Below are 70,592 nucleotides of genomic sequence, written 5' to 3'. Positions count from 1 at the left end.
GACTCTACCTCCAACACACCAAATGCAACTGGGAATAGCCAGTTGTGTCCATCAACTACAGAAGCTGCTGCTAGCTGGCCTCTCCATCTTCCATTCAAAGCAGTTGCATCGACAGCCAAATAGGGCCTACAACCATTCAGAAACCCCTGCCAACAAGCCTTGAAACAAACAAAAGCCCTCCCGAAGCACTCCTTCTCCAGTGCCTTCCCTTTTATTTTATACTTAACTGTATGCTTGTCAATCTCTACAACACTCCATGGACTAGCCGTCTCCACTTCAGCTTTGAAGGTGTAAAGCAACTGAAAACTCTCATTCCATGGACCATTAATCTTATCAAGAGCCCTTTCCTTAGCATAGAAAATCTTCATGAAAGATATATTAATCTTGTACTTCTCAAATAGCTTCCCATGGAGTGTTGTTGGACCAATTGTTGGTGTTTCCCTCACCCAATCCAAGATTGCATCTGCCACCAACCTAACCTTTGCAAGCTTAGATTTGTCCTTTCCCCCTCCTCCTCCAGGTGGGCAAGTGTGCCCGTGTGAGTTGCTTTTTATCTGAAACAAAATGAAAAATGATGTCAAATAAAATTAAGAAACAGTACATGATAACCCACAAGTACAGGGGATCGCAACAATTTTCGACAAGTAAGAGTGTCGAACCCAACGAGGAGCTAAAGGTAGAATAAATATTCCCTCAAGTTCTATCGACCACCGATACAACTCTACGCACGCTTGACGTTCGCTTTACCTAGAACAAGTATAAAACTAGAAGTACTTTGTAGGTGTTGTTGGATAGGTTTGCAAGAATATAAAGAGCGCGAGAATAAAAACTAGGGGCTGTTTAGATAAATACACAATAAAGTAAATATAGCGAGTGTGGAAAAGTGGTGGTAGGAGTTGCGAAATTGTCCCTAAGCAATTGACTACTTTACTAGACCGATAGCGAGTTTTATGTGGGAGAGGCCACTGCTAGCATGTCATCCCTGACTTGGAATTCTATGCGCTTATGATTGGAACTATTAGCAAGCATCCGCAACTACTAACGTTCATTAAGGTAAAACCCAACCATAGCATTAAGTTATATTGGTCCCCCTTCAATCCCGTATGCATCAATTTCTATGCTAGGTTGAAGCTTCTGTCACTCTTGCCCTCCAATACATAGTCCTATCAACATACAACTAACCCTATGGTGTGATCCACGCGCGCGCTCATATGATGGGCACCAAAGGACAACAACATAACCACAAGCAAATTAAATCAATCATAGCAATTCATCAACCACCGATAGGACAAAGAAAATCTACTCAGTCATCATAGGATGGCAACACATCATTGGATAATAATATGAAGCATAAAGCACCATGTTCAAGTAGAGGGTACAGCGGGTTGCGGGAGAGTGGACCGCTGTAGATAAAGGGGGGAAGGTGATGGAGATGTTGGTGAAGATGGCGGAGGTGTTGGTGAAGATCGCGGTGATGATGATGGTGGCCACGGCAGCGTTCCGGCGCCACCGGAAGAGAGGGGGAGAGGGGTCCCCTTCTTCTTCTTCTTCTTCTTCTTCTTCTTCTTCTTCTTCTTCTTCTTCCTTGACCTCCTCCCTAGATGGGAGAAGGGTTTCCCCTCTGGTCATTGGCCGCCATGGCATGGGAGGGGCGAGAGCCCCTCCGAGATTGGATCTGTCTCTCTGTCTCTCTCTGTTTCTGCGCTCCTCTGGTCTGCCTTTTCACCGTTTCGTATATATATGGAGATCCGTAACTCCGATTGGATTGAAACCTTCGCCCAGATTTTTCTCCGAAAATTAGCTTTCTTGCGGCCAAAGTAGAGCAGCAACCACCTTACGGGTGGCCCAAGAGGGGGGCAGGCGCGCCCCCTGCCTCGTGGCCACCTCGGACACCGCCTCGCGTTGATTCTTCTTCCCATATTATCCAAATATTCCAAAAATATTCTCCGTCCGTTTTTATCCCGTTTGGATTCCGTTTGATATGGGGTTTCTGCGAAACATAAAACATGCAACAAACAGGAACTGGCACTGGGCACTGGATCAATATGTTAGTCCCAAAAATAGTATAAAAAGTTGCCAAAAGTATATGAAAGTTGAATAATATTGGCATGGAACAATAAAAAATTATAGATACGACGGAGACGTATCAGCATCCCCAAGCTTAATTCCTGCTCGTCCTCGAGTAGGTAAATGATAAAAAAGATAATTTTTGATGTGGAATGCTACCTAGCATAATCTTGATCATGTATCTAATCATGGCATGAATATTAAGACACGAGTGATTCAAAGCAATAGTCTATCATTTGACATAAAAACAATAATACTTCAAGCATACTAATAAAGCAATCATGTCTTTTCAAAATAACATGGCCAAAGAAAGTAATTCCTATAAAATCATATAGTCTGGCTATGCTCCATCTTCATCACACACAATATTTAAATCATGCACAACCCCGGTTTCAGCCAAGCAATTGTTTCATACTTTTAACGCGCTTCAGCTTTTTTAACCCTCACGCAATACATGAGCGCACGCCATGGATATAGCACTATAGGTGGAATAGAGTATGATGGAGGAGGTTGTGTGGAGAAGACAAAAAGGGAGAAAGTCTCACATTGACGCAACTAATCAACGGGCTATGGAGATGCCCATCAATTGATGTCAATGCGAGGAGTAGGGATTGCCATGCAACGGATGCACTAAGAGCTATAAGTGTATGAAAGCTCAAACTGGAAACTAAGTGGGAGTGCATCCAACTTGCTTGCTCACGAAGACCTTGGGCATTTGAGGAAGCCCATCATCGGAATATACAAGCCAAGTTCTATAATGAAAATTCCCACTAGTATATGAAAGTGATAACTCAAGAGACTCTCTATATGAAGAACATGGTGCTACATTGAAGCACAAGTGTGGTAAAAGGATAGTAACATTGTCCCTTTTATACTTTTTTTCTCTTTTTTTGCGGGCTTCTTTGGCCCCCCTTTTTTTATTTAGGCTTCTTTGGCCTCTTTTTTTGGGACAATGCTCTAATAATGATGATCATCACACTTCTATTTACTTACAACTCGATACTAGAACAAAGATATGACTCTATATGAATGCCTCCGGCGGTGTACCGGGATGTGCAATGATCTAGCGTAGCAATGACATCAAACATCATGCTAGCTATCTTACGATCATGCAAAGCAATATGATAATGAATGCTCAAGTCATGTATACGATGACGATGGAAGTTGCATGGCAATATATCTCGGAATGGCTATGGAAATGCCATAATAGGTAGGTATGGTGGCTGTTTTGAGGAAGATATAAGGAGGCTTATGTGTGATAGAGCGTATCATATCACGGGGTTTGGATGCACCGGCGAAGTTTGCACCAACTCTCGAGGTGAGAAAGGGCAATGCACGGTACTGAAGAGGCTAGCAATGATGGAAGGGTGAGAGTGCGTATAATCCATGGACTCAACATTAGTCATAAAGTACTCATATACTTATTGCAAAAGTTTATTAGCCCTCGAAGCAAAGTGCTACTACGCATGCCCCTAGGGGGAAGTTTGGTAGGAGTTAACCATCGCGCGCCCCCGACCTCCACACAAAGGAAGACAATCAATAAATACCTCATGCTCCAACTTCGTTACATAACGGTTCATCATACGTGCATGCTACGGGAATCACAAACCTCAACACAAGTATTTCTACTAATCCACAACTACCCACTAGCACACTATAATATTACCACCTTTATATCGCAAGACTATTGCAAGGAATCAAACATATCATATTCAGTGATCTACAAGTTTTATGTAGGATTTTATGACTAACCATGTGAATGACCAATTCCTGTCATCTCTCTAAATAGATATAAGTGAAGCAAGAGAGTTTAATTCTTTCTACAAAAGATATGCCCACGCTCTAACAAATATAAGTGAAGCAAAAGAGCATTCTACAAATGGCGGTTTTCTATGTGAAGAGAAACAGGCAATCCAAACTTCAAATGATATAAGTGAAGCACATGAAGCATTCTATAAAGCCATACTCAAAAGATATAAGTGAGGTGCAATGAGCATTCTATAAATCAACCAAGGACTATCTCATACCAGCATGGTGCATAAAAGAAAAGTAAAAACTAAATGCAAAAGACGCTCCAAGATTTGCACATATCGCATGAACGAAACGAATCTGAAGACATACCGATACTTGTTGAAGAAAGAGGGGATGCCTTCCGGGGCATCCCCAAGCTTAGACGCTTGAGTCTCCTTGAATATTTACTTGGGGTGCCTTGGGAATCCCCAAGCTTGAGTTCTTGCCTCCCTTCTTTCTTCTCACATCGAGACCTTCTCGATCATCGAACACTTCATCCACACAAAATTTCAACAGAAAACTCGGTAAGATCCGTTAGTATAATAAAGCAAATCACTACTCTAAGTACTGTTGCAAACCAATTCATATTTTGTTTTTGCATTGTGTCTACTGTAATATAGCTTTTCCATGGCTTAATCCACTGATATAAATTGATAGTTTCATCAAAACAAGCAAACTATGCATCAAAAACAGAATCTGTCTAAAACAGAACAGTCTGTAACAATCTGAACATTCACCATACTTCTGATACTTCAAAAATTCTACCAAAATTAGGAAAAATAAAAAATTTGTATAGAAATACAGTGCAAAAAGAATCAGAACCATTTGACGTTCCAGTAAAAAAATGAAAAATCACGCACTACAGCCAAAGTTTCTGTCCTGCACCGCACAAACCAACAAACATTGTAAACGTCCTAAAGGCAAACCTTGGTACATTATTTTTATAATACAATGGAATTGTACAAGGGTTTAATTATTTTTATTGAAAAGTTTTTGTAATCAAGATTCACAAAATTTCCGTGAGCATGAACAAAGTTCAAGGCTAGCTCCCACTTTAACAATGCTCGTCTTTCTCACTTTCGCTTTTCTTTTTGAAAAAGTTTTGGGTTCCCCTCTTTTTTTTGTTTTTTGAACTTTATAAAAGCACACAACAGAAATAAATGACTCTCTAAAACTTCCGGGTTGTCTCCCTGGCAGCGCTTTCTTTAAAGCCATTAAGCTAGGCATATAGTGCTCAAGTAATGAATCCACCCGGATCCCAAGGTATATCAAAGCCAATTTTAATTAACAATGATTTGTAATTTAGTAGTGAGCACAAAGTAACATAAATCAAGCAACAACGAAGTCTAACTCTCTTCCTATGCATCGTCATGTCATAAAAGAACAATTCATGCACGCAAAGTAAAGGTCAATGCATAGTATAAGCAGTTTCTTGCAATTCTATCGTGTTGGAAACATAAAGAGGCGGAGATGTAGTTCCTCTCTCATAATAATTGCAAGTAGGAGCAGCAAGCACATGCATATTATATCTATCAAAATCGTCATGTGTGGTAGTAAAACGCAACCCATCAATATAATCCTTAATAAGCACAAACTTCTCCGATATAGTATAGTTGGGAGAATTCAAAAAGATAATAGGACTATCATGCGTGGGTGCAATAGCAACAATTTCATGTTTAACATAAGGAACTATAGCAAGTTCATCTCCATAAGCATAATTCATATCGGCATCTTGGCCACAAGCATAGCAAGCATCATGAAAAAGGGATATTTCAAGAGAATCAACGGGATCATAACAATCATCATAGCAATCATCCTTCGGTAAACACGAAGGGAAATTAAACAATGTATGAGTTGAAGAGTTACTCTCATTAGAAGGTGGGCACGGGTAGCTAATCTGCTCTTCCTCCTTTTGTTCTTCGCTCTCCTCATCATCTTTTTCATCCAATGAGCTCATAGTTTCATCAATTTCTTCTTCCATAGACTCCTACAAAATATTAGTCTCTTCTTGGACAGCGGAGACTTTCTCAATAAATGCATCAATATCGGCATTGTATTCATAATTCTCATAGCAATATTTAAGGATAGCTAAATTTTCAGGTCTATAAACAGCATCATAAAGATTTTCAAACTCTTTGAACATAGATTCAATTTCATAAGCACCCATAAAAGCAACAAATTCTTCTATTTGTTCCACATCATAGTAATCATATATACCTCTAGCATAAGAGGCCAAGGTTTCATTATCATTAAATTCGCATGAAAAGGGAAGGTGTGGAGCCTTCATCCTAGAGCAACAAGTATAATCATATCTCAAGCACAGTTGCCTAGCATACCAATACAACATATAAATTTGATCCCACAATAGTTTCCCTTTTTGAGTCAAGCGATAATCCCTAAAGTATTCACGTTGGTCCAACGTGTCTCCCATTACATAATTGAATGAGGTTTTCTCAGGATTATCAAAGTGGTACATAATATTGTTCACATATTGAGCATCGAGGGTTTTAGGAGGTTCCCCATCTCCATGAGTAGCAAGTAAACCTTTTTTTTGGTATTTCGTGTTCCATATCCATAACTAAAGATAAAGAACAACTAAGAACAGCAAATAAAAATGACTTAGTGATAAAGCAAACAATCACACACGAGAATATTCACCCCATGCTATTGCTCCCCGGCAACGGCGCCAGAAAAAGGTCTTGATAACCCACAAGTATAGGGGATCGCAACAGTTTTCGATAAGTAAGAGTGTCGAACCCAACGAGGAGCTAAAGGTAGAATAAATATTCCCTCAAGTTCTATCGACCAGTGATACAACTCTACGCACGCTTGACGTTCGCTTTACCTAGAACAAGTATAAAACTAGAAGTACTTTGTAGGTGTTGTTGGATAGGTTTGCAAGAATATAAAGAGCGCGAGAATAAAAACTAGGGGCTGTTTAGATAAAAACACAATAAATTAAATATAGCGAGTGTGGAAAAGTGGTGGTAGGAGTTGCGAAATTGTCCCTAAGCAATTGACTACTTTACTAGACCGATAGCAAGTTTTATGTGGGAGAGGCCACTGCTAGCATGTCATCCCTGACTTGGAATTCTATGCACTTATGATTGGAACTATTAGCAAGCATCCGCAACTACTAACGTTCATTAAGGTAAAACCCAACCATAGCATTAAGTTATATTGGCCCCCCTTCAATCCCGTATGCATCAATTTCTATGCTAGGTTGAAGCTTCTGTCACTCTTGCCCTCCAATACATAGTCCTATCAACATACAACTAACCCTATGGTGTGATCCACGCGCGCGCTCATATGATGGGCACCAAAGGATAGCAACATAACCACAAGCAAATTAAATCAATCATAGAAATTCATCAACCATCGATAGGACAAAGAAAATCTACTCAGACATCACAGGATGGCAACACATCATTGGATAATAATATGAAGCATAAAACACCATGTTCAAGTAGAGGGTACAGAGGGTTGCGGGAGAGTGGACCGCTGTAGATAGAGGGGGGAAGGTGATGGAGATGTTGGTGAAGATGGCGGAGGTGTTGGTGAAGATCGCGGTGATGATGATGGTGGCCACGGCAGCGTTCCGGCGCCACCGGAAGAGAGGGGGAGAGGGGTCCCCTTCTTCTTCTTCTTCCTTGACCTCCTCCCTAGATGGGAGAAGGGTTTCCCCTCTGGTCCTTGGCCTCCATGGCATGGGAGGGGCGAGAGCCCCTCCGAGATTGGATCTGTCTCTCTGTCTCTCTCTATTTCTGCGCTCCTCTGGTCTGCCTTGTCACCGTTTCGTATATATATGGAGATCCGTAACTCCGATTGGATTGAAACCTTCGCCCAGATTTTTCTCCGAAAATTAGCTTTCTTGCGGCCAAAGTAGAGCAGCAACCGCCTTACGGGTGGCCCACGAGGGGGGCAGGCGCGCCCTCCTGCCTCGTGGCCACCTCGGGCACCGCCTCGCGTTGATTCTTCTTCCCATATTCTCCAAATATTCCAAAAATATTCTCCGTCCGTTTTTATCCCGTTTGGATTCCGTTTGATATGGGGTTTCTGCGAAACATAAAACATGCAACAAACAGGAACTGGCACTGAGCACTGGATCAATATGTTAGTCCCAAAAATAGTATAAAAAGTTGGCAAAAGTATATGAAAGTTGAATAATATTGGCATGGAACAATCAAAAATTATAAATACGACGGAGACGTATCAGTACACATGATCTGAATATAGAATGGATAAATAATCTGATAAAAAGATTCAGTTGTAATACCTGAATCAATTTGCTCTTTAGCATAGTGGATGCATGCAACCTCCACCTACACCTATCATAAGGGCAATGAACAGTGAATCTTCTTGGCTCAGTCCTATCAACCTCATAGGAGTTTTCAGTGAGAATGCAATATGTAGTCACTGCATTATGACAGTCCACCATCGATTCGAATACGGTTCTTGGAGTAAGCTCAGGATTCTCCCTGTTCCACTCAATGTTGGCATGTCCTCACCATCATATTCTTGTAAAACTAAGGAGTCGATGTTCTCCTCCCTCTCTTCATCGTCAGTGTCATCAAATCTAGCACGGCTGCTAGGCTCCTCTGCATATTCATCTTCCACTGCCTGTTGACTCTATCTACCAGTTCAGGGAATAGAATCTCATCCTCATCATCATGTCAAGGCACTTCCTCGTCAGGCTCTGCATCTACTTCTATCATCAGGTGCAGAAGGGAGAGGAGAAGTGGCAGAATTAGCGGCAGCCGACATGTTGTGGCTTTCAGAACCACTAGGTTTACTTGGTCTCGACCTACAAGGAGTGCGAGGACGCTCGCTATTAGCAGAGACAGATGATGTCTGAACACCCTTCCCCTTCGGGATATGTTGTTTGCGTGCCTGAAGCACATCGATATGGATTTTACCGAAACGGCTGTCAGCATTCCAACTAAATAGCAATCCCAGATGCTCATCACAAGTTAATGGGACAAATCTCTGCTCGGTACTGTCGAAATATCTCAGTTCAACAGCATCGGCAGGGCTCCAAGGATACTCACAACAGAGTGGCTCGCGGAAATCGGTGAACGAAATGCTGGTTTCTACCACTTTAGGATAGAAAAACCAAGAAATCAGACACGGTTTAGTTCCACGCAGCTCGCTAGTTTCCATTCTAACTGCCAGCCGAAAAGCAAGTGCAGGATCAACCCTATTCGATTAAAATAAGATAAAGGGCGCAGTTAGGCCGATTTTTTTAGATAAATTGCACTGATTCACGCTAACGGTGGTCAAATACAGTCTAATTTACGGATCTCCTAATCAATTTGAGAGCAAAACGATGCTTACCCAGGTGGAATCCATGAATTATCCTCCTCTGATTCGACCCAATCATCTCCACGGTCGACGGGCCGGACGGGGTGCTCCCCCGACATCGCTTCCTAATCCTAGATGGGGAGAGAGGGTAGATGCGGCGGAGGCGGCACGACGGCGGCGGAGGGGGCGGCGCGGAAGTGACTCGATCTGATTCAGGTTACAGTGAGGGGAACCTACAGTGAGTGTCAGTTTCGCGGCCCCATTGGTTAGCACGTAACGGTCAAAATGTGGACTCGGCCCTACGCGGCCCCACTCGTCAGAGTTAACGGTCAAAGCACTGACCCGAGGGCAACGTCCATTGTGACCAGTTCTGAGGGTTTCAGCCAAGGGAGTGGGGAAAAGTGAGCAAAAGTTAAGATCGTGGGGATGAATGAGTAGAACTAAGGATCCAGGGGCACAGAAATAAAAAAAACCCTTATTTTTATCTCTATTATCAAAGCATGCAAGTCACATCACTGTCCCGATTTACAATTGTTGAATCAATAATAAATTTGGACTTACAAACCAAATCCCTAAATCCGACTCTAATAAAGTTAATAAATTTGATCATGTGGTCTAAATCCTGGAAACTCTAAATCTAACTATAAGATACAGAGGAACCACGATACAGATGATTGTGGGGTGGGAAATTTAGGTTCAAATCCTAAAATCCTCAAATCTCTAAATTTGACTCACCACCAAATCAATATGCCGCTGCCAACAGAGCGCACACTCAACTCCTTCTGCCAGTGGCAAATCTAGAAAGAAAATGCAGGGTGGGTTCAAAGTTCACGCCGAGAAAACCGAACACTCTTTGCAATAAAATATTGGTTATCTCCTAATCCTTTTGTGCAAATAAAGTGAAATTTTCCCAAATTACTACCGGAAACATGTAGTATTTACTAGAATTTTTTCAGGTTCTACGAAAAATATCAAATTTTGAAATAAGAAAATATTTTTACCAATTTAAAGAGACAATATGTGCCAAAAATGTGCTCATATTGACATGGCATATCTGAACACTAATACTAGCAGCATGATTGACATACAACAAAGTTTCATAAAATCCGCACAACAATACATCAAGTACAAGAGAAGCGACCAAAAACAGACAAAGACAATGATATTGGTGTTCTCAATGAGGGCGGGTTGAACGATAACATTGATTGGGGTAATAATGGATTGAGGAACAATAGGAAGTGTATTCGAACTACTTGCAAACCAACTATGCAAAGTCTTCTTTCTTTTCATGTCTACAAAAAAAGATTAAACAATGATAGAAATTAGTTCATAGATTAATTATAATTAGAAGTAAAACTAGCTATTGACTAGAAGTCTAGAAATAAAATAGCTAGTAACCATAAGTGACTAAACTATCTACCGCACTAACCAGTGAACTAACAAATTAGACAGAGTCAAAGACAGTGCCTCCTCTTGGACGGGCGACGGCGGATCCGGCAAGCTGCAGAGGACCCTGGACGACGGCGCATACGGCGAGCTGCAGAGGACGGGCAACGACGAATCCAGTGAGTTTCTAAGGACCCTGGGCGACGAGCTCCTCGGCAGCCCTGCTCCCTCGATGATGGATCGGTGCCTCGGTTGATGACGACGCCCGGAGGGGAGGCGGCGTCCAGCCCGGAGGCTGGCATACGGCGTCCGTTGAAGAGCCGGCATCTGGCGTGAAGGTTGGTGGTGGCGTCTGGTGGGTATGTTTGGTGGCCCCTATTGTGCGCGTGCTAGTCGATGGTGGTTATTTTCTCGTGCGCGCGGGGGAACCCAGGATGCTTAGTCACCGATTTTGCTTAGATGGGCTGCCTGCTGGACTAGTTGTTTTGGGCTGAGCTTAACAAATGTGTTGAAGACTGCTACTAATTTCTTTTCCACGAATTTGTAGGCTAAGCTCGAGCCTATCGAAGCTTCCCTGGTTGATTCGTCACCTCTTTCTGCCAATATATCTTGAACCCCCTAATATTAGCAGGTCATTAATGTTGTCATGAGCATGCGTTATCTCGTTAATAGTTTAGCCAAATTAATGTAAAACATTCTATATTGTTTATACTAAACTTCTTTATTTTTTTGAAAGACATTGGTTGTCATATTTTTTTAGCAAACAATAGAACAAGTAGTGACGCAAAGTATTAAGATATATTGTTTGCATATACAATCTAATCTTTCGATTAAAAATACATAGGCATTAAGTTGAAACAACATTTTTGTGATGGTGTTTGTTTGTGATATTATTCCGAAAAGGCTATTTCTTCTAATTTATTTTTATATGAAATCACATTACTCTCTAAATTAATTTGTGGCATTTATGTGTTCACATATAGTTTATTATCTTCAAATAATTTGTGAGCTCTAGAGTAACAAGTTAGAAAGATCTTGATAACTATTTCTAAAGAGTATATAGTTGATTAACTTAGGCATAAATAAATAGAAAGCTCTAGAACGTATACTCTGGAAGCACTAATGGATGACTGCAGGGTGCCCTTCGAGTACACTCTTCTAGGTAATCCAGCAAGGCCTTTACACCGAATGGCCCATCTATCTGACAAGGATGGGTGTTAAAAACTGCATTATCAAAAACGAGACCAACCCGGGCTAGACTAGCCTCTTGGCTTTTTTTTATAGAAAAAACTCCGTGAGCACCAAGTGTTCGAGCCGAGAATCGAACCCTGACGGTCCGACTGCGAACTTCCGCGCCTTGTCAACTGAGCTACGCTCCGTTCTCTAAAAACTGCATTATCATTTCAGCTATCGTCACCTAACATGCATGAACTGTTCCATTTTCCTCAGCTGGGATTAATGATCGAAAGGCGCACGCTCAAGAACTAACATGCATGTGGAAGTGGTTATCACGTGAACCTGATCCCTATAAGGCTATAACCCGGTAGAACCTTCTGAGCACGCGGACATGGATGCGGGAGCCAGTTATCTAACACTGCCCGCATACATTTCAACCCGCATTTGAACTAACCGGACGAAGTTCATGCAAACTGGTCGATACTCATCAAAGTTCACATAGAAAATAGTACAAATCATCCATACATAGCATGCAAGTATAGAAACACAATGTCTCAAATTCGACTAGATTAACCGGATGTCCAACAAGTTTTTCATCAACGGATCATGTTCTCCCACTCATACTCCCCCTTCAGTTCCATCCAACAGTGTGCGTACGTAAATAGCCGTCCCTCTGTCCAGTGGTACATCACTACAACGCGTGCGGGCTACATAACGTGTAGACCAACATTGAGGAACGAATCAATCAATAAGTTGAGCAAGAGGAAGAAAAACTTACGACCTCGTCCTCTGCCGCATGCAATGGCCACCTTGCCTCTAATTGCTGAACCACGTTACAATACTTGGTGAGGCTGGCCTGGATAGTGTACCGGCGATACGATAATGACCTCATATTGCGTTCTTGAATGATTTACATGTCGTACGACGCAATGTGCTTTCGTGCGTGAAACCATTCATGCACTTGCTGCTAGAAGGCCCCCCCTCTTCTTCTTCCTACGAAATCCGCGAATACGGCTAACCACGCATCACACAACAACTCATCTTGCATGGTCGAGTAGCTTGCCATCCTTCGTGACACAACGTTCGAAAATAAGCTCAACGGCATTTGACCGAACACTTGCCGAGCATGGTGTCCGCCATGGAGGTCGTCAACAGGGGGCGGAGTGTACCTAGGTACAAACGGCTCCAGAGAGGATAGCGTCGTCGTAAAGGCGAGCGGGCGCGTCGGTGCTGGTTGCGGACGTCTGTCAATGCCTCTGTGGCGACCGGAGACGTACGACGGCGGCGGCTGCAGAGGTGGAGGGTGCAGATGCAAAGTAAGGGGAGAAGGGGCATAGTGGAAGGAAATGGGACCGGTAGGGGGATTGGGTGGGCCGGGGGTGTTGGAGTCCTACGTGGTTGTTGCCCGAACATCCGCAAAGCCCCCCGCGTTTGTCTCTAATTTACGAGAGAAAACGCATCCGAACCATCCCGCTGACCGATACAGGTCCGCGTTGAATTGCTTTCATGGTCCGGACAGCGCGGTCCAAAGGGATACGAACGACTTGAGGGTCGCCGTTGGAATGCCCTAATGAGGCATGTGGGCAGCTCAGGAATGAATTCCAGAAGAATCCTCTGCTTGAGTCGTCCCACCCACTGAGGCCAACCAACTACTTGAGTCATCTATGCCCTCAGAGCCCAGCCTTGTTCATGCTTAGCACAGGAAAATCTACCATTTGGTCGCTAATTCAATCTCCAACAACTACGCTAGCAATCATAGCATTAGTCAATAAACTCCATCAAATCTTCTTCAGCCCCCTCCCTCCCGCCCCCCAAAAAACTAAACAAATTGCTAGGCCACCTGCTATGATGGCCTTAACGAAAACAATCTTTTAGTTACACATCCTATGTGTGCACACGCCCCACAGGTCATTGTGAAAACCCTTGGTGTTGCGTGTGTGGGTGCTGCTGTTGCGCACCGCAGTCGACCGGGAAGGACGGGATGGCGCGGCCGCGACCGCCGCTGAGGAACGTCACTGTCACGACCCGATCGTGGAATGGATCGAGATCGGACAAATCACCTGAGTACCTTGGTAGTTTGGGATAATTCGAGGAGAATTAGGGTGAGGAATCAGAGAAGGGGCTGAGGAACAAGAGAACGGGAGGTGAGAAAATCTTCAGAGTTCATTCATCTGCAACATGCGTCCCTTGGGGGTTACAAGCCTGGTACATATACACCTCGTATGACACACACACTGGTACCCATTGGCCCATCTCAAGGCCCAGGTCCATTTTACAAACCATACGGTAACAGCCCACAGAGGGAGTGTTACACTCTCCCGCCCTTGAAATTCGGCTTGCCCCCAAGCCGATGACGATGAAGCTTGAATCATGAACGCCTCCAATCCCATTTTGGCGACGAGCTAGTCCTCCTGGGTCATATAGTAGTAGCATGTGTATGCACCCAAGCAGCTCGGTGGAACACACCATTAAGTCATCATCAAATGGAGTTGCATCTGAAGAGTGCGACATCTTGCACACCCACAAGATAAATCTGAACCAACTGGGGGTCCCTTCCTTGATAGCAAGTAGGCGAGTGCAAGCTGTGGTCTCTCCCTTGGCAGGATCGAAAGGGCAAATGATAAAGAAGAGATGACCACTAGCAACGAGGAAGTGTATAACCTGAGTAGGGTGCACCTTACTGCTATTCACTGCCAGATGAAAGAAATGGCAACCCTTCCCATATGTGTGCTTCCTAATGTGTAATCCGTCCATCCCATGGCTAGACCTCTGTCTAGGTGTTATCCCACATGGAATCATTGAAGACTCATGCACATAGTTGATGTAGTGCTGAAGCATTTCCTTTCATTGCAGCCATGGCCACAAAGAAACAAGCAGCTGGTTAGTAGCATGGTACAAGAGCATGACTGCAATTCCTGTGGTGCCTTGAGGTTGATGATTCATCTCAAAATTGAGCCCTCCGCTGAAAATCTGCACATGTATATATTTTATGATACGAGGACTCCTCTCAAGTGCTTTTGGATTAGACGGAAACCACCAAAGCAAAGGTGAGCATTGGATCCCAGTATAATATATCTCAGTTCTGTTGGAGTGAAGAAATATAAGGAACCAAAGGTGCAAGTGGCCATCTGAACGATCTCGAGAAAACTCAAGTGCTGCAGCGACATGTAGATCGTAATCAAGTTGCCCTGCAGGAGAGAAGTTGAATTCAAACAAGGCTCCAGCAGTATTTTCTAGTGGACGCATCATGTAGTTCCCAGCCTGCTGCATTTTGTAGGGAATCAACTTTGGAAAACAGAATAGAGTCAATGGTAGTATCAGTATAATGTGTCCTGTATAAGCAAGTTGGATACGGTCCAGCCAACAATAAACTATAGATAACTTGAGCATGCGTGTATGCAAGACGTTGCCAATAGATGATACCCAAGTTTCCAAGGTAAACTGCAGAATACCGGGGTCCCATTGCCTTCCAGAAAAATATGCCCTCTTGTACGTGCAAGTTAGAGCACCAAAACTGCCAACCACTTCAGTCCCTTGAATCAAAATGGAATTTCCCTTGTCCTGCTCTTGTAGTTGTTCATGGTAGATGTGTATAGTCTCTTTTCGGTATATTCCCATTGTATAAGGGGTTTTCTGCACTTTACCACACATGTATATGTATTGGCCTTTGGCCCTCAGTAGAGATCAGTTGCTGTTTATCCAACATGGTATCGGATGTTAGGTTCCCCTCTCTCCCGCACGCTACAACTCCGTGCTAGCTCCTCCCCCGATCCGCCCACTTCCCCGTCCGATCCGTCCGTCCCGGCTCTCCTCGCCGCGGATCCGGACGCCCCGGTCCTTCTCGTTGCGGCTCCGGTCCCTTCGGCCTGCTCCGCTGCCCGGTTCGAGCTCCCTCCGCTCGGCAGCCGTTCCATCCGGCCTGCTCTGCTGCTGCTCCCGCTGCGGAAGCAGCGGCTTCCCTACGCGCCGGGCGTGAGCAAGCACTCATTCGGCCGCTGGCTGCTCGGGGCGCTGGTCCTGCTCGCCTCGTGTTCACGCGCGCCTCGGCTTCGTCCGGCCAGCCCGTCTCCTGGAGTCAACGAGAGGCTCCTCTTCCCCGCGCGCTCCTCTCGTCGCCCGTGAGCGGAGCCTTCTCGCTCCGGCCTCAGTTCGGGCCCTCTCGCTCCGGCCTCAGTTCGGGCCTTCTCGCTCCGGACTCAGTTTGGGCCTCTTGTTCCGAATCCAGTTCGGGTCCAAAAAAAAAGAGTAGCAGCAGGAAGACTTCTTCATGTCTTCTTCGGGTTATGTCGCCGTTCCTCGGTGCTCGGTCATCTTCGATGGCACCAACTATGCTGAGTTTGTGGGTTTCATGCGTATTCATATGCGCGGCCTTCTGCTGTGGGGCGTTCTCTATGGCGAGGTACCTTGTCCGCCCTGCCTTGTTGCTCTGGTGGCTCCTGTGCCGCCGGTACCGCCGGTGCTTGCTGCTGATGCCTCGCAGGCTGATCGGGATGCAGCCAAGGCTCTTGATGATGCTGTAGTTGATGCTTATGATCAGCAGGTATCCGCATATTCTGATGCTCTCTCTGTCTACCGAGATGATTTGTCTGCTTACACTCAGTGGTGCAATGATGATGCTCGAGCTGCTGCTGTTCTCACTGCGAGTGTTCTTCCTCAGTTTGCCTCGGAGTTCATGGGTCTCGGCGTTGTTGCAGCAATGTGTTCCTATCTTTGTCGGCGCTATCAGCCCTCTGGCGATGCCCTATACCTCTCTGTGGTGCGTCAGGAGCATGCTCTTCAGCAGGGTGACTCGTCTGTTGATGAGTTCTATTCACAGTGCTCTGCCATCTGGCGTCAGATTGACTCACTGAGGACTATTGTGTGTGGCACTTGTCGTTGCTGTCAGACTACGCGGTCTGACTTGGAGTTTCAGAGGGTTCATGAGTTCTTATCTCGTCTCCGCTCCGAGTTTGAGCCCCGACAGGCTCACTTGCTTGCTCGTGGTCGTGTTCCTATATCGAAGGTACTTGCTGAGCTTCGTGCTGAGGAGACTCGTCTTCGCTCTGCTGGGTTACTTGTGGTTCCTTCAGTGTTGGCCACCCGGGCTCCTGTGTCATCTGCTCGCCTCACTGCTCCACCTCTCCTGCCCACTCCTTCAGGGGGTGAGCCGTCCTCTTTATGCTGAGAAGAGTACGTTGCGCCGTGACACTTTCTGTGGTTACTGCTCCCGGTCAGGTCACCCAGAGTCTGATTGTCGCTAGAAGAAGCGAGACCAGAGACACTCCTCTTCCAGTGGCCCTCCTGCGTCTTCCTCGACTCAGTCACTCACTGACCAGGACATTGTACGCCTCAAGCGTCTACTTGCCTCCACTGGCTCCTTGTTGACTGGTTCAACTGCTGCTATGACCGCATCCCCTTCTACACCACCGCAGGCCACTACATAGTCAGGTACATCCTCATGGGTTTTGGATTCTGGAGCTTCCTTTCATATGTCTTCTGATTCTTCTATGTTGTCTTCCCTCCGACCTCTTGATTCACCTGTTAATGTTCTTACCGCCAATGGCACACCTCTTCCTGTTGCTAGTCGTGGCCTTCTTTCCACTCCATCCTTTTCTGTTCCTAGTGTTTCTCATGTTCCTCGCCTTACCATGAATCTTTTTTCTGCTGCCCAACTCACTGATTCTGGTTGTCGTGTCATTCTTGATACCGAGTCTTGCTCCATTCAGGATCGTCGCACCAAGGCTTTGGTTGGTGCTTGCCCCCGGCGTCGTGAGTCAGAGGGCCTTTGGGAGGTTGACTGGCTTTGTTTTCCTTCCGCTGCCACCACTTCTGCCAACTCCCATGCTCTTGTTGCCTCTTCGTCTGCGTCATTCCAGCAGTGGCATCATTGCCTTGGTCACCTTTGTGGCTCTCACTTGTCTTCATTGGTTCGTCAGGGCCTCTTAGGGTCTGTATCTGGAGATGTCTCCTTACATTGTAATGGTTGCGGACTTGGCAAACAGACTCAGTTACCTTATCCTACTAGTGAGTCTGTGTCTCAACGTCCTTTTGACTTAGTTCATTCTGATGTCTGGGGTCCTGCTCCCTTTGATTCGAAAGGTGGTCATCGCTACTATGTTTTGTTTATTGATGATTTCTCTCGCTACACTTGGCTCTACTTCATGAAATCTCGTAGCGAGGTTCTCTCTATATACAAACGATTTGCTGACATGGTTCGTACCCAGTTTTACACGCCCATTCGCACTTTTCGTGCTGACTCTGCTGGAGAGTATATCTCTCAGCTGTTGTGTGTTTTTCTCGCGGAACAGGGTACTCTTGCCCAGTTCTCATGCCTGGTGCTCATGCTCAGAATGGCGTTGCTGAACGTAAGCATCGTCATTTGCTTGAGACAGCTCGTGCACTGATGATTGCTGCTTCCCTTCCACCCCATTTTTGGGCTGAGGCTGTTTCTACATCCACCTATCTCATCAACATTCAGCCATCGACTGCTTTGCAGGGTGGTATTCCTCTGGAGTGTCTCACTGGTCGCTCTCCTGACTACTCCGCTCTCCGTATGTTTGGATGCGTGTGCTATGTTCTTCTTGCCCCCCGAGAACGCACCAAACTGACTGCTCAGTCGGTTGAGTATGTTTTCCTTGGTTACAGTGATGAGCACAAGGGCTATCGATGTTGGGATCCTGTGGGTCGTCGCTTGCGCATCTCGCGTGATGTGACTTTTGATGAGTTTCGTTCCTACTACCCACGTCCTTCTTCCTCGAGTTTCTCTATGGACGATCTCTCTTTTCTTCTCCTTCCCGATACACCCTGCTATGTGCCTCCTGTGTCATCTCTTCCTCCGGCATCTCTCATTCCTTCTCCTTCACCACCGACCCCATCTTCTCCATCCTCCTCCTTCACCTCTCCACCATCATCTCCAGTCCGTCGCCCTCTCTCACCGTTCCCTCTCCACTATACTCGTCGCCCTCGTCCTGAGGATGTCTCCTCTGACGCGCCTTCCACCTCTGGTGCACCTCTCCTCACGCCTCCCCCGGTTCACAACCTCCGGGCTCGGCCTCGCCCCCCACCTGATCGCTACTCTCCTGATCGGTATGGTCTCCCTGTCATTGCTGAGCCCACTTCCTATCGGACTGCCATGACTCAACCTGAATGGCAGCTTGCGATGGCCGAAGAACTTGCTGCCCTTGAGCGCTCTGGCACATGGGAGCTGGTTTCCCTCCCTTCGGGTGTTCGTCCCATCACCTGCAAGTGGGTCTACAAGATTAAGACTCGCTCCGATGGTTTTCTTGAGCGCTACAAAGCTCGTCTTGTGGCCCGTGGTTTTCAGCAGGAGCAGGGACGCGACTATGATGAGACATTTGCTCCTGTGGCTCACATGACCACTTTCCGCACTCTCCTTGCTGTGGCTTCTGTTCGTCAGTGGTCTATCTCTCAACTTGATGTCCAGAACGCCTTTCTCAATGGCGAGCTGCGTGAGGAGGTTTACATGCAGCCACCACCGGGGTACTATGCTCCTGACGGTATGGTCTGTCGACTTCGCCGCTCCCTCTATGGTCTTAAACAGGCCCCTCGCGCTTGGTTTGAGCGCTTTGCCTCTGTGGTGACTGCCGCTGGTTTCTTGCCCTGTGATCATGATCCCGCGTTGTTTGTTCACACGTCTCCTCGTGGTCGGACTCTTCTCCATCTTTATGTTGATGACATGATCATCACTGGTGACGACTCTGACTACATTGCCTTTGTTAAGGCCCGCCTTCACGACCAGTTTCTCACGACTGATCTTGGTCCTCTTTGCTATTTTCTTGGGATTGAGATCTCCTCGACCTCTGATGGCTTCTACATCTCTCAAGAGAAATATATTCAGGATCTTCTTGCTCGAGCTGCTCTCAGTGATGACCGCACTGTTGTGACTCATATGGAGCTCAACGTTCAGCTTTGTGCCTCTGATGGTGACCCTCTTCCTAATCCCACTCGCTATCGTCACCTCGTTGGTAGCCTTGTCTATCTTGCTGTTACACGTCCTGACATCTCCTATCCCGTTCACATCCTGAGTCAGTTTGTTTCAGCCCCCACCTCTGTCCACTATAGTCACCTCCTCCGTGTTCTACGATATCTTTGTGGAACGATCTCTCAGCGCCTTTTCTTTCCCCGTTCCAGTTCTCTTGAGCTCCAGGCTTACTCCGATGCTACCTGGGCTAGTGATCCCTCTTATCAACGCTCGCTGTCTGCTTATTGTGTCTTTCTTGGTGGCTCTCTTATTGCATGGAAGACAAAGAAACAGACTGCAGTTTCTCGCTCGAGTACAGAGGCTGAGTTGCGCGCCATGGCTATGCTGACGGCTGAGGTGATCTGGTTACGGTGGTTACTTGAGGGTTTTGGTGTGTCTGCTGCTACCTCGACTCCCTTACTGTCAGACAGTACTGGTGCTATCAGTATTGCGCGTGACCCGGTGAAGCCTGAGCTCACCAAGCACATCGGTGTGGATGCCTACTTTGTGTGTGCTGCTGTGCAGGATCAGACTCTCGCTCTTCACTATGTGCCCTCTGAGCTACAGTTGGCTGACTTCTTCACGAAGGCACAGACTCGAGCGCAGCATACCTTTTTCCTCTCCAAACTCAGTGTTGTTGATCCACCATGAGTTTGAGGGGGGTGTTAGATGTGTATAGTCTCTTTTCGGTATATCCCCATTGTATAAGGAGTTTTCTGCACTTTACCACACATGTATATGTATTGGCCTTTGGCCCTCAGTAAAGATCAGTTGTTGTTTATCCAACAGTTCAAAACCAATTACAATAAAGACTGTAATTCCCAGGTGCACCGCTGTACCGGCACACACACATGGTTTTCCCGAGAACCAGCAAGGTAGAAGAATAAAGTGTCGAATTCCAGGATCCCACTGTGTTGCAGCTGAAAGCTCAAGTCCATGACTAAGAGAATCTTTCACAGCAGGAACAGAAAAACATGACACCCGTGCGATTGAAAGAAACTTAACAGCGTTGAGGCATTGAACATCAAAGATTCCTGGGTCCCATAGTCTGGTAGCTGAACTTGTTACCCTAGGAAGCACCCGTTGTTCCACATTTTGAATTCCGAAGATGGAAATTGAATCCCCTATCAGAGAGCTCCATCGAGACAAGCTGGTAACTAGAAACACCGGAAACCATATCTTCATTGGCAACTGAATGGGAATAATGGGGTGAAGTACTCCTGTAAACAATGCTCTTCCTTCTGTATATAGTGATGTTACTCTTCTTTTGTTAACAAAGGGTTCACAGGGTTGAGAAACATCCAGGAGGGCCTCAACTTGAAGTGTCACATAGCGAACAAGGAGAACCAGGTACGCGGAGTTAACGGCTCCATATCCATGTTGCCAAACTGTAACTTCCGCTAGGAATTCTTCAAACACAGAGGGTGATCTCCAATTACACTTCCATTGGGCATTATCCTCCATAGAAGAGACCATAAGAAGAATAGTTGTAGAACAACTTGGCAATAATTTCAGGACTAACTCTTCTCAAGGTGAACTGAGCACAAGTGAGCATAGCTTCACATCCTTCGGCGCGATCAGAAGGTTCAGCTGAAGCTAGAAGACAATAAAAATGAACCGGTTGCACAAGATAAAAATGCAATTCAATAGTCATCAGTTTAGTGTACTCGTCGAATAGGAGGTCCGTGGACAAAAGTGCAGCTTCCCAATTAAGCATTGAAGTGAAAACCTCACTGGTAGCACGAAACTGGCTGTAAGCTTCAAAAATTGTACTGGCCAGCTGCACATATTTATTATGGGCGCACCATTTCTTAAGCATCTGGAATAGATCATCCTGCTTTAAGTGATCTTGTCGCCATGAGTTAATTAAAGGAAGCGAAAAATGTTCTGCACCAATGGACAAAATGTCAACTTCATGAGTCCTATGCCAAATAGCCATGCATGTCTCACGTGAAGCTGTATTGGTATGCTTGCTGAAGAACGAAGGCCACGGTGCTGGTCGAATCACCTGTCCTTGTGCCTTCTGACCCATTATCAGATCCGACATGAGCACGACTGTCAACACGTAGGCAGCAGCGGCAGAGATTTTGAACAAACAACTGGTGGGTATCATCGCGATGAGCTTAAAGTCAGGAATCACTCTCTGTGGTGGGGCTGGTATACTCCAGAGGACCATGGAAACTGACATGGGGTCGTAGTCATCCCTACCACTACCACGGGCCAGATCACCCGTCGAGAAGATGGCGGGCGTTGGTGCAGCGACATGGACGGTGTCGATGTCGAGGTCCTCGTCACACACGGCAGGGGAGGCAAGCACGACAGGTGCAGCGACATGGACGGTGTCAATGTCGAGGTCCTCGCTGCACACGGCAGGGGAGGGAAGCACGGCAGGTGCAGCGACATGGACGGTGTCGTCGCAATTCAGGCACTCTGTCGAGCACATGGTCGGTGTCGGAGCAGCAAGTTTGCTCGCATCATGCTGTTGTCCTGTACTCCATCGCCGTAGCCATCGCCACACTCCCCGGCGCATATCGCCTCATCCTGCATGATCTCTTCCTCCCTTATCCGAGCAAGACACGATGCTCTGGTGATGCTAGACGGAGATTGCGACTGCACGACTGCTTGAATATCCTTGTGCGGCCCCTCGATGTACTGGTGGACGAAGCACTTGATGCTTAGGTTGGGGTTGATATCCAGTACGCGTTGTACGCATTCCCAGAATGACGCCGTGTACTCGGCCACGGTTGCGGTTTGCTTCTGTTCGAGCAGCGAGCACAAGTGAAGGTTGTACTCTGGCGACACGTCCTGGATGTCGAGGAGGCAGGCAAGCTCGTAGATGCATCGGCCATGCATGGCGAGAGCCCGCGCTGCCGCGCTTCTTGATCGAAGTTGAACCACCGCCTCCACATGGTGGACTCTTTGGAACACGGAGATCTTCACCACGCCATACACTGTAAACACCTGCTGCAACGTCTCCTCACTGATCGGGTAATACACATGGTGCACAGTGACATGGAGAACGCCGCCGGTGAACACCTCTTGCTTGCTCAACAGTTCGTCGAACACCTGATAGGCAGGAAGTGGCTGGTGATTGTTTTCTTGTCTATGTGCTGAGGGTTTGAATGTCGATGTCCCTCCACTCCAAGCCGATCCAACCTAGCCCAGGGATTTTGTGCGGTTCGCGGAAGCAAACCGCACCCAGGGAAGTGGATGTTACGAATCTGGCGAGAGAGTTGAGGAACACACAGCGAAAGCAAAATTTTGAGGAAATTTTGGGGCTCTGATTACCAAATTGTCACGACCCGATCGTGGAATGGATCGAGATCGGACAAATCACCTGAGTACCTTGGTAGTTTGGGATAATTCGAGGAGAATTAGGATGAGGAATCAGAGAAGGGGCTGAGGAACAAGAGAACGGGAGGTGAGAAAATCTTCAGAGTTCATTCATCTTTTTTTCTTTTGAGGGTTACAAGCCTGGTACATATACACCTCGTATGACACACACACTGGTACCCGTTGGCCCATCTCAAGGCCCAGGTCCATTTTACAAACCATACGGTAACAGCCCACAAGCCCACAGAGGGAGTGTTACAGTCACAAATGTCGCGGACACCATCAGCGCAGAAAAAGGAGGGACGTGCGGCGAGCGTGGAGAGCTGCGACCAACCAGTCGGGCGAGGCCCCGTGAGGAGCTTCCGCACACACCAAATGTTGGCCGGATCGGCCTCCGCCGGACGGCAACGCCACTTTTCTTCAAGGAGCTGGGTCGGCAACCACTTCGGCGACAACTGAGATGGCGAGGTGAGGAGGGGAGGGGGTGAAAGCGCATCCGGAACCATAGAGGAGAGTCGGTGATGGCCGGCGGCAGATGGCGGCGACAGACGATTAGTGCGGCTAGCCAAGGACGGCGAGCAGCGTTGCAAATAATTATGTATGGCTGTGGAAGCTGCCAAATCGTGTGCCATCGCAGCCTCAATTTCTACATAGCCATCCCCTAAAGCGGCAAAAATATAGCCAAGAGAATTAAAGAACAAAATAACATGTAAAAAAATATATGTTGTAATGAAAAAATTTATAAGGTCCTGATAAGTTATGAACAGTTCTAAGATGAAACTGAGACATGAAGTGTTATGTACAAAATGCATGTATTCAATCCAACTTCTGTGTAACGGTATATGATTATGGGATAAATATGTATGGATATCTACAGATCTGACTCTGTATCTCATGTTCTGTTGATTTCTGGATTTACTGATGTAGCGAATCAACATGTGGTGGGATGGTTAGGATGACATTGGTATTCCTCAGCCCATCAGAGTTCAAGCCCTAGACATTGGTGCTCGCATTTTCCTGAATTTATTTTAGGCTTTTGGCATGGCGTGTGCTGACACCCGGGCGGTTGGAGTGCAGTATTGTAGCGGTGTCATGGGGAGGAGCGCCCATATATAGTCAGGCCTATGGGATGTAGCCATATCGATGAAACTCGTTAACAAATTTCGGGGTTGTGCTCGTGTGATTGCTTGGTCCTCGAATGGTTAATGATGGCTTGGGTTTATTCTAACAAAGCCTCATTACATTCACAACATTGAGGAGTTGGTCCAACTAAGCATAGAGTCCAACAGTGTAGGGCTCTGGAGAGGATGTAGTCGGCGAAGGACAAAGAAACAACTTACTCCCTCCTTTCTTGAAAGAGTGTACTTCCAACTTTGTTGGAAAATCTATTTTTTTTTATGTTTGACCATATTTATACAATAATACATAAACATTTATGCCATCAAATTAGTAGCATTAGACTCATGCTATTTTCATCATATATCTATTTGGTTTCACAAGTATTGATATATTTTTGCACAAACTCGATGAAACTTTGAGATAGTTTGACCCTCCAACAAACTTGAAAATACACTCTTTTAAGGACCGAGGGAGTATGATGAAGGTGACAAGGACTCAGAAGACGCTGCATGTGGATACCCTGGCGAGAAGGATGTCCGCTGATTTTTGCTTGGCTGGGAAGACCAATCGGATCCGAAAGGTCAGGAATCAGGAAGCCAACATGGAAGCCCGACTATCCCCAAATACTTGAACTGGTCGGAGATGCCCATTACCTTTCACCGGTCAGATCATCTGCCTCATCTGTCGTACCCCGAACGTCAAGCTTTTGTGGTTGATCCACTTGTCAACATATTTCGACTGCAAAATGTATTGATGGATGGAGAAGCCAGAGTGAACATATTATATGCAAGTACATTGGAGAAAAAGATAATTCCCCGGCTGAGGCTTAATCCGACTGGGATGACCTTCCACGGGGTGCTCCCTGGCATCCGAGCCAGACCACTTGGGCAGATCTCTCTGGAGGTCGTTTACGGCGACCAGAGAATTTTCCGCAAGGCTTCCTTGTCCTTCGAGGTGGCTGGCTTCAAGAGTGAGTACCACACCATTTTTGGCCCGATATACACAAATTTAATGGCCTGTCGGTGCTATGTGTACTTGAAGATCAAAATGCCGGGTCTCAAAGGAGTGATCACAATCCCTGACAACCCAAAGCATGCAAAAAATATTGTGAACAAAAATGCTAACTTGGTAGACACCAGTGCAGCCGAAACGTAATTTGTTTCTTATAAGCTTGTTGTTAACCCAACTGAGATGCCTGTGGCTAAGAAACTGACTCTAGATTCGTCCTTCAAGCCAGCAACGGGCACCAAGAAAGTTCAGGTGCACCCCCACGACCCAACCAAGACGGCTGAGATTGCTGATGACCTCTATCCCAAATAGGAAAGGAAATTTTTTGTTTTTGCCACTGTAGGTTTTGCCAAATTTCGTTATGCCACTCTAGCTTTTGACATTTCAATTTTGCCACTCTTAACTTTTGACAATACATCACGATTGCTATTCTATGGCAAAACCGAAATTTTCAATGTGTCAATTGTGATACGTTGTCAAAAGTTCATAGTGGCAAAAGTGAAATGAAATTATTTTTCTTTTGCCACGGAATGGCAATTGTGATACATTTTCAAAAGCTAAGAGTGGTAGAAGTGAAATGTCAAATTTTAGAGTGGCATAAGGAAAATTGGCAAAATCTAAAGTGGCCAAAAAACAAAATTTTCCCAATAGGAAATAGAGCTCGTCGGTTTTCTCCGTGAAAAGTGTGATATCTTTGCATGACCTACCACAACATGCACCCATGCATGGAAAAGATCCACCACCACCACATACAACCATATGTGATTTTTGATTCTATTATTCTATTTATGTTCAAAAAAATATTTTAGAACTACACATGACCAAATATAATAAGTCAAGTGTATTCTTAATATTGATAAATTTAATGAATCTAAATATTATATTCCAAACAATCAAATCAAGTTTAATTAAATATATTGCAACCGATTCCCACGACAACGCGAGAGGTGTCATCTAGTAATAAGGAGACATGATGCCTTTGTTTTGGAAAAAATAGAGGAAGAGAAGAGAGGAACTCAGTTCGAGTCTTGTCCGGTCCCTATGGGCGAGTCGGTCTGAAGGAAAACGTAAACGAGCCGGCAACTGGCATCGCCCATTGACAAGCACAGTGTTTCTTTCTACCAAAAATCTTGAGATGTACGTATATATTTTTCAAATAATTTAGCAAAATCGGTTAAAAAGAAAAAAAGATATTAGGTGCTGCAATATGGGAAAATCTCATGGTATACCAAAATTATATGGGAAACGATCCTATTCAACCGGCTAATTTCCACCGCTCCATCAGCCGCCTTTGGTGTCCGTCACGTGCCCCGGTGGTCCCGTTCCACTCCCCCGTCCCAACTTTATCCATCCTTTCCACCGAGAATTTTCATCCTCATCTCTTCCTCTCCTCTCTCTCGTGTACCCGCTGCCCCCGCACTTAACCAAAGACCCCCGCCCCATGGTAGACGGTTGCTGATGCTTGCTACAACTCCAGCCCACGTGCTCCCAGCCTGCCGCTTCTGCATCTATCGTTGCTTCAAGCGCAGTTGAGAAGCACAACAGCGGCCCCGCCTCCCGCTCCGCCGTTGTCGCAACATCTGCCAGTGCATCGCAGCTTTGCCGGAGTCGCCGGAGCCATTTCTGAAACTGAGCTATTGTTTCTGAAACAAAGTCCGAAACAGAGCTACTGTTTTTTTCACGCAGGTGTTCATGATTCAGAGTGGAATAGGGCTAGTGTTTCAGAAACAAGAGCTCATCGAAGATTGTTGATGGGATTTGCTAGATGGAGCTTCGGGAAACAAGAGCATTGTTGCAGAAAATCAGAGAAGACCAGATCTTGCAACAAGAGCATTGTTGCAGGAAATGCTCTTGTTGCGAAACCGTGCGGGGCGCAGATCTATCAGGGGCCGGGAGCAAGAGTGCTAATGTTTCTGCAACAGAGCGGTTGTTGCAGGAAATAACTAGTGGGCATGCGGGACGCGGACAGTAGATCGGGCGGCTATCAGGTTGGGCATCCAATGGTCGTATAAAATCAGAAAATCAGTCAACGGACGCGTAGCATCGTCCAAATTATATTTCTGCTAAAAAGAATTATTTCTCTATATATATGTAAAAAATGTTCACATATATAGAAAAGGTATTTTTACGATACGGAATTATGACGTACTACGTAAGAAGTTAATGTTTCATGTATCGAGAAAATTACCCGTAGTTCTCAAAAGAAAAAGAAAAGGTTACCCGTATGGTCGGTTGCAAACTTGCAATTGTAGACCGACTCGACTAGTCAGACTCACCATCGATCGCTATATAAGCGAGCCAATCGTACGTCCTCCTCCAATCCGCACCCCGATCCCTGCCGGTCTCCAAACCCTAGCTAAATCCCGCCACCTCCCGCGGCACCTGCGATGGCTCCCGTCGCCGACGCCGACACGGCGGAACGTAAGCCCCCCTACTCCTGATCCTCTAAAAGGAACTACCCACAAGCCATGGCGGCCATGGATCACGCGCCGCCGGGCTTCCGCTTCACGCCGACGCCGGAGGAGCTCATCAACTTCTACCTCGACCCCTGGGTGGCCGACCCGGGAAAGACGCCGGTCGGCGAGCGCCAGGGCATCGTCTGCGTCGCCGACGTCTACGGCGAGGACCCGGCCGCCCTCACCTCGCGGCACCGGCGCTTCGGCCACGACGACGGCAACTGGTACTTCCTCTGCGTCGCGCGGTGGAAGGGCGCCGTAGGCGGCCGGGCCAGCCGCACCGTCAAGGGCGGCGGCACGTGGCACGGGTACGGCAAGCGGGTCGCCGTCGCTGATGCCGGGCACCGGCAGGCCTTTGAGTACCTCGACGCGCGCGGACGCAAGACCGCGTGGCTCATGGAGGAGTTCGGGACCGTGCTGCCGGCTGCAACGGACGGCGCCGGCGTCAGGGTGCTCTGCAGGGTGCACCAGACGACGAGGACGGCGGCGGATGATGACGAGGTGGAGCGCGGGGAGAGCAGCAAGGTCGCCCGGTCTTCTAAGAGGCGGCGCCGCCGGGAGCACGACATGGCCGCAGATGCAAAGGATGAGCTCAAGTCATTGGAGATGTTTGCGATGGAGGAGAAGCCAGAGCCACTGGAGCACATCTTCACCAAGGACGAGCCAGAGTCATGGGAGATGCTTGCCATGGAGGATGGGGCTGAGCCATGGGAGATGATTACCATGGAGGACGAACTGGAGCCATGGGAGATGGTTACCATGGACAAGCCACCAGAGATGCTCACCAACAACTTGGCATTGCCACTAGAGATGCTCACCAAGAACTTCCCATTGCCACTGGAGATGCTAACCAACAACCTGCCATGGCCACTGGACATGCTCACGAACAACTTGACATTGCCATTAGAGATGCTTACCAAGAACTTCCCACTGCTTCCACTGGAGATGCTTACTAACAATTTGGCACTGCCATTGGAGACCCTTAGCAAGAACTTGCCAGAGCCAGCGGAGACCGTTACCAAGAACTTGCCATCTCCATTGGAGATCCTTACCAAGAACTTGCCAGAGCCGTTGGACAACCTTACCAAAGAGGAACCCACCACGACGACGACAGCCTTCGATCAAGATTCTGGCGCGGCGAACAAGGAAGCCATCCCTAACGCGGAGATGGAGATGCCGGCCGATGCAGAGTGGCACTCGCACTACCCGGAACTGTTCGAGCAAAAAGAGCCTCCGCCCATGGAAGACGTCATGAAGCCTCTGCCAGCGCCGACGGTCCAAGAATTTGAGCAAGGAGCCCCTCCGGCGGCGGCTGTCGAAGAATTCGGCGGGGTTGCTTGGGGTTGGGGAGGCCATGGCCGGCGCTGCTTAGTGAGGCCTATATCGTTAGCTTGGATACTACCTGGTTTTTGACATGGTTATTTGTTCTAGCAGTTACTTTCTCTTTACTAGTTTCTTGGAGGGAAAATCATTGTGTGCCAAGCTCTGCTTTTACTGTGTTTGTCTGAGATGTAGCCATTAATCCCTGCTGTATATGTATAACTGGATTTATCAACTGTACAATGTTATCATAATCCAAAAAATTGTACTGTAGTTAAAACTCTGGAATTTATTGGTCCCACAGAAATCTCATGCCATTACTTACAGTGTCATCATCAACATTACCATCCAGCAGCATGCCTCAATGCGTGCTATCGCGAATTCTGTCATGCACTTTGTAACAACAGCAAAGCTTGCCACCAGTTTACCAAAAATCAAATCAAATCTAACAATGAGAAAAAGAATAGAAGGTGGTAAAAAGATGTACAACAATCGGTCGGGTCACTCTAGGCCCTCGTCATTCACAATAATGTACAATGATTTACAGTATCCACAAAAGTAGCGTTTGAACCAAATTTGCAGAACTCAAAAGTGCCCCTTCACTCTATAATCGCCACGATTCTGTTCAGGAGGTTCAGTCCGAACGCCGTGTCTTCAGAGTTCACCTTGACAGTGAGATCCAGTGGTTCCGAGGTATGCCCGTCCGCCACGATAGTGATCAGGCAGGGGTTCGAAGTGCTCAGGATCTCGCTGCTGAATCGCCAGCACAAGCCGGAGGCGTCGTCGATGCTGAAGGTCACCGGCATATCCATCGACACTAGGTGAACATTAGCGTTGCTGAGTACTTTCGATGCGAGAGTTTGGGCTACTAGAAGGTTCTTGTCGGTGTTGTCGTCTGTACTCTCTTCGGTCTGCTCGTGCTTTTGAAGATGATCTTTGAAGGTGCACCTGTTGCAATTCCCAGCAGATTAGCATATAGTCAACAGATCATCATAACATGAGTTTGTGATGTTGTGGGCTCAGGTTATGCAATAAAATTATCATGGGGACAAACAATCACATAATTTAGTGCACATGATGCAAACAAAAGATGCCTAAAACGGTACTCATCTGTTAACAAGACATTTCTTGCTGGCAGAATACAAGTCTCAAGTTATTTTGGTTTAAGTGGCTGAATTAATATATAAAACTAAGAACGTATTCCTACTTGCTTACTCCTTTTTCTATGCACTATCAGTTGAAAACATCACAAAGACATCATGATGAAAATACTCCTCTTTGCGTGATCCATTAAAAATGAGCAGCCACATGGTAATTTGTTCAAGGCGAAGCAAGAGAAACCTCCTGTTCCACGACATTCTTCTATAGTTAATGAAATGTGCAAACTGAAGCATTTTCGTCAGTCGCAACTGTTTCCGTTTGGGGAGGCAGATCAGTTTGTAACAGTAAACACAACATAATTTGGCTTATGTGTCAGATCAGTTCCTAATCGATGCGACTGCATGAAACTAAGTAACCAGTAAAGATAGGATAGAGTCTGGTTACCTTCTAGCGTACTCAAACATTCCCCTCAGCTGGTTTTCCTTGCATAGAAAAGCATTTAGATCCATGGGTAGTGGTCGTACAAAATAAGCAATGTCCGGGTGAAGTTTGGCTGGATGCCTTTTCCCATTGCAAAAGACAGACAACTTCAAGGGCAAGAGATGGTGATGAAAGTGAACCTGAAGAAGCATCTTAGCTCTCTGTTCAGGAGCCAGTGACTGTATCTCTTCAACAGGAACAAGAGTTGGTATGCTGCAGGTAAAGACGATTCATGAGCTGAGAAATAAGTTGACAAAGAAGAAACAATCACAATACAGACAATATAATGATGTATACCTTGCAGATCCTTCTGATGTTTGGTCCATGCCACTCTTGCTACCAGAAGCCTCTTCAGATTTAATGGTTATATCTGCTAATTGTTCTGTTGTAACATTCTCGACAAACAAGTCTACACATACTAGCAAGCGTGATTTGACTGAAACCTCAGACGAGAAGGCATATAGAACACTCAAGCCACCACTATCCGATGGATCTAACAACCTATGCAATTTAGGTTTTCTCTCAAAGCTGCGAGTGGTAAAAGAAACCCTTGCACATGATGTCTGTACCGGAACAAGTGGTGCAGCAGGAGCCTCATCAAGCCATGACTCTAAGGCTGACTTGGACATTAGTTCTGTCAAATCAGTAGAGATGAGAGATGCCAAATTTTCATCGACAGCTCGACCTGCATAGGCTTGATCTACATTACCATCATACATATGAATCAGCGGAGCTTCCTGATTCTCCTTTTGACGATGAAGGTTATGACCTTCATCATTTGAATCACTACCAGCTTCACTTTCTGAATCATACACAGAGCCACTCTCATCCCTTGAAGATCCAGATTCAGCGTCAGAATTAGTACCTTCGGAGGAATCAGCTACACCTCTGGTTGGTTCTACAGTCTTATGAATTAAGATCATACTTTGAGGCTTCGGAAGTGGTGCATAACCAGGCGCTGCATGAAGAACAACTTGTGACAGGGAACCCGGAAGATAAATCCGGTAGTTGCTGTCTGAATTAGATGGAGGAGGTATCTTCCCACCAAAGATATGGTCAGCTAGCTCCTTAATAACATCTACATTCTGTGATCGACATGAGGAGTCATTTTCATTAGCACAGCATGGCAGAAGTCCTGACAAGAAACGTGCACGATCGCGGACATCATAATTCATGTCACATGCAGCCAACTGAATGACATATGCCACTGTCCTTTTGAATTCTTCTAGCTGATCTTCTGCAGAATGTATGATAACCTGAAAAAATAAACCTATTAGCAATCTCCATTTAAGTGTAAGAAAACTAAAGTTGGGACTTATGATACATACCTTCACAGAAGCATTTAGGATCTGAAGCTTTGTCTCGAGCACTTCGGCAGCAAAGGACCATGCCAAATACTTAAGAACAACTGGAGCTATCTTTGGGATGAGATTTCCAGTAGAGCTATACTCACCAAATATCCAAATAATTAAGGACCGTGCGGCAGGCTCCATAATTGTATCCAGACAACGAACCAAGCGGATAATCACCTTAGGAGAACAAAATTAATGAATACATCAAATAAAAAAAATGTAAATCATGAAAACTGCATTCAAACAGTAGCACATGGCATCCTGATATCCTATATCTACATTTGTTCTTGAATATACTTCCAATGAATGATACCACAGGTTGTACAAGAGAGAAGGATAAAAGAAATTTAAATAGTTCATCACCATTCACTAGGGGAAATGTCACCAACGCAGAAACAAGAGCAAAGGAAATTGTCATTTAAACAAGGTGATATATGAAAACCATACACTGTACAATAGAGCATACATTCCATGTAGGAAGGGGGCAGAATGATTTGATGCAACACCATTCTGTATTGATCTGAGTTGTATATGTACCACCCGTAGATGGCATACATGCATAACCCACCCATGTGGATCTCATACAAAGAAAGATATGGAGGAGTAGGGGATGGTTTAAGGGGCCTGGTCAGCTATGCTACATTCCACACACCAATACAACTGCTTTATCAAATGATCATCATAATGTCAAGTGAATGCATTACCCATATAATATGAAAAGTATATAACAAATCTGTGGCGCTACAGGATTAGAAGCTTATATAAACTAATTTTATAGTACCTTCTCATGAGATGCTGCATCTATTTTCACGATTTCTTTGATTGACAAGATGGCTTGAACTAAAACAGCATCTTCTTCATTCAAGTGAACTGAGTTAGTGATAGACAATTCTGTAACAAGGTGAAAATCAAACATTATTATTCAAGAAGGATGATCAATCACAACATATGCAGAGAGAACAGTTATTACCGTACAATACAAGTGCCAAAAGTCCCTCAAGACAACTGGAGGTGATAGAGGGGAGTTTCAGGGCACACAATGCAATTGCAGCAACTGTATCTGCCACGAATCTCCTATTCGGATCTTTAATATAATCCTGGCAACAATTAAAAAGTACATAAGCAGAATGTCAGGGGGCTATAACTAGAAATCCTTGATCACATAGGTAGAGGACATCAATTTTTTTATGCTGCTAAGCTTGACTATAAGACTAATTTCCATGAGTAGAACGCTTAGATCAAAAAAAAACTGTAATTACACTTAGATCCAAGAAGAAGGTTTTAAAGGTGTATTTAGCATGCATGAATCATCATCAGTATGACACAGGAAATGCTAGCTTGGTTTTTGAAATTATTTTGCAAGAGTGAGTGATGATTTTGTTACCTTAAGAGGAAGTTCTATCAAAGACTTTCATGTGAGAAGCAAATATATGATTGCAAGTCATTGTTACAGCTCAACTTTATGGGAATATGTTGTACATACAAGCAAATACCTGAAATTCTTCAAGAATGGCTGGGATAGATGACTCTGTGGCAATGGTGGTGAGTATTTCAAGCTTCAAAGCCCTAGTCTGATACGGGTCTGAAGCACATATGAAGAAATCTTCAAAATACGAAGAAAACAATAACGGGGCAGTCTTGGCAAAAACTAGTATGTTGCCAAGCATCTGCAAGAACAAAAAAAAGGGGGTAAGCTCAATAAGAAACCAGCATCAGAAAAACATACATCTGCTGGAAAATTATTAGATTCTTATGTCTGCAGGAATGCCTTAACATATGATTCCAAGATGTAATAAAACGAACTCAGTGCTCAGTTTTAGCTTCATCTAACACAAAGTTGTGAGTGCAAATGTCTGTGTGTCTTTTATATGAGTTCAAGCCATCACGGATACATAACTCAAAGCATGACAGTTGACCACTCTACAGTGGCACGTGAGTATTAGGAAAATTTTATTCCACTACACTATGATATATAATACTTACGTACATAAGTTGATTTCTGACACAACGTAATTGCATGATAACAGAAATAATTAGTGAAATATACAATACCATAATTATTCCTATTTGAAATATGGGATATGATACAAGGCAAAAATATGTAGAAATTACCACATATGTTGCATCAGGAGATGAACGTAGAGTAAATAAAATCGGGCCAACAATTCTCTTCACTTCCTCAGCTGGAGCCATTATCCAATGAACACTTGCTGCTGCAAGTATCACTGCACTATTTTGGCTCCACAGAAGAGGTGATGTGCATTTCAATAGAATTACGACATCATCATTTGTGCTACTAGTGACAGATGGAAAGCTGAATTTATCCTCGTCTCTATCAAAAGCTCCTGAATATTCTTCAATGTAATGCCGGAACAACATAATGTTTGGCATAGTGCCAGAACCTCCTTTAACAATAGTTTCCGCCTGGGTGCTGGATATATTACTAACAGGAACTGAATCCCTGCCAGCCTGGGTCTCCAAAGATAATCCTGAAGCAAACATTACAGAATCCTTGACCAATCCATGTTTTGCTATCACATACCGCAAGAGAATCTCAATTAGAGTAATCTGATACCATTCTTCAATATCAGGGAGTGTTTCACAGAGCCGTTGGAAATGCTTTGCTATCAGCGCTAAACAATTTGGACAAACCGACTTAAATGCAACTGCAGCAGCTCCCACTACTCCAAAGGAACTGTCACCAAGCAAAACGTCCACAATCTGCAAAAACATGATCAGGTTTCAGAAAGACATAATGTCGACAATCAACACAAATGAGAAGCAGGTTGCACTTAACAGACCTCCTCCAAGGTTGTGTTTTCCTCTGGAAGCAAGTCGTAGAGCTTACAAAGTGCATATGCCGCGCATTTCCTAACATAAGGTGATGGATCCCTTGCACATTTCTTCACAGCCACTAACACGAGTGGAGCGACAACGTGTAATCTGATGCCAGCCATAGTGCGAAGGGCCCAAGCCCTTACCAACGGGTTTATGTCTGATAAATCCTTCTGGAATATGTTAATAGAAAGGAGAGCTTCATTTTGCCGCCTGCAGCAATAGCAAGAAATTTTGTAACGACGTATATCACAGAGAGAGATAACATTCTTATTCAAAATTCCACTTGTTGACCAAGATTGAAACTTATGAAACAGCATGATCCATTGATCCTTGTCTATAACATCACAAGGATGCATGTATTATTCAAGAACAGGAGATACATTTTTTCATTTGATTATAGCTCATATATTGCTGTTGTACATGTTTTTGATCATATTGCGACATTGCACTTATTGCCTGTCTGCCTGCTGCCTGTTGTAGAACAACAGAACAGGTCAATACACTGTTCATCTGATTATGATTGCAAATGTCTAGTGTTTAGCAGCAATGTGATATGTTTGAGTAGCATCTAAATTTCTGTCAATCACTCAATGTGATCATGGTACAATGTCAAGGAAACAGATAAATTGTTTTGGATACTTTCTTGTGAGAGTGAAAAACACACTTCTGTTCATTAAATTTGACATTGAAGTAATGAGCTTAAAATATGTCAATCAGCTAAAATGTACGCAACAAAAATTGGTGATAATCCCTGGTGAGATCTGGAGTACAGTACTAAGACAATCAGACAGGCCAGAATGGTGAAACGTGAGCCAATAAAGAACTACAAATTGGGCAACACTTCTACATATTTTTTCAGGTAAGGTGTCTAGCAACTCCATGCAACTTTCTACTGCAAGAGGAAGAACATAAAGTCATGGCAATAGGATATGCACATCACTGTCATCAACTGAATTATTTTATACAGGTCTGGGCTGGCCACTTTATATTTAGATTCAGACATGCTGATGAATTATAATGTTCACAGAGCTTTCAGGTCCGGCTGCTGACTGGAAAGGTAAACTCTCAGGAGCACCAGCATTAGTATTCTTTCCAAGCAGAGAGCAGGGTAGCCAAAACAACTCATCGACTTTTCTTGTTTACTCGCTGACTTGACACTGAACTCGGAGAACGGGTGACCAGGTTTTCCAGAAGAGCTCGTACAATTCACAAGCTCCGATGGATGGTATCCTACTATTTAGGTGGAGAAGTTCCCATGCGAAGCAACGTGTTCCACTTTGGCCATGTGGGAGACGAGTGTAAGTAAAGTCGTATCATATACTAATAATAACTCGGTTCATGAGCAAGCAAAAGCAACCTATAATGGCACTCTATTAGGTTCAACTTGCCTCTTCAGTTCAGATGTCAAGTTTATGTCATTCCTTCCAGGTAATTTCTTCAGGCCAAGTGTGTTGCTTAGAACTAATTCCCCTTCCGGGAAGTGGAATTTTCCTTTGTTCCAATTCTAATTGAACTATTTACAGTGAAGCAGAAGCTCCTATGTCGCAAAGTTCAGATAACAGCGATATATCGACTATGATTCAGTGACAAAAGGAAGGCGTGTATGTCATGCCTACTTAGCTCCAACAATCTGTCTGGACAAATCACAGGCGGGAGAGACAATGCAAGTAAATCTGACTGAAGCAACTCCCACCATAATCTACTGAGCTCAGATCTGGCCGAACTGAGATCACAACAGAGGCATGGAGAAATGCAGATGAGGAGGCTTAGCTTGCTTACGTCTCGGCGTAGTGGAGCAGGTAGAGGTAGACGAGCTTCTTGACCTCGAGCGACTGTGCCGCCACGTTCTTCACCACCTGCGCCGCCCAACAACCCAGCTCAGTGGCCGGAATCCGATGAGACGAGAGGAGCGGAGAGGGGGGGGTGGGGGAGGGGGGCAAGGGGACCTGGGGGAAGAGGTGGGCGACGTCGACGCCCTGGGCGATGAGGGCGAGGAGGCGCTTGAGGGCGTCGACCTTGTCGCCGTCGAAGCGGGAGTCGAGCAGCGCCGGGATGGCGGCGTCCTCCGGGTCGTCGTACAGGTGCGCGTCCGTGCCCATCCGCCCCACCACCCACGACGCCGCCGCGCCGCTCGCCCGCATCCCGAACATCCCCGACGGATCCCCACTCTCTCTCTCTCTCTATCTCTTCGCCGGATCTCGGCGGCGGCGCGGATCTCGGCGGCCGTCGCGGTTCGCCGTGGAGAGGGAGGGGAGTGGTCTGTCCAGTCCACGCGAGGGACGGCGATGGGTGGGGTGCGCGTGGAGTGGGCCGCACTTGACGTGTGGCCCAGCCCAGGGCCCGTCTGGGAGAGGGCCTGGGCCGTGTTCTCCGTGGGCCCTCATCCATCCTAATGGATGATGGGCTCGGGTAGTTGGGATATTATACGGCTCAAAAAAAAAGTTTGGGATATTCATCTCTCGACTGCGCCCAGGGTCTCCTCACCACATCCCTCGGCGGCCGGCCGGAGTGAGTGTAGCCTCCCAATCTTGCCGCGCCATCCCCCGAGCGTAGGAGTCGGGGAGGAGGAGACCGGCCGAAGGAGGCATCCGCGCGTCTCGCCGCCGTTCCTCCGGTGCTGCATAGCATAGCATATGTACTGGCCGTCGGCTGCTGCTGCTGGCGGCCTTTTGACGTTCAGAAAGGAAGAGGTTCTTCTTCAGCTGGCACACAAGCTATGCCATGAGTCCGAAAAATTCCCAGGTTATTATTCATGCTTCTTTCTATTCGGTGTGAATTTTGCGCGATACACGCTACTTAGGCATGTGATGAATAACAAACTTTGTGTCTTGGGTTTGGTGGATAATGATGTCCAAATGCATGCAGTATGTGTCCCACATTCTTCTTTCCTTTTGCAGTTGCATTATACACGGAGCATATCATGCATAGTTTAGGTGAGAGGATTCCGCTCCATTGCTTGCTTCCTGGTTGGTACTCCCTCTGTAAACTAATATAAGAGTGCTTAGAGTAGTGATCTAAACGTTCTCATATTAGTTTACGGAGGCAGTACGTCTGAAGTTGCATGTCTCACCGGGCTTTGTCGGTGTTGCTGATATGAATGGATGGTAATGCAGGCACAAGTTATGAAACACAGGGCGCATTTGTTCTTTGCTCAAAGTGGGAAGCTGGAATTCGGAACACAGGTTGTCACCCTTCCAAGGTCGTCCCGGTTGATAACGGTAGGAAGTGTTTCCTCGTCCCGTTAGCTTGTGATTTTGACTCATCAATTTGTCATAGGGTATTCAAGCATTTCAAGTAGTATATAATTAAGATGTTGATCACACAGTACATGTGATTTGAACGCTCGGAACGAAAACACATACACACCACACCACACTGAAGACCATATATAGGTCAGCTCACACACACGTGTACAAATATATAGGCACACACACAATAAAATCCAAGTCCCTTGAGTGCATAGAAATGAAGCAAATCACACTAGACACACGCACAGACAGCCGGGTTAAGGGCAGCCATGCATGATTCACACATACATACATTCACGGACACACACATGCACGAGGCAGATGAAAGATCCAAGCTAGCTAGATGGATGAAGATCACCAGGCTAGCTCTCCTTCAGCTGCATCTTTTATTCAAGGAGGATAAATAAATGGAGAGAGATATAGGTCTGGACAAGTACCGCTCGGATTAGCGAAGCTTCCGGTTGATGGCATGTGCGGAATTGATCGCTCATGCCTCGGTACCAATCAAACAGCAACCACGTCTTCAGAGTGTCTTTGCACAAACACTTGCTGTCCGTTGTGCTTGAAATCCAACCTCCTCCACATCTGGTCTCGCAGGGGCTGTGGGTTGCAGTCACCATAGAGCTCAACCTTCTTCAAATGGTAAAGCTCATCGAGTCCGTCCATGGCCTCCATTCTGGCAAAAGACCACACAAACATCTCGAGCTTAGGTGATGCACCTCCTTCAAAGTGAATGCTGGTGATGTCGTTGCCTCGGACGATCAAAGACTTGAGACTGATGAACTCTCCTTTCTTGATGTGGAGCTTGCTTCCGTTGTACGACTTGTGCAGAAGCCTGAGACAAGCTAGAACTCCAAGATTGCCAATGATGCCTAGAGCATCTTCCCCAAGGTAAGTTTCGCTCAGTGTTAACTTGACGAGCTTATCGAGCTCTGCGATCCAGCCAAGGAGCCCATTTCTTATGCCTCTGATGTTTAGGCTCCGAAGGAGTTTCGGAGGCGAGCCCAATGCATGCACCTCGTCTGCATCATCATGAATAATAACACCGTCACTTGTAACCGGATGGTTGACCTGGATTGACAAGGAACGGAGGCAACCATGCAACTTCTCAATCTGTTGGAACAAAAGATCCAACAAGCCATCTCTCTTCTTCCTATCGAGGATCACACCTAGTTTCCTTAGTTGCAGCAGTTGTCCGATGCTGATCATATCATCAACACTATGGGAAACATCAACATGAGACAACATCTCCAGCTTTCCCATTCTTTGGACGCCATTGGGAAGGCGCACCCCCACAAATGACTCTTGAAACCTCTCAGGATTGTGGTTCGAAGGAGGAGGGCATGTCTGACTCTCCCCAGCAAGCATATGCTTTAGCATTGGAAGCATAATAGACTTTGTGGCGAACGCCCTTACTGCCGTTTGCCGGATGTCCAATGTCTCCAAGCATGTTAGCATCTCTATTTGCTTTGGAAGTTCAGTGACATCTGTATTCCTGAGGCTGAAATATCTGAGTAGTATTATCTTACAAATAATCTTAAGATGTTTCTTCTTCAACCCTCTGCAACCCTCTAGATCCATCACCTTCAAGAGCTTCCACTGAGATGACTTGGCCAAATATGGAAGAGATGCTACTATGTCATTGGCAACTTCCCTAGGAGGATGACATGCTTGCAGTGGTATTCTGTTATGAATGGAAAGGTGTTGTGCAAAACCTTGTGGCAGATCTGTGTCCACAAAGTTGACATCTATGGCAATCCTGGCGATGAACTCGGAAGCTTCATGATGTAACGTGCATGTCTTGATGTTGCATGCATCACTGATATCAACAGGACGAATGAACCCTCGAGCGACGAGCATCTCGAAATGGTGCTTGGCTACAACCTCTAGGGGTTGTTTGGATACCTAGATTATAGGAAACTAGTTTTCCTTAAACCCGATTTCTGGTGTAACAACCTAAAACATTGTTTGGATTATCTAACTAACTCGTGGATATACTAAACTGAGTTTTCCAAAAACCCAAAAAACCAGTTTATACAAAAACGACTAATAGGCGTTTTTATACAAACGCGTTTTCTATATGCATCAGGAGATCGTCCGACACGCTGATCATGGTAAACGCCGCCGGCCGCGACAGCAGCTTGACAAAGCCAAAAGATGTCGTTGCCGATCTCGGCCAGGCAGCCGGAGCATGCAGGTTGCGATGCTCCACCTAGACCAACGCCTCCATGGCGGATGCAGACTTGGGCCGGCTGCCGTCGTGTCCATCAGCCGCTTCACAGCCACCGTCGTCGTCCATATGCTCCAGCTTCTATGTCGTCGTCGCGCCTCCCTAGTATGTGTGTTGTGCTCTGCTGTTACCGGCCAATTGATCCAGCAGCTAGCTAGATGCTACATGCGTCCCCGGCTTGAGAATCAATCAAGGTGCTTTACGTCGTGTACTCGTGTCTTGCCGTATGTTAGCTGCATGTACGTGCTTCTTTGATGGGAACCTGAGCCAACATGCATGACACCGGCGAACGAAACCGAGCACGATCAGGCGAGCAGCGCGACCACCCTGGCGGCCTCGGCGATGGCCGCGCACCCTCGCGAGAGAGCAGTTTACGGTGTGGTTGTCTGCAGCTTCTCCACGTCATCGATGAGTGTCAACGCGCCACCGGCTGGGCCTTGCTCGGTGGGGACAGAAGGCACGGTGACGCCGTACCTCTGTCGCCTCTTGCCCACCTCACGCACCCGGTCCTTGAGCTCCCGGATCCGGGTCGCCACGCGGTGCCGGACAGGGATGGTCCTCAGGAACTGGAGCATCCTCCGCAGGGAGCCCAGGAGGCCCTCGCCAGCGCGGGGGCCGCCGCCGACCTGGCGGGCGAAGAGCTCCACGTAGGCCTCGCTGTCGCGGGCGAGGCCCACCACCTGCTTCATCCACGTGCGGACGTGGTGGGCGCGGTGCTCCGCCTCGGTGAGGTGGGCGAGAAGGCTGTTCATGCTCTCCATCCCGTCCCTGATGAACCGCACGTCGCCGCGGACGCCGCGCAGCAGCTGCGCCTCGTCCACCTGCAGCGCGCTCAGCCTCCCCAGCAGAGAGTCCACCGCGCTCTGCGCCATCCCCGCCATTGTTACTCTTCTCTTGTTTCTTCGTTCGCTCACCCAACCTAGCTAGCGATAAAACCAGCCGGTGGAGATCGAAGGAATGAATGATCTATCAAAGGGCTTCGGCGTCCCTTACGGTTTAGTTTTCTTGAGAGAGAGAGAGAGGCTGGCTAAGATTTGCTTCGGCAGGTAGCCATGGAGAAGGAAAGAAAGGGATGGCGTGCCATGGATAGACGTGCAATCTGATCAGTAGTTGATGAGTGTTCCTCATGCAATCTGATCAGTAGTTGATGGCGTGCCATGGATAGACGTGCAATCTGATCAGTAGTTGATGAGTGTTCCTCATGCAATCTGATCAGTAGTTGATGGCGTGCCATGGATAGCCATGTAGAATTTCTCTTTTTTCTTTTCAAAATGTACAAGTGAAACTAATCCATACCATATAAGAGTCACACATTTAACATTGCAGATTTGAAGGCTTGTATGGGAAAAGGAAAACGAACTTCAGTGATGGACAATTTCAATTCAAGGAGGGGAAGATGACATGCACGTCCACCTGGCTACCACATCAGGAACCAAATTCTTTTCTCTACTTGTAGTTACTTTGGCTTGAAGAAACCTGGTCCACAGCCTTCTCTTTTCCTTTTTTTTTGTCTTTTCTTACCTTTGCCTTTTGCTTTTTTTCCCACTTTATGCTATTGTAAGACCTGGTTGGTGCCTTGAAGTACATATTGGTTTATAGTATAGCAGTCAAATGAGCATACATGTGTTTAGGTGTTATTGTGTAGAATTTCTCTTTTTGGTTTTCAAAATGTACGAGTAATATTGATCCAAATCATATAAGAGTCACACAATTAATATTGCAGATTTGAAGACTTGTTTTAGAAAAAGTTAATGGAGCTTTAGTCAAGGACGACTTCAATTCAATTTACGGAAAGATGATATCCAAACCTGGCTGCATCAGGGAACTTAATTCTTTTCTTTGCTTGTTAAGTTGCCTCTCAAGATACCTGATCCAAAGCCTTTTTTTTCACTTTTACCTTTGCCTTTCGCTCTCTTTGAGTTTATGCTAGATAAGACCGGTTGGTGCCTTGATGAACATATGTGTTTACAATGTACCAGTCCATATATGTCTTAGCTGTTAATGTGTAGAGTTTCTCCTTTTGCTTTCCGGAATGTACCACTAGAATTAATCCAAACCATGCATATAACAGTCAAACATATTTAACATTGCAGATTTGAAGGCTTGTCCGGACTCTGGAAAAAGGACATGAGCTTCAGCCGAGGATTACTTCAATATAGTACTCCCTCCGTCCCAAAGCACCAAATCTAAGACAAGAATTTTGGGACGGAGGGATATTCGAGAAGGGTAAGACGATGTTTGAGATCCTGAGTACTGATACACTTGAGTTTTTTTTTTTGCGGGGTAGATACACTTGAGTTTTTCATGGACAAGCCGAGAAGCGGCAACAAAACTCAAGGCTTGTGTCGGGGCTGGTACAGCTAGATTGATCTCACACTTCACCTTTTGTGGGAACATGATGGACGGGGAGGAATCGAATTCTTGCTTGTTAATTGCTATAGCACCATTCGGTACAGGCGTGGCGATTATTCCAGAACCGTGGACGATGCGCTGGACGTACGGATCGGAGGCAACTGCGGATCGGAGGAGTGATGGGTGCAGAGTGCAGAGGTGGTGGCGCGGCCTTGCCTTTGCCTGCGGCTGTTGGGCAGCGCCACAGGCAGAGGACAAAAAGGTGGCCTGCGGGGCTGAAATGATCCAAAGACTTCCAATTCTCGGTACGTACTGGCTCGAGCAAAATTTTAAAACGAGCAAATTAGATTATAAATAAAATTTTGAAATTAAAAAAAAATAAACAGGGCTTTGACAACATCATCCACACCCATCTACCAAGTACTACTTCCATTCCTAAATATAAGTCTTTCTAGAGATTTCACTATGGACTACATACAGGTATACATAGACGTAGTTTAGAGTGTAGATTCACCCATTTTGCTCCGTATGAGGACACCACAACCATCGACAAGTCTCCAACAATTATAGATCCAATCACAAGAAGTCGCGCCAAACTAATAAGTGAACAGGTGAACGCTAACTTAACTTTGCCATGTAACCTTGATGACACAATCATGCTTTCATCCCCATTGTTGTTGGTTGAACATAGGTATCACATGGAAGAAATCCAACAACCTATGAGTTCTTAAAGCAACCGGTTTGGAGCAACAAGTTGGGAGAAAAGAAGTTTCAAGTGAAACTGATGCTGTCAGTTTTTACCTTTGATATTTCGTTGTGCCATACCCATGTGGTGGAGACACGGGCCATAGGGGTACATCATCAGAAGCTACATCAAACTTACTTTCCAATGCAAAATACCTCACATCATTTGGAGTTGTGAGTCAAAAGTTCTAGTCATTCTCGTGGAAGGTGTCCAGACTGTTAAGGCTTCGTGAATTTTCGAGGAGCTCTCCAACAAGTCTCAAAGTTGACTGCTTATTCCCCGAAGGAAGCCATGCAAAGATGCTTACTTTTGAATCCTTTTCACACCTAGCTAAGGGGGGTTGTTCCTGCTATAAATGCCCATCCCCCCATCATTTTAGTAACCTTTTGTCAAACCATTCAGCTACAAGCTTATGCAGCAAGATTGCTAGAGAGATCCGAGAGATCCTTGCTACCTTTGGTCTTGTGAGTTGATCCGGATTCGCAAGAAGGAGCCTCTGGTTCCCACTAATTCGTGCTCCACAGTTCCGGCCGTTTTGTGTGGGTTAGTCCCGGTTTATGGTTCGGCGATTGTTCGGACAATGGGTTGGAGTTCTTATAGCTCCGGTCAGTCATCCCCAATGTACCGGGATCACCCAACCTTGGCATGTATAAAGCTAGTTATCCTGGCTGCTTGCAGCTAGTTATCCCTCCCGATTTGATCCTACAGCGTGAAGATCGGGCAACCCTCGGGCGTGAACTCGTTCAACGGGTTCCCACCTATCATTTATCCCAACACAAGCTTCAGATGAAACATACATGTCGTCGTACCTCACTAATTTTGAATTGCTCTGACTCGTGTCGCCTCCCATTTTCCTCATTTAGCTCATACACTAAAAGTCTCAGTCCTTCGTTGGCCTTCACCCCACTATACCGCACCTCTTCAGGTTTGTCAAATGCCTTATGGGAGGCAATGTAGCTAGTTTTAGCGTGGAGTCCACCCATCTCGTCGGAGCTGGTCATGGTGTGGCGGCCCCGAGTGGTTTTGTCCGCGAAGGCGGCCGAAACGTATCCAAGCAAAGACTACAGTTTGGACTTCTCAGTCTAAGGTCCTCGTTGCAAAATAGTAGGACTTTGTTGTAATTTTCTTTCTTTTGAGTCTGCAGTGGAGCTTTGTATTTTTACTGATTTATAATTAATGGAAAGCTCTCTAGGTCCTTCATGCAAAAAGCAATAAAAACATTTTGAAAAATCCGGAGGGCAGGCTTGAGCATGTACCTTAGATTCGTTGTCGGCGGCAACACATGATGACTTCAATTTGGTGGTGCTTCTCAAGTACCGGTCTCCAGATCGGCATGAAAATCCGAACGCTGACCCTAATTGAGTTTACCTGGGAATGACTTTTCTTTTTCTTTTGCATCATTATTTTGTTAAAGGCATTTCTCTAAATTGCTCATACTTGATCTTCAGGGGAAAAGAATCTAAGATTTGGCCTTCAGTTGCTAGATCTGGCAACAACGGCATTTGAGGTGTCATTCTCTTCCTTAAGGCGCTACTATTGGATAACCTTTATCATTGTATTCGTGATGTTAGGAGATGGTTCGTGCGGATCTGGTCACTATTGTAGCTTGTTGATCAGATCGCTTCAGGGTTTTTCTTCTTGTTTTTACTCCACCAAGGCACACCTTTGGTCTTGTATGACTTTGCTCTTTTCTGGTGTGATATTTTGCGCGTGCATTCATATTGCTTGTATGCATCTTAATTGTGCAGAGATCGGGTGTGTGCACTTTACATTTGTATCAGTTTGATGCTTCATGCCGAGTGAATAAATCTGCTGAAAAATGGGGTGGTGCTTTTTATTTAGCCCCGTTTGATCGAAATCACAAGTTAGAAAGTATCATTGCAAAGGTCCACCCATCCCCCTTGTGGTGACAAGTGACACATTGGTTGTGTGGCACACCGACACTTGTCGCACCCGGCAGTTTTGTGCTTTTTTGTCCAATTTTTTAATGTTTTATATCTTGACTGTGCAACTAAACCATGGAACCATTTTTACTGTTGCGTTTCTCGTGTCGAGATTTTGGAAACGTGATCCGATGAGACATACTTTTTATCTGAAAATGGGGGACGCCGGAAATAAAAAACCAAAAACAGAAAAAAGATTAGAACCAAAAACCAAAAAAAGAGAAAAAAAGAAACATGAAGCATAATTGTGCTTTTCCATATTTTTGTGAAGCACAACTGTGCTTCACGCGCGCTGTGAAATGCTTCACGTCCAAGCACAACTCCAAAAATGAGTGTAGAAAAACCAAAAAAAAAGTTGAAAAATAGAAAAACCAAAAATAACAGTTGAAAAACCCCAAAGACTCGTGCAAAAAGGTACTTCCTTCGTTCTAAAATACAAGGTGTATTAGTTTTTTTAAAAAAAATATAAGGAGTATAAAAAACGTGTACTCATGGGTCGTCCTTTTTCTCTTAAGCCCAGACGACGTAATATATATTCTGGGCCTGGATCTAGCTGCCCATCTCAAGCAAAGCCCGCCCGCTAGCACGCCTGGCACGACCCTCCATGGCCCAGGCACGACACGGGCTAAACGGGCCATGACCGACACACGGCATGCCTAGGGCCATGCCTGGGCCTAGAGGCTGGGCATGCGGGCCGGCATGACACGGCTCGTGTATTATATATGTTTTTTGCATATATATATAATCTAAAATACAATCCAATAGGCCTAAAAACAGCCCAACCGCTCGAAAAACATGCGGCCCAGCGTGCTAAATGTGCCATGTACCGGTCCATTTGATAACTAAACCGTGTCTGCGCGGAGGAGTGAGGCACGCGGGTCGGCACGGCACGGCCCGCCTTGGAACGTGCCATGGCGGGCTGTGCCGTGCCAGGCATGATTAGCAGTTTAGCACGGGCCGGCCCGTTTGGCCAGCTCTTCTCAACCCACGCTCTAGGAAAAAAACAAATCACAAACTTCACAACGAGCCGAGAGGTCAAATTTTGAACCGAATCCGCTCCTCCCCCCAAACCTCACCGGCGGCAGCAGCAGCAGCAGAGCAGGCGCCGCCTCCGCCTGCGCGTCCGGCGCCCCCCGCCACAGCCGCGCTCGCCTCCGAAGCCGGCGACGGCGGCCATGGAAGGGGACCGCGCGGGAGGACCCGCGGCCGCGGATCTGCGCCGCGACATGGCGGCGGCGCGGGCGGCCTGCGAGCGGCGGATCGCGCAGGGCCGCGAGCGCACCGCGGCGGCCGCCTCCGCCTTCCGCGGCGCCATCCTCTCCGCCCGCTCGCTCGCCGAGCACAGCGTCGCGCACCGAGGTACGCGCCTCCCCCCGTCGTCGTTCCTCTTCCGTTCGGGGAACTGAACTCGCCGGTCGTCCGCTGGTCGATTCGTACCCGCGGGAGCAATGTCCGAAGCGCACACTGTGCAGTGCCAATTGTTAGCTACGGTTCAGCGACGGTGGCGAGCCTGTTGAATTTGCAAATCTAAGTTTGTTTGTGCTTGGAATTCCTTACGGCTGAGGCTGATTAGTTGACTTGGGCTGCACTACGATTTGTGAATTATTGATGCTGATGAAAGGGCTGGTGATTGATTTTACTGATTCATCTCTTTCTGTGATGGCAGAAAAGCTCAACAGTCTGAAGGACCAGCTCAGGGGACTGGAGGCAGGTCTGGCAGAAGCTCTGTCCAGTAAGCATTTGTTCACCCATGTGCAAATTTCCACCAATGGACTGTCTGTGTATTACACTCCAAGTGCTTCTTTTTTGTTATGGATGGTTCGGTCTATGAACCATGTGATGTGATCAATGTTTGATTTCATACTGGTCTATCGTTGTCCTCTGCTGCATTTCATGGAAACGCTCAAGTCTTGCATACTATCTCTGCAGCCCAACTGAAGAAAGAATCTGAATGTAAGCTCACCAGCGAGTCGATCTCGAACGCCACTGCAACGAACGAGCAGCTCAGAGGCCTGCTCTTGGACCAGAGGGCTAGGAGAGATGAGTTTGCGAACGTCATATCACATCAGCTCCAAGGTAAAAAGTTAGTAAAATCTGAATCACGGTTCTAGTACAATAGTTTGAAGTGTCATAGTATTATCTGAAGTATGAAGTCTACTTAGAAGTTGATTAATAGGGTTCAAACATACAAGTCCCAGTAGTCCAGTCTGAGGGATTCTTTCGAACTCCTAGCTCCAATATATTCTGCCCTGGAAATTTGTAGTTATGCTCGTGTGAACATTATGATTTTGTTTGAATATATTTTCCTTGGCTACTCAGAATCTGGAATCTACATGCCTTGATACATTTTATTTTGATGGCAGCTATCGAAGCTCTTGAAGCTAATGTTGATGTGATGGGGAAAAAGAACCTGGACGAAGCTATTATGTGGTACAATAAATTTCTTGGTTTTCGAGTTGTTGCAGGGGAAGGTAATGACAGTTTCCATAACATGTTCCTTTAAGTGAGCTTACAGGCCATAACGTAGTTGACATTTCCTCTCTTTTGTGTGTGAAGGTGTTAAATTTGTTTTCAATAAAGTGGACATGCAAAGTCCTGACGATGAGTATTCGTTTTGCATAAAGGTCAATAAAGACGAATACAGCTGTGAGTTGCAAGTTTCTTATCTAAGCTGTCTAATATCATACTGTTTGAAAATGTATAGTCATCGAAGTTCTCACTCTCTTTTTAACAGTAATTCAATGTATTCCGTTACTGAAAGACACTGAGGAGCTGGTGAAGGATTTGAACCGCACTAACGATCTCTTCAAGTTCGTTAGAACCATGAGAGCTAGATTCCAAGCGGCTGGCATCAACGGTATTCCATGTTTCTTTACAAAACTGTATCAAGTCCATTTTCCCGGAAATGCCAGTTAATTGAGCATGGCACTGTTTACCCCCAAGATTAACTCTGTTAATATTGCTGCAATAACATTCTCTGTATGTATCGAGTATTTACCTAAATTTCAACCAATTTGTTTTATAATCAACTGGGTGTCAAGATGAACTTGTCATGTCTGTATGATGGGGGGCTGGCAGCAGGTTTTACTAGCTATAATATCACGGAAACTTGAATTGTCCTGTCCTGTATGGCATAATCTTCCTAATAATCTTGGTGATGCAATCATGATTTAGTTTTCTGCTCTAAAGATGTTGGAACTCCACTTCATTTTGCTGATTTGGTTCACAAGTTTGTCAAACTTCAAGGATTTTGAACCACAAATAACCTGACCACTAACTGAAAGGAATGCCAAGTACTTACTGCATATCAGTTCATGACATCTGATGTAGCAAAACATGACCATGCCTTGTGTGCCTCCTCATAACGAGTAATACTGAAATGACTCAAGGTAGTTCTGTTGAAAAATGGGCCGTCTAGCTTATGAGCTATGCAACTCTTTGTTCTGTACTACCACGGGGAGTTGTAGATGCGCTGCATATTCCTTTGTTATATCACTTATAGAGAGTTCTATTTGCACTGTCTGCAGGGGTTCACCCTGCAACGTCATTTTGCACAGACACATCATCCACACCAATTTCATCACCACCGGCTGTGTCAGTTGATACCACAAGCGAAGGCACAACCAATCAAAGTCGTACCCGAAGCCGGTCAAAAAATAAAGATCTGCATGCAAAGAGAGGGGCCTCTCCCCTTACATCCGTATCTAGCACGCGTCGCTCCCCACGTTTTGCGGTAAGTGCGGCGTATCATCCCCTGGGTACACTGCTAGATATTTATTCATTGTTATCATTTGACTCTGTAAAGAACAAAAAAATAGTATTTTTGCTGATGTATGAAGACGCCTTTTTCATTCACAGGCTGCTGATGCAGGGAGTATGCATTAAGCAATAGACAAAAACCGCTTGGGTTACACCATATGATGCAGTTTGGCTGTATCAGTTTAGACGCCCCTCATCGTACTGAAGTGCATCGCAGTGGGCTGTGTACTTGGTGTAGGCACAGGGAGTTCCATCTCGATCTCCACATCCATCCATAAGCTTCTGTCCGCTCAAGCTGACACCAATGGTTCACATCAATCTGTACAGTGAAGTGAAGCGTTCAGTAGATCTTCAATGAACTTTGTAGCTGTAGGTAGCTTTGATTTGGTCTTCGACGAGCGTTGCAGCTGCAGGTAGCTTCGATTGGGTTCCTGCTATGTTATTGTGGACGCTGTGTAACAATTTTTTTGTTTTGTCTGTTGTATTTTCTCATGGAAACTTGAACTGCAATATCTTATATCTGTAGGGCCTAATCTTCCTAATAATGTTGGTAATGTAATCATGGTTTAGTTTCCTGTTCCAAAGCTGTTGGTACTCCACTGTGTTGCAACTGCAAATAACCTGACTACTAACTGAAAAGAAGGCCAAGCACTGCTGAGTAGTTCATGACATCTGCTGTAGCAAAGCATGGCCATGCCTATATAGTGTGCTTCTTCACAGTGAGTAACAAGCACTTCTACTAAGGCATTTCACAAGAAGAATTACTTGTAACAAATAATCGGATGCTTTCATCCTGTTATCCTTTACATAAGTATATTTGCAGTAAATTAATCCTATTTACTCAAAAAGATGTTTGGGGCTTCATTTTAATCACTGGATACCTCGCCAATATTCTCGAAGTAGATGGCCCAGAATTAATTATTAATAATATATCAAAGAATCATCCTTGGAGGGTTAGTAGGTAGCTTTGGGGCTTCAGTTTAATCACTGGATACCAAGGATGCAATCTTACCATGTCCCACATGTGAAGCAAGCTGTCCCCTCATATGATACGTTCTTCAATCACGTTCAATGCTGCATGATAGCTTTTGCTTTGTTCCTAATGCATATATCTTAGTGTGTATTCTTTCCTCCCAATTGTGGCTTGCTTTTATCCTTTTTTGCTCTGGCTTGTTGCATCATCGGCCCCTATAAGAGAACCGTTCTGCAAGGAATTCTCTTGTGCTCATGCTACGTGCATCCCTTCGTTTACACATGTTACTCCACCACATTTAATTGTAGTGATTACCTCTTGAAAGAAGAAGGATTGGTCTCGTGCTATCATATCAGACAACGAATTCTTACTACCAGGTATTGTTAAAATTATTTGTTTAGTACTTAATTAGACTCTCATTGTGCTGTTGGACTTCTGTAGAATTCCAATCTTTAATCACATTTTAGCATGGCAGGTGCTAGTATATTATGTATGGTCGAAATTTGGAGCAACTTAGTTACTCTGTCAACATTGGCACGCGATGTTATCTTGCACCACACAATTTAAAACACAAATCCAATCCACACATGAAGTGCTTCGAATAGTACCAGTAGAATTTGACTTGGTAATTACTTAGTTAGTAGTCACATGCCACAACATAATTTCTGTTTTTCCATGTGCGGACTGAATGTGCATTTGTTTTCCTTTTTCTTTGTGGGACATCTTTTGTGTCTCTTTAATCGATTTTTTAAAACGGTGACACCACAATTAGTGGTAGGACTAAACCAACTTCCTGAGGCACAAGCTTCTTAGCTCAAGCTCATATGCACCTGCCATGAACAGTAAATTCAGAAAAAACTAATTTTTTTCAAACAATTCTGATTTTTTATTGTGGCAAACATTGGTTAAAGTTATGAGTTCTTGAAAATTTTCATTACGAAATGACATTCGTGGAAGTCATAAAAAAACAGATGCACGAAAATGCTTTCAATGAAAGCATTTTGGACCACTGATTTTGTTTATTTTTGCCACAAATTCCACGAATGTTATTTCATGGTGAAAATTTGCAAGCACTCGAAACTTTCACCAATTTTACCACAAAAACATTTCAGAATTTGCTTTCAATTTTTTTTGAATTTACTGTTCAACCAAGCTCATTTGAGCTGGAGCTAAGATACTCCACGTCCCTTCCTAAGAACCACCATATGTAATGGAAGTCAAAACTCGCCTCATTATTTGCCACAAGAAAAATACGGTTTCAAAGTACAGCTCAGGTATTTCAAGTTAGGAAAAGTTCAAAATCAGTGGCTACTCATTTACCAATCTTTGTATTTGTTACGTTTATAGATGGCAGAACTAGCCAGTTCATCAGGAGGAGGAGATGAACAACCACAAATGGACCAGGAGCTCCCAACGGCAGCCACATCCGGTGATTTCACATCAGATAGTTCAACGGGAGGAGGACACGAACATCTACAGATGGACCAGCGGCTCTTGACAGCGGCCGCATCCGGTGATTCCACGTCAATGAAGGAGATGGCCTCGCAAGATCCAAGCATTCTTCTTGGAACAATTCCAGCTGGGAACATCTGCCTTCACATATCCTCCATCCATGGCCACCAGGCATTTTGTACTGATGTGGTGGAACTGGAGGAGTCTCTCCTCGCCGCTTTAAACTTGGAAGGGGAGACACCACTTCTCACCGCAGTGACTAGTGGCCACGTCTCCCTGGCTTCCGTTCTACTCCAATGCTACCGTGCACCGGGATTGAGCGAGTCAATCTTGGAGCAAGACATCCGTGGTTGTAATGCACTGCACCATGCCATTCGCAATGGCCACAGGGAGCTTGCCCTAAAGCTTATAGAAGCAAAACCCGCCCTGTCGACACATGTGAACATTTGGAGCGAGTCACCCATGTACATCGCGGCGTTGAGGGATTTTCTTGATGTTTCAGAGAAATTACTTGAAATTCCTGATTCTGCTCATACAGGACCATGCGGCTACAATACTCTGCGGGCTGCCGTGAGAAATGGAAACCCAGGTGAGATCAAACGTACTATTTTAGTGCTAGATACATCCATTTAATCATGTAATTCCCGACCGAGATAGTTAGGTAGTACTCCCTCCGTCCCATAATATAAGAGCGTTTTTGACACTACAACACTCTTATAGTATGGGACGGAGGTAGTACCTTTTAACTGTGCACTAGCTTCTCATTTCTTTATGGGGTCCTCACTCCAAATGCCCAACATAGAAGAATAATTACTCATGGCAGTCGATCTGTTTTTTGCTTTGTTAGTTTAATTTGTCTAACATTGTGAGACCAAGGAAATCCAATAAAAAATTCTTACTCACTAGAATGGTTCACACACCCGCCATGGGGATCGATTCTCATTCCCCGCTGGCCGCTGTACTCACATGTGAACAACAGCACTTGTTGTAGCCTGTAGACGCCGGAGAAGGAGTGTGCTGATCAAACACCTAGCCAGGGTTGGGCGTTCAATAATGCCCTACAACCGTCGTGTGGGTATGGTTTTGTACAACTAGGGTTTTTGTTGGACTGGAAAGCTTTGTATCTAAAAGGATTTTAAATTGATTGTATGTATTATCGCCATCCGTTTGCTTAATTAACCATTGTTCATGTACTGATCTGTTTTCAGTTTTGGCTAAAAGAATTATGGAAACACGTCCTTGGCTGGCCAGAGAAGCTGACAATGATGGGCATACTCCACTAAGTGCAGCTGTATGTTATGACCAGATTGGCGTGCTACGAGTATTGCTGGAGCATGATTGCTCTTTAGGGTATGAGTTGCCACGTGATGGTTCCCCTCTCCTTAGTGAAGCTGCAATTGGAGGCCATATCGATGCTGCTAAAGAGCTTCCTAACCACTGTCCCGATGCTCCTAACCGTGCAACAAAAGGTCTGTGTTGGACATCCCTTCATACAGCTGTATGGTATGATCAAGTAGAGTTTGCCGAATTCATTATGAGGACCTCACAATTACGCAAGCTCGTCAACATGCAAGACATGGACGGGAGAACTACTCTACATGGCGTGTGTGTGTGTGTGTGTGTGTGTGTGTGTGGGCGCGCGCGTGTGTTGTGTTGGGAATAATCTTGAGTCGGTGTTAAGTCTAATTAGAAATTAGTTCTAGTTATATCTAAGTCTGTACATGATCTGGCTCCTGGCCAGAGTATTAGTCTGGTTGGTATTCAAGTGTAGGACGGTGATAGTGGTCGTTTGATGGTCTTGGGATCTCAATGTAATTTTTATTATGTTTGAGATGGTTTATACTTACCGAGAATTTTGATAATAGATCTTAATCATTTTCGCAAAAAAAGTCTAGGGCATTGTTTTCAAGTTGTATACGGTGCTTAGATGTCTTGGTTAAGTTGACTTCGGCTTGATTAGTAGGTTTAGGTGGTCTAGCTAGGTGGGCTGCTTATGTATATAAACACAGCTAGCTTGGTTAAGTTAACTTTTTCAGCGTGTGTGCTCATCTACTTTTATGTAATCGATCCATTGGCGAATGTCCAACATGTGTGACCATAGATAAACGGTTGCAAATAATAAAAATATATTTTACTGTATTATACTCCTTTCCTCTATTATGCAAACCAACTCATCATAAAATAATCAATGCTGCAACATACATTATTTATATTTAACTATTTATTTATTTTCTTTTCTAAGTCTAATAACAGTATAGAAAACTTTATAATACAGATTAAAATTATGTGTCAATTTATAGAGTAACATTTTTGTAGGCTGCTATTTCCAGCATTGCCAACAACTTTGTTTATCAATTTAAATATAATGTGCATCTTTAACCTGACATCAAATTTTCTAAGTATTACGCATGTAATAGAATTTCTAAGTTTGTAATTACACCACCATATTCATCTGTACCTTTGAATTGAATTCATGCAGAATGAAGTTGATCCCCGAGATGCCGCCTCTTTTTATAATCTTCAAAGGAGAACCAAACTAGAAGCGAACGAGGCATCAAGGAAGGAAGCAAAATCACTAATTCAAACATACACAAGAAACACTCCGTTAGTGGCGATTCTCATTGCGACAATCACCTTCGCCGCTGCCTTCACCCTTCCTGGAGGATACATCAGCGGTGCTTGAAGAGAGGGACTTCCCATCATGTCTAGGAAGTTTGCATTCCAGGCATTCTTGATTTCTGACGTCTTAGCAATGTGCTCCTCATTTGTTGTGGCCTTCATATGCATCATAGCAAGGTGGGAGGATTATGAGTTCTTGCTTTATTACAGATCCTTCACTAAGAAGCTCATGTGGTTTGCATACGTGGCAACTACTACCGCTTTTTCAACTGGTTTATACACAGTGCTTGCTCCACGTGTCCACTGGTTGGCTATTGCAATTTGCGTCATGGTAGCTTTGTTGCCGATTCTAACTAAGCTGCTCTTGAATGGCCTGTCTTGAAGCTCAGAGTTCGGTTGGGTAAAGCTTTCAATTCTGATTTGCTTGACATGGTGTCACTATTAGGGAAAAGCCTAGCAGCAGCGCGGGTTGTAGGTATATCAGTAGCGCCGGGTCCGGCGCTACTAATAAGGCGCTACAGCTAAGCCGTAGCAGCAGCGCGTGCACGCCCGCGCTACTGCTATACAAGTGTAGCAGCAGCGTGCTGCGCGGAAGCTCGCTACTGCTAATAGCTCTAGCGCGCTTTGCCTGGACGCGCTACTGCTACTGTCACGCTGCTGCTAACTTTTCTCCACTCACTACTGCTAATTTTAGTAGTTTTTGATTTTTTTTCTGCATATTTGTTTTGTATTTGAATAGGCTTTATACAAGAATCTTTAGCACATACAAATGTCATCATGATACACATACAAATGGCTATGAGACCACAAATGTAATCATAGCATATACATACAAATAGTCTCATCATAATTATCATCCAACACAAAGTGGTATCTCGTCATCATCTCGAAAATAGTGATACATGCAAGTCTCGAATACTTGCAACTACAACGTCATCCATCTAAACAATGATATACGCGAGAAGAGCTATCACTATGAGTGAGAGCGGAACTATGCAGTACATGAGGCGGCGGTTACGAGTCCTCTCTCGTGCTAGCGTGAACCTCAAGTAACTAGCTTCTCCTTCTTGTCTGCTTTTGAAGCCTTTATGGCTGGCGCCCGAGACCCCATTCACTTGCGCCTGACACTCACGCCACTCGTTATACACCCCCGGAACCTTCCCTTTGTATACGACATAGCACTGCCATCTCGCCATCAAGAAGCTAGGTACCTGTTAGAGATGCATCTTCATCAAGAGGATGTACAATCATATGCAATAAAATATACTAGATCAACACGAAAAAGAAAGGTTTAGCAACTAGATGCAACATACAGTACGCAAACTAATTTACTAGAGGTACGCAGGTCATCGTACCCAAACTAACAAAGTAGCGTTACGCAACTTCGGCAGGGACCGTGGACATCACAAAGTTCCATCGCTACAGAAAGTATACAAGTTCAACCGACACATATCATCATCATCGGCATCGTAAATCACTAGAAGTTCCATCCTTCCATATCATCGGGGATGGACCCTAGCTTCTTGAATGGCGTGAGGTCATGACGTTGCATACCTATGCGAGTTCGGACGTCAGCTCGCGATATAGGGCCGTGGTGGAACATCCCCTTCTCATCTATGACTTCTTTCATGATGATCGTCGCAATGTCCCTTTGGATGCGAAAGAAGTCATCTCTAAGTTTATAATCCGCTTCTCCATGAGATTCTACCCACTTGTGGATATGATCATCATTTCAGCTTGTCATGCGAAGCTTTTGGTGATCCGTGCTGAACTCAATCATGAGATGGAGGATGTAGAATCCATCTTTCTTGCTTGGTTTTGGGACATGGATGCAGCAGAAGTTAGTTTTATGCGCGAAACCCATCTTCTTGTTCCTTTGTTTCCTGATCTGCATGTGGCCACCTCTAATGCTGAAGCCTTGGAGAGCATCATCTAGAATATTCATTATGTGGGTGTAGTCCTTCTTCTCGTAGTCTCTGGAAGGGTCGAAATACACGGCGTGGGAGACTCGCGGGTAAAGAACGATAAGGACGGCGCGCCCGTTACTGCGGCGAAAAGACACCATAAATTATTCTCCATATGAGCGAGAAGGAATGATTGAAATGTATGAAAGGGTTGTCCGGAACTGACTTACTTTGGATGATAAGGCAGGAGGACAATTTCTTGGTCCTTATTCTGTACCATGAAGTTTTGGAGGTAGTCCCTAGTAGTTTCACGCTCAAAGTCGACGAGACTCAAGAAAGACTCGTGCATGTAGTATGGATCCGCCACACAGGTTTGCGAGACTTCTTCTCTCTTCATGGCAGAGCTCATATGTAGCGCAAAAAGTCGGATGATTGTAAAATCGAGACGCCTTGTCAGAAACATCTCAAAGATATGGTTAAACCGCAGGAAGAACACCTCCGCGGGCCGTGTGTCGACGTAGCACTTCCCCTCAGGCACACGAGCCACGTATGTCAGATATCCTGGATCCTTCGAGGCTAGTAGGCTTTTCTCAGTCGACAACACATGGTCGTGCAGTCGCCTGAGATCCCTTGATAGTGCCTCCAGCGGTTTCGGCGGTAGCATCGGCTCGCCCGTGAGATGGAACATGGCCGCACCTTTCACGGGTACACGCTCTTCAGAATCCATCGTCTGGCTGCTATGTGCTCTGGCTTGTTTGGAGGCAGCTATCTTCCCCGATATCTTCCTCTCCTTTTTCTTGGGCACACCTTCCAGACCCTTCCTTAACCCCTGCCCAGTGTTTCCGGGCTAAGCACTGTACGACCCCCGGCTAGTTGAGCCTGTGTTGAGGCAGCATCTTCAGGCGTGTCCTGTGAGGATTTCATGAAGAGAGACTACTTGCAATCCCTGCTACGACCTTCCTGCCCGGGCAGATCATCCATATCCTCATTAGCATGCTGATAGCCCGATTCGTCATATGGTTGACTCATCATATCTAAGTCACACTCATACACGTTTGTATTGAGGAAAGCCATTGGGCCGACCTCCGTCTCATCATCCATTCTCTGTTCTACAGGACCGATTACATCAGCCAGTACTATTGCACCCCCTTCATCACGTCGTCCACCGCTCTCACCCGGCACTACAGGAGCTGGTAATTGCGTAGGCGGGGTGGTGGTCTCCGCACATGCTTGTTGATGTGTGGTTATTGGTGTGCTCTCGGCCGGCTCCAGACGAATAAGATTCTTCGACCATAGCAGCACCCAACCCTTGCAGCTTCCAATCCGCGGCGGGGTCTCGTCGTCCTCTCCCACATGCTGTACTGGAGGAGGCAAATCCTCGTGCCCCGATTTCACACTGGACAAGTTAACCCTGAAGTGCCCAGCGGGGATCGGCTGGTTGTGGAACGTGGGTTGCAAGGGGTTCATTATCACCCCCTTTCCCACATCCACCTTCTGGCCTTTGCTCAAGTAGAGTATGGTGCACGGGGTTTCTTTGGCCTGCAAACACATGTCTGTGGCGTAAAACATCCGAAAGGCAACGAAAATGGAATATTCTATATATATATATATATATATATATATATATATGTTGGTGCGGCATGTAATTACCGTGAGGGCGTCGAGCTCAGCCAAAGACGAAGGCCCACCTAGCGCGCCAGAGACTGAGGCCGGGCTGCTATGAGCGGGAGCGAGTGCGAGAGGAGGCCCGGTTGCGTGAGAAAGTGATGATGCGATGGTTTTGTTGTTCACGGAGTTGCTCCCGACGAAACTGGGCAACGGGAAATCATGTACCGTCTTGTCTGGATTTTCCTTCGTCCAGTTGATGATAGCTGGACCCAAGTTAGTAGCGAAATCATTCCTGCAGGCAGTTACAGCTGCATTGACAGCCTGCTGTAGCAACTTATTTTTCTCCTCGGCTTTTTTTCGCGTCCTTAGCTGCTTTTTTCTCGACCGCAAGCTTCACCTTCTCGTCGATGTCCGCCTGACTAAACTTCTTTTTCTGCTTCTTGGCCTCTGGGCCCTCGTTGTAAAACACCTTCCACGTGGCGTCGTCTCCAGCGCCGTGCACATGACCATATTGGAAACCTATTCTGCACAGCTTCAAAAGTCCTGAAACTCCACGAAAGTCATTTTTGGAATTATTAAGAATTATTGAGCAAAGAAAGTACCAGAGGGGGCCCACACCCTGTCCACGAGGGTGGGGGGAGGGCGCCCACCCCTACTGGGCGCGCCCCTTGTCTCGTGGACCCCCTGGTGGCCCTCCGGTGCCGCTCTTCTGCTATATGAAGGCTTTTACCCTGGAAACAATCATAAGCAAGCTTTCGGGACGAAACTCCGCCGCCACGAGGCGGAACCTTGGCGGAACCAATCTAGGGCTCCGGCGAAGCTGTACTGCCAGGGAAACTTCCCTCCGGAAGGGGGAAATCATCACCATCGTCATCACCAACGATCCTCTCATCAGGAGGGGGTCAATCTCCATCAACATCTTCACCAGCACCATCTCCTCTCAAAACCCTAGTTCATCTCTTGTATCCAATCTTGTATCAAAACCACAAATTGGTACTTGTGGGTTGCTAGTAGTGTTGATTACTCCTTGTAGTTGATGCTAATTGGTTTATTTGGTGGAAGATCATATGTTCAGATCATTAATGCATATTAATACCCCTCTGATCATGAACATGAATATGCTTCGTGAGTAGTTACATTTGTTCCTGAGGACATGGGTGAAGTCTTGCTATTAGTAGTCATGTGAATTTGGTATTTGTTCGATATTTTGATGAGATGTATGTTGTCTCTCCTCTAGTGGTGTTATGTGAACGTCGACTACATGACACTTCACCATTATTTGGGCACAGAGGAAGGCATTGGGAAGTAATAAGTAGATGATGGGTTGCTAGAGTGACAGAAGCTTAAACCCTAGTTTATGCGTTGCTTCGTAAGGGGCTGATTTGGATCCACTAGTTTCATGCTATGGTTAGGTTTACCTTAATACTTCTTTTGTAGTTGCGGATGCTTGCAACAGGGGTTAATCATAAGTGGGATGCTTGTCCAAGAAAGGGCAGTACCCAAGCACCGGTCCACCCACATATCAAATTATCAAAGTAACGAACGCGAATTATATGAGCGTGATGAAAACTAGCTTGACGATAATTCCCATGTGTCCTCGGGAGCGCTTTTCTCATTATAAGAATTTGTCCAGGCTTGTCCTTTGCGACAAAAAGGATTGGGCCACCTTGCTGCACTTTATTTACTTTCATTGCTTGTTACCCATTACAAATTATCTTATCACAAAACTATCTGTTGCCTACAATTTCAGTGCTTGCAGAGAATACCTTACTGAAAACCGCTTGTCATTTCCTTCTGCTCCTCATTGGGTTCGACACTCTTACTTATCGAAAGGACTATGATAGATCCCCTATACTTGTGGGTCATCAGTACACGCGCCGAGCATGATGTTCCTTGCATCACATTTGAAATACCGATAGAAACTGTTCAACGCTCTCCACTAGCTTCCGTCCTTGATGTGTCTCAGCTTCGGATCATCTCCATCGTCGGGCTTCTTCCTCTCCGCGTGCCAGCGCATTAGCTTTGCTTCCTTGGGATCTATGAAATACCGCTGGAGACGGGGAGTGATCGGTAAGTACCATACAACTTTCTGGGGACATTTCTTCCCGGCCTTCTTGTATCGAGAAGCATTGCACACCGGACAACTTGTTTTTTCGCGTGCTCCTTCCAATAAATTATGCAATCGTTGATGCATGCATGGTATCTAACATGCGGCAGATCAAGAGGGCACACGATCTTCTTGGCCTCATCAACACTAGTAGGACATAGATTCCCCACGGGAAGAACATCCTTTAGGTACTTGAGATGCTCATCGAGGCTAGTGTCGGTCCATTTGTTTTTAGCCTTCGTCTTCAGGAGTTGGAGCGTGAAACTCAGGTGGGTCACCTCAGGATTGCAACCATCATACAATGGAGTGTTCGAGTCTACCACCAGTTGCTCCAGCTTAGCCTCCTCTCTAGAAGCAGCTCTCTCAGTACTCGTCTCCTTGCGAAGCAGTGCTTGAACAAGAGGGTCCCGCACGATTGAACTTAGTACCGACGAACTCTGCTACGTGGAGTCCACGTTCTCTCCGCCGCCATGTCCGACCCCTTCTCCTCCGCCATGTCCGGCCCCTTCTCGGCCGCCATGTCCGACCTCTTCCCCGCCGCCATTATCGATCATCTCTTCGTCTTGCCCTGTGTCGTCATTGCCTGCCCCGTCGGCACCCTCAACATCGTCATCCTCATCTTCAATTATCCACCGAGTATAGCCATCCATGAAACCAGTCATGAGCAGGTGCGCTTCGACACGACCATCGTCATAGGGGTCGAGCCAAACTATTCCTTTGCATTTTCGACACGGACATAAAACCTCTGTCCGGTTATTTTCTTTCATGTCCTGCACCACCGACCGCAACCACCTGTCCACCATCGTTCCACTAACCATCGTGAACGTCTGCACGGTAATAATAAACAAATTGATTATAAAAATGCGTGCATGCATCAAAGCCATACAAAAATTCGGCATGACCTTCCCTAAAAATAGGACATATAGATCTAGAGTTTGCCCGGAATTCGCCGAAACGGAAATAAATCGACATTTGGGCAAAACATAGGCAACTCAAAAGCACAATTTGGCGTCAACTCATGGCACACACACAATTTCCATCATATCGCCCAATTATCATATCACACACACATACACATATTTCCATTTTGCAAAAGCATGAAATTTTAATCACCTCTATCTCGATATCGAGCACACGGTGGAGATGATGATGTAGGGAGATCAAAAGTGCACAAAGCTCTTCTTGACAAAGATAGATCTAGTTAGGGGGCAAATAGGTCACTTAACTAAATTCTACATCTACCTAGCTAGCTAATTTGGGAGGAGACAACTTCAACTAGTTAGGGGAAAAGAAAAAGAGAAAAGAGATGCATTAATGGAGGTGGTGTAGTTAGCTGGGAGTAATGAAGAGAGAGAATGGTAGCTAGAAGAGGGAGAGTAATGGGGGGACAAGTATTGAGGAAGAAGAAGAGTGAGAGAGGGAGGATGTGGGAGGTAGGGGAAAGGGAAGAGAGGAGATGGGGGAGGGGAGGACGAGTGGGAAAAGGTGGTGGTGTGCTGCGTCTTAGCAGTAGCGCGGGAGGAAAAACGCGCTACTGATAAGAGCGTAGCAGCAGCGCGCTTTTCTCACACGCGCTACTGCTAAGCGGGGCCAACCGTGTGGCCAATTTCAAAATTAGCAGCAGCGATCTGAGTAAAAAGCGCGCTACTACTATTGCGTTAGCAGTAGCGCGTGTCCTGACACCGTGTTGGTGCTAAACTTAGGTTGGTGGGTACTGTCGGTCGATTTTTGTAGCAGCGCGGTTTAGCCGGCACGCGCTACTGCTAAATTTGTATCAGTAGCGAGTTTTTGTTACCCGCGCTACTGCTAATTAGCAGTAGCACTTTTTTTTGTGCCGCGCTGCTGCTAAGATTCTGTGTATAAGGTTTTCCCTAGTAGTGTGTAAGTCTGACCTCATCACTTTGTCTTGAGGCTCTGCTTTTTGGTATTATTATTTAACTGATCTGTAACAAATATCATAAAAAGTATACAATTGGTTCTTTGTATTCCATTTCAGTATGTAATCTAGTTGGTTTACTTGGTTTGACCCAAAAAGGTAGATGATTCTCTACCTTATGAATTGCATTCTTTTAATTGGTGTTTCTTCTTCTTACAAGCAGAAGCAAGATTATGTATTGAGTGGTTTTCGAAGCAGAGCATTGAAAACATATGTCCAAGCTTTAGTAGTCATGTTATCCTTGGTATTGAGCTAGTCTGCCTTTGTCAAAGTGAGGTTTCTGCTGAAGTTGTTGTAGTGGCTGATCCAAGCTCAAAGCTTGCCGGCCGTGGCTGATAAGTTAATATGGTGTACCGAAAATGCCGTTTCATAGTGAACGGCAACTAACATAGTATCAATGTGGCAAATTCAGGGGAATTGGAATTAAGCAAACATGCCAAAACCTCTGGAGTTACATCATACGATGGCTCACATGGATCTACACCGTACAGTGAAGCATCACCAAATCTTCCCTGAGGCTTTGCAGCATGAGCAGGTAGCTTGGATTTTGTCCCTGCTACACTACTGTGGACACGGTACCCATAATATTTTGGGATCTTGCCGATGGTTTGGCATTTTACCATGTATACTTGAACTGTACCGACCCTGTGCCTGTATGGCGAAATCTTCCCAATAATCCTGTATGGCGAAATCTTCCCAATAATCCCGGACGCTCCAAGAGGTTGGTGAACTTCGCGAAGGGGTTTGGGATACCCGCGGCTTCACATTCCGCGTCCTCCTTATCTCATATGGGCCTTTTAGCGAGGTAGCCACGGCTTCCGAGGCGATGCTTCCCCGTGTTCCTTTGCTGAAGGCTCTTGAATTTCGTAGCCTTAGCCTTGGCTGCCTCGGTAGCACAAGTGTCCTTGAACTTTTCGAACTCCTCTTCCATAAGTGTAGGATTTTCCTCTAGGATCTTGGACAGGGGTTCCTCAACCTCAATAGCTCGTTTCACCCTCCCTTTCTAGGAGGCCAAATCATTGCTGAACATGCCCATGGCGTGATTCTTAATCTTTTTCATCTTCGGATCATCCCACGGTTGTTATATGTTATCATCCCGGTCGGGGAACTTGAATCTCTTGTGCAACTTCGTCAGGAGCAACTGCGTCAAATGGTCTTTACTCCTTAAGTCATCGTCGTTGATGCTCGCGCATTCCCGTAGGATGCATCCTACTTGGTTCCCATAGCACTTGCGAGGTTCTTCCGGCTCTAATGGCTCAAACTTGCCAGGTGCCATCTTTGTGATCACCAGTCGTCCAATCCCTAGTTTGTTAGGTTTTCGTATCCTCTGCTTCTTCTGCTTCTTCTTTTTGGTAGCGGCATCGGCGCCGGTACCTTCCCCGCCGGTATCTTCCCCACCGATACCTTCCCCGCCGGTGTCGGCGCCGCCATCGGTGTCGGCGCCGTCGGTGTCGATGTCAGCGTCAGTACCATCATCGAGGCCGACCTGCAAACCTTGACTTTGCAATTGCTTAGCAGTCAAATAGTCGAGGTACTCTTGTTCACCCTCATAATCCATCTCGCCTGCATCTTGGTCAGAAGGCCCAGTTTCTTCGTTGTTCGACATGTTTCCAATGATTAAGTCTCCTCGTTTAATTCTAAAACTATGAAAAAAAATGAGAAATGACATAAAAAAGAAATCTATGTTTGCCGGAATGTCGTTTCCCAGCAACTACCAGCACTCGATATGCCTACTATCTAGCACAAATCATGCCAAAATTCACGGAAAATTTCGGCATGACCTTTGCTAAAAAATGGACATATCGAACGCCTGAAATTCACCGGAACAGAAATGAATCAACATTCCGGCGTAACATAGGCCACTCGGATGATTTACCCTGCACATAATCATCATGTCCAAATGACATGTCCAAATTCCAAATATGACATGTCCAAAACATCACATGTCCACATATCACATGTCCACTTCAAATTTGCATATAAAAGGAAGAAAAATATAGAACTTGAAGAAAAAACCTAGCTAAATTCATAACTAAATATATAACCTAATTAACCATCTGCCCTAACTAAAACCTAAGTAAATTAACCAAAGAACCTAGCTACCAGAGAGAGGAGGAGCGGTGGGGGGCTTACAGAGTTTGCAGGCCCGACGACGACCGGGGTTGGGTGGGGTTGGGGTTGGGGTCGAGCATCAGGGTCGGGGTCGGGGCCGGGGCCGTGGGCAAGCGCCGGGGCCGGAGCCGGGGTCGGGGTCGGGGCCGGAGCAGGCGCCGGGGTCGGTCGGGGTCGGGGTCGGGGGCGAGCGCAAGGGCGCGGCGAGGGCAGGGCTCCAGCGGCGCGATGGGGGAAGAGATAGTGTGGGGATTTTGGGGAAAAGAGGCGGGATGAAGAGAGGAGTGGGGATTTTGGGGGTTAAGTGGGCATAGCAGTAGCGCATTTAGAGAAAACGCGCTATGGCTACTCCAGGTAGCTATAGCGGTTTTGTGTACAAACCGCTACTGCTACCTTGACTAGCTATAGCTCTTTTCTCACAAAAGCGCTGCTGCTATAACCAGTACCTATATAGCAGTTTTCCTGTTTGTTTCCTTCTATTTTCTCTCACTTTTTTTTCTGAGAGCAGTGAACGAAGGGAAGGCGATATATATTGCATCATTTGACGGTTAAATATGTATACAAAATAGGAACATATATATTACATCATTGGACCCATGCATAATAATGGCTAAGTGTGTATACAAAATAGGAACATATATATTACATCATTTGACCGATAACATACGGTTCCTCAGCGTTGACGTTTTCGTTTTTGAGTCAGCTTCTTTCCCTTCTTGTTCGTTGAAGAATAATTGAGCCCCTCATTGTGACTTTGCCTTTTCCATGGAGTACGATTTTTCTTAGGTAATGTAGTATTGATTCTTCTTTTGACGTATACTTCATCATCATCGTCATCTTCCCTCATTGGGTTGCCGTACTGATCATAGTCTTCCTCGTTGGCGACTCCATCCATTCCAATGATGTTCCTTTTGCCTCTCCTCACGACAACACGGCTGGGATTGCGTGGGTCGGTTATGAAGAAGCATTGTGTCACGTGCTTAACGTGTACCCATGGCTCTTTTTTGCGATAGCATTCACGGTAGTGCTCTTGGCGTCGGGTATAGCCATGGTAGTGAAATTCCGGTTTTCTCTTTCGACATTCTTAGCCCATCTGACACGGAACATCGTCGTGTTGTGCAGTCTAGAGTAGTCAAGCTCCCAGATCTCCTCGACCCTTCCGTAAAATCTTTCAGTTGCGCCGTTGTCGCTGCCGGTCATGCATTCCATCGTCACCCCTGAGTTATGATCTTCATTGTCCATATCTTTGGCCTCCGCGTAGAACGTGTATCCGTTGATATCGTATGCCTGATAGGTTACGAGGTTGGGCGAGGGGCCATGTGCTAAGGCGTATATGAGCAATCCGTCCATAGAGCCCTCCTCCGGGGGATTAGCAATAATATGCTCTTTGAACACATGCAGGAAAGTGGAGTTGTGCTCTCTTGTAACTTCGGCGTCCGTCCTGCATACCCCCCGGTCATGATACTTCTTTGCGATAATTTCTTTGTGCAGTGCCACGAAAGGATCTACCTCGTCTAGGTGTTGTAGCACTACCAAGTTTGCTCTGTCAAAGTCGCTGCGTCGATCTGAGTACGCCACGTGCAGTTCCCTGTGACCGTTGGAGTGACCTTCTCCTTCGAGCCTCCCATCGTGCTTGTTAATGGGCAAACCAACACTAACACCAAGCGGCTGGTCTGAGCCATATAGAAAATTCTCGCAGAAAGAGATGCACTCTTGTGTCAGATAGCCCTGGACGATGCTTCCATCCAGACGGGACATGTTACGAATGAATCCTTTGATGATCCCATTCATCCTCTCAAACGGCATCATGTTGTGCAGGAATGACGGCCCCAGGTCTATTATGTCATCCACAATATGGACACACAGATTCACCATCACGTCAAAGAACGCAGGCGGGAAGTACATCTCAAGCTCATTCAATATCACAACGATCTCTTCCTGTAGCCTTCGGAGCTGCTTCACACTGATCGACTTTCGAGAGATGACGTCGAAAAAGTTGCAGAGACCAATAAGCGTGTCACGGACGTGCTTGTCCATTATCCCTCTAAGGGCAACAGGTAGTATCTGCGTCATCATCACATGACAATCATTGGACTTCATCCCACTGAACCTTTTCTTGTCCGTGTCTAGATATCTGCTTATCTTGCCACAGTAACCGTAACTAACTTTGACTCCGGTAAGGCACTTAAAGAATTGATCGATCTCAGCCTGACTTAAGGTGAAGCAAGAAGTGGGGCAATAATCCTCTTTCTTTATTTTCTTGCCCTTCTTCTCCCGCGTCTCTGTCTCCATCTCTGTCTCATCTGACTTTTTACGGGGCGGCATGTGCAGATCTTCCCTGATATTCAAATCTTGCAAGTCTTTTCTTGCCTTCGGCCCATCCTTCGTCTTATCCGGCATGTTCATCAGTGTCGCGAGCAAGCTCTCAAGGATACGCATTTGATCAAGGCAATGAGGTGTATCGAGTTTGTGCTAGTACTCCAAGTCCCAGAACACAGACCTCGTCTTCCATACCTTCAGCAGTGGCTCCGGCGCCTTTTTCATCGTCTTTCCCGGTGCGGGGCACTCCTTCCAGTTTTCAACAGCTCATCGATTTTGGCGCCGCTCCGCTTACATGGAGGTCCTCGATGCTCAGCGTGACCATTGAATAGATCTCCACGGTTTCTCCACGGGTTGTCCTGTTCGAGCCATCTTCGATGCCCCATGTACACGATTTTCCCAGACCCGCCATCTTTCCTTGACGTTAGCTGCTGAGACGTTGTATCATCCATGCACCACGTGCATCCGCAATATCCATGACACACCTGGCCTGCGACATATCCGTAACCGAGATAGTCGTGCACCATCGTGATTAGCGCGACTCTCATGTAGAAATACTTGTCTTTGCTGGCGTCCCATGTCTTGGCCGGTGTTTTCCATAACGTGTCTAACTCCACTTGAATTAGCCCCAGATACAAATTAATATTATTTCCTGGTTGTTTTGGCCCTTGAATCAGCATGCTCATGTGAATGTACTTTGACTTCATGCACAACCAGGGGGGCTGTACATCCATACAAACACGGGCCATGTGCTATGGTTGGTGTTCTGGTTGCCAAACGGATTCATGCCATCGGTACATGATACGTCCATTTTGCATCATGCTTTTATATTGATATTTATTGCATTATGGGCTGTTATTACACATTATGTCACAATACTTATGGCTATTCTCTCTTATTTTACAAGGTTTATCATGAAGAGGGAGAATGCCGGCAGCTGGGATTCTGGCTGGAAAAGGAGCAAATATTGGAAACCTACTCTGCACAGCTCCAAAAGTCCTGAAACTCCACGAAAGTCATTTTTGCAATTATTAAGAATTATTGAGAAAAGAAAGTACCAGAGGGGGCCCACACCCTGTCCACGAGGGTGGGGGGCGTGCCCACCCCTACTGGGCGCGCCCCTTCTCTCGTGGGCGCCCTGGTGGCCCTCCGGTGCCCCTCTTCTGCTATATGAAGGCTTTTACCCTGGAAACAATCATAAGCAAGCTTTCGGGACGGAACTCCGCCGCCACGAGGCGGAACCTTGGCGGAACCAATCTAGGGCTCCGGCGGAGCTGTTCTGCCGGGGAAACTTCCCTCCGGAAGGGGGAAATCATCACCATCGTCATCACCAACGATCCTCTCATCGGGAGGGGGTCAATCTCCATCAACATCTTCACCAGCACCTTCTCCTCTCAAAACCCTAGTTCATATCTTGTATCCAATCTTGTATCAAAACCACAAATTGGTACTTGTGGGTTGCTAGTAGTGTTGATTACTCCTTGTAGTTGATGCTAATTGGTTTATTTGGTGGAAGATCTTATGTTCAGATCATTAATGCATATTAATACCCCTCTGATCATGAACATGAATATGCTTTGTGAGTAGTTACGTTTGTTCCTGAGGACATGGGTGAAGTCTTGCTATTAGTAGTCATGTGAATTTGGTATTCGTTCAATATTTTGATGAGATGTATGTTGTCTCTCCTCTAGTGGTGTTATGTGAACGTCGACTACATGACACTTCACCATTATTTGGGCCTAGAGGAAGGCATTGGGAAGTAATAAGTAGATGATGGGTTGCTAGAGTGACAGAAGCTTAAACCCTAGTTTATGCGTTGCTTCGTAAGGGGCTGATTTGGATCCACTAGTTTCATGCTATGGTTAGGCTTACCTTAATACTTCTTTTGTAGTTGCGGATGCTTGCAACAGGGGTTAATCATAAGTGGGATGCTTGTCCAAGAAAGGGCAGTACCCAAGCACCGGTCCACCCACATATGAAATTATCAAAGTAACGAATGCGAATCATATGAGCGTGATGAAAACTAGCTTGACGATAATTCTTATGTGTCCTCGGGAGCGCTTTTCTCATTATAAGAATTTGTCCAGGCTTGTCCTTTGCTACAAAAAGGATTGGGCCACCTTGCTGCACTTTATTTACTTTCATTGCTCTTTACCCGTTACAAATTATCTTATCACAAAACTATCTGTTACCTACAATTTCAGTGCTTGCAGAGAATACCTTACTGAAAACCGCTTGTCATTTCCTTCTGCTCCTCGTTGGGTTCGACACTCTTACTTATCGAAAGGAATACGATAGATCCCCTATACTTGTGGGTCATCAAGACTCTTTTCTGGCGCCGTTGCCGGGGAGTGAAGCGCCTTTGGTGAGTGGAACTTGGTAAGGAAACATTTATATCGTGTGCTGAAATTTTCTGTCACTTGTTACTATGGAAACGAATCCTTTGAGGGGCTTGTTCGGGGCATCTTCGCCCCGACCAGTAGAGCAAAGAGTTGCTCCTCAACCTACTGAACCTATTGAAAATGTTTACTTTGAGATTCCTTCGGGTATGATAGAGAAACTGCTAGCTAATCCCTTTGCAGGAGATGGAACATTGCATCCCGATTTACACCTTATCTATGTGGATGAAGTTTGTGGATTATTTAAGCTTGCAGGTATTCCCGATGATGTTGTTAAGAGGAAGGTCTTACCTTTATCTTTGAAGGGAGACGCATTGACATGGTATAGGCTATGTGATGATACGGGATCTTGGAACTATAAACGATTGAAGTTGGAATTTCACCAGAAGTTCTATCCTATGCATCTTGTTCATCGTGATCGTAATTACATATATAATTTTTGGCCTCGCGAAGGAGAAATCATCGCTCAAGCTTGGGGGAGGCTTAAGTCAATGTTATATTCATGCCCCAATCATGAGCTCTCAAGAGAAATGATTATTCAAAATTTTTATGCTCGGCTTTCTCTCAATGATCGCACCATGCTCGATACTTCTTGTGCTGGTTCTTATATGCTGAAGACTATTGAATTTAAGTGGGACTTATTGGAAAGAATTAAACGCAACTCCGAAGATTGGGGTTCCGATGATGGTAAGGAGTGAGGTATGACACCTAAGTTTGATTGTGTTAAATCTTTTATGGATAGCGATGCTTTTCGTGGATTTAGCGCTAAATATGGACTTGACTCTAAGATGGTACCTTCTTTCTGTGAATCTTTTGCTACTCACATTGATCTCCCTAAGGAGAAGTGGTTTAAATATAATCCTCCCACTAAAGTAAAAGTAGTTGCACCTATTACAGTTGAAGAAAAGACTATTACTTATAATGATCCTATTGTTCCTACTACTTATGTTGACAAACCACCTTTCCCTGTTAGGATAAAGGATCATGCTAAAGCTTCAACTGTAGTTCTTAAGAGTAATACTAGAACATATACACCTCCTGAGCAAATTAAAGTTGAACCTAGTATTGCTATGGTTAAAGATCTCTTGGATGATAATATAGATGGGCATGTTATGTACTTCTGTGGTGAAGCTGCTAATATTGCTAGACCAGATGCTAAGATACATAGACCTGTTGTAGGCATGCCTGTTATTTCTGTTAAAATAGGAGATCATTGTTATCATGGCTTATGTGATATGGTGCTAGTGCTAGTGCAATACCTTTTTCCTTATATGAAGAAATTATGCATGATATCGCACCCGCTGAGTTAGAATATATTGATGTTACAATTAAGCTTGCCAATAGAGATACTATTTCACCATTTGGGATTGTTAGAGATGTTGAAGTCTTGTGTGGGAAAGTTTAATACTCTGCTGATTTTCTTGTTCTTGGTTTCCCACAAGATAGCTTTTGTCCCATTATATTTGGTAGACCCTTCTTGAATACTGTTAATGCTAGGATTGATTGCAAAAAGGATGTTGTTACAATTGGCTTAGGGGATATGACACATGAGTTTAATTTTGCTAAATTTCGTAGACAACCTCATGATAAAGAATTGCATAGTAATGATGAAATTATTGGTCTTGCTTCTATTGCCGTGCCTCCTACTGATCCATTAGAACAGTATTTGCTAGACCATGAAAATGATGTGTTTATGAATAAAAGAAGGGAAATAGATGAAGTATTCCTTAAACAGGGTCCTATTCTGAAACACAACTTACCTGTTGAAATCCTAGGGGATCCCCCTCCACCCAAGGGTGATCCCGTTTTTGAGCTCAAACCTTTACCTAATAATCTTAAATATGCTTATCTTGATGAAAAGAAGATATATCCTGTTATTATTAGTGCTAACCTTTCAGAGCAGGAAGAGGAAAGATTATTGAAAACTCTGAAGAAGCACCGTGCTGTTATTGGATATACTCTGGATGATCTTAAGGGCATTAGTCCCACCCTATGCCAACACAAAATTAAATTGGAAGAAGGTGCCAAACCAGTTAGAGATCATCAACGACGGTTAAATCCTAAGATGAAAGAAGTGGTAAGAACGGAAATACTAAAGCTCCTTGAGGCAGGTATAATTTATCCCGTTGCTGATAGTGAGTGGGTAAGCCATGTCCATTGTATCCCTAAGAAGGGAGGTATTACTGTTGTTCCTAATG

General features: G+C 45.6%; 6 protein-coding genes and 1 pseudogene across 7 annotated transcripts in view; 3 read left to right on the top strand and 4 right to left on the bottom strand.

Moving 5' to 3' along the window:
• The window catches only part of LOC141020858 (uncharacterized), a 9,999-nt gene extending 721 nt beyond the window's left edge, over window positions 1-9,278 (bottom strand). Inside the window, exons 1-3 of the mRNA XM_073495808.1 lie at window positions 9,193-9,278; window positions 8,135-8,186; window positions 1-554 (exon numbers count right to left, since the gene is read on the bottom strand). The exon at window positions 1-554 is cut by the window's left edge and continues 721 nt beyond it. Coding sequence (XP_073351909.1) covers window positions 1-554; window positions 8,135-8,186; window positions 9,193-9,278 — 692 coding nt within the window. The remainder of the gene's footprint in view (window positions 555-8,134; window positions 8,187-9,192) is intronic.
• Window positions 9,279-29,205: 19,927 nt separating this feature from the next.
• Window positions 29,206-36,974, bottom strand: LOC109735283 (AP3-complex subunit beta-A). Its single transcript, XM_020294484.3, has 11 exons — window positions 36,635-36,974; window positions 36,468-36,544; window positions 34,652-34,898; window positions 33,963-34,571; window positions 33,344-33,517; window positions 32,821-32,947; window positions 32,632-32,741; window positions 31,827-32,027; window positions 30,796-31,754; window positions 30,463-30,711; window positions 29,206-29,865 (listed from the first exon to the last, which is right to left on the bottom strand). Exons 1-11 carry the CDS (start codon window positions 36,836-36,838, stop codon window positions 29,517-29,519), a joined length of 3,306 nt encoding a protein of 1,101 aa, XP_020150073.1. The 5' UTR covers window positions 36,839-36,974; the 3' UTR covers window positions 29,206-29,516.
• A 1,466-nt stretch (window positions 36,975-38,440) lies between these two features.
• On the bottom strand, window positions 38,441-39,796 carry LOC141020857 (disease resistance protein PIK6-NP-like). The gene has a single exon (XM_073495807.1). It carries the CDS (start codon window positions 39,794-39,796, stop codon window positions 38,441-38,443), a length of 1,356 nt encoding a protein of 451 aa, XP_073351908.1.
• Window positions 39,797-40,537: 741 nt separating this feature from the next.
• LOC109735287 (disease resistance protein PIK6-NP-like) lies at window positions 40,538-41,047 on the bottom strand. Its single transcript, XM_020294487.2, has one exon. It carries the CDS (start codon window positions 41,045-41,047, stop codon window positions 40,538-40,540), a length of 510 nt encoding a protein of 169 aa, XP_020150076.2.
• Window positions 41,048-46,265: 5,218 nt separating this feature from the next.
• LOC109735291 (kinetochore protein SPC25 homolog) lies at window positions 46,266-49,549 on the top strand. Of its 2 annotated transcripts, none has more exons than XM_020294492.4 (8): window positions 46,266-46,565; window positions 46,873-46,938; window positions 47,136-47,282; window positions 47,570-47,677; window positions 47,763-47,852; window positions 47,941-48,063; window positions 48,764-48,939; window positions 49,065-49,549. In XM_020294492.4, exons 1-8 carry the CDS (start codon window positions 46,382-46,384, stop codon window positions 49,089-49,091), a joined length of 921 nt encoding a protein of 306 aa, XP_020150081.1. In that variant the 5' UTR covers window positions 46,266-46,381; the 3' UTR covers window positions 49,092-49,549. The 2 variants fall into 2 exon arrangements, with proteins under 2 accessions (XP_020150081.1, XP_020150080.1); XM_020294491.4 differs by having other exon boundaries at window positions 46,271-46,565; window positions 48,734-48,939.
• Window positions 49,550-51,168: 1,619 nt separating this feature from the next.
• LOC123493422 (uncharacterized) lies at window positions 51,169-53,060 on the top strand. The gene is made up of 2 exons (XM_045234486.2): window positions 51,169-51,979; window positions 52,599-53,060. Exons 1-2 carry the CDS (start codon window positions 51,286-51,288, stop codon window positions 53,051-53,053), a joined length of 1,149 nt encoding a protein of 382 aa, XP_045090421.2. The 5' UTR covers window positions 51,169-51,285; the 3' UTR covers window positions 53,054-53,060.
• Window positions 53,061-53,863: 803 nt separating this feature from the next.
• LOC109735288 (uncharacterized) lies at window positions 53,864-61,900 on the top strand (annotated as a pseudogene).
• Window positions 61,901-70,592: the final 8,692 nt, after the last annotated feature.

Source organism: Aegilops tauschii, chromosome 3 (assembly GCF_002575655.3).
Source record: "Aegilops tauschii subsp. strangulata cultivar AL8/78 chromosome 3, Aet v6.0, whole genome shotgun sequence".
Taxonomy (NCBI): Eukaryota; Viridiplantae; Streptophyta; class Magnoliopsida; order Poales; family Poaceae; genus Aegilops; species Aegilops tauschii.
The sequence above is the reverse complement of the archived record's forward strand: the minus strand, read 5'-3'. Positions and strand labels throughout refer to the sequence as shown.

Excerpts from the sequence above, each read along its gene's own strand:
- LOC109735283 (XM_020294484.3), bottom strand. The coding sequence starts at position 36,838 with ATGTTCGGGATGCGGGCGAGCGGCGCGGCGGCGTCGTGGGTGGTGGGG. Across the intron at positions 34,899-36,467 it reads CTGCTCCACTACGCCGAGAC|GCGGCAAAATGAAGCTCTCC; the intron begins GTAAGCAAGCTA and ends CTATTGCTGCAG. Across the intron at positions 32,742-32,820 it reads TTTGGCACTTGTATTGTACG|AATTGTCTATCACTAACTCA; the intron begins GTAATAACTGTT and ends ACCTTGTTACAG.
- LOC123493422 (XM_045234486.2), top strand. The coding sequence starts at position 51,286 with ATGGCAGAACTAGCCAGTTCATCAGGAGGAGGAGATGAACAACCACAA. Across the intron at positions 51,980-52,598 it reads CGTGAGAAATGGAAACCCAG|TTTTGGCTAAAAGAATTATG; the intron begins GTGAGATCAAAC and ends ATCTGTTTTCAG.
- LOC109735287 (XM_020294487.2), bottom strand. The coding sequence starts at position 41,047 with ATGGCGGGGATGGCGCAGAGCGCGGTGGACTCTCTGCTGGGGAGGCTG.
- LOC109735291 (XM_020294491.4), top strand. The coding sequence starts at position 46,382 with ATGGAAGGGGACCGCGCGGGAGGACCCGCGGCCGCGGATCTGCGCCGC. Across the intron at positions 46,939-47,135 it reads TCTGGCAGAAGCTCTGTCCA|CCCAACTGAAGAAAGAATCT; the intron begins GTAAGCATTTGT and ends CTATCTCTGCAG. Across the intron at positions 47,853-47,940 it reads CAATAAAGACGAATACAGCT|TAATTCAATGTATTCCGTTA; the intron begins GTGAGTTGCAAG and ends TCTTTTTAACAG.
- LOC141020857 (XM_073495807.1), bottom strand. The coding sequence starts at position 39,796 with ATGCTCGTCGCTCGAGGGTTCATTCGTCCTGTTGATATCAGTGATGCA.